We start from the raw sequence: 72,089 nt of genomic DNA, 5'->3' as shown, positions 1-72,089 counted from the left end.
CTCTGGGCAGTTATTTTACACATCACTAACAGGGAGATGAAAAAAAATATATATTGCTCAATTTACTTGATTGAAGAAGGAAATTGAGCAATATATATTTTTATCTTTAAGAGAGAGAGACATTTCATACTTTTATCTATCAAAAATTATCCATCTTACAATAAAAAGTATTTGAATATAATAGATTTAAGAGATTTTTAGAGATTGGGAAAACATTGTAGTCATTTATTCAGTCATTCAATCAGGTAGCTGAGTGTCTACTACATGCCACCATTGAAGTAAGGCGCTGGATGTATATAGTCAGATATGCTCAAAGCAGAGGTTTCTTCAGTGAAAATTATACAGAAGTAAGTGACACATCAGAGATTTAATTGTAGGGACTTTGATGGAAATGCTTCATTAAAGCTCTCTGTTCAATTTTATGCAATATTATGGAATTCTGTATTGCTAAGAAGAGACAACACATTGACCATGTCCTGTATTGTCACTGAACTTACTGTTCTTGCCATGTAATATCAATATATAATTTGTTATAATTTGTAATTTGTATGTTTTCAAATTTCATGGTCAATCTTCATATTCAAAAATTGTGCCAATTCTGCTTATTAATTCTAGTAATTTGGCTATAGATCACTTCGAATTTTAAAGAATACAACTATGTTGTCTGGTATCATGAGTTTTAAATCCTACATTTAAATTCTTGTACCTTTTATTCTTACATTTCTGCAGTGACTAGAACATTCAGTACTATGTTCAATAAAAAGGAAAAAAATAGACATTGTTGTCTCATTCCCAATCTCAGAAGTATAACTTTTAATTTTCACCATTAACTAAAATGTTTGCTTTGGGATATCTGTAGATACCACTTACAAGATCAACAAGGGAGTTCCCCTCTATTCTTAATTTGCTCAGTTTTAATTGATGAACCATTTTTTATTTGATCTTTCTTTTTTACTGTTTATTGTATTGATCACATCTTTGTTTTCTATTTTATTAATATAGATGGCTAGAAACTGATTTTACATTCTTGGAACATACTGGACTTTTTTGTGGTTTAATTTCCTGTTTATTTTGTGGGATTCCATTTGCTAACATTCAATTCATTTTTAAAAATTTCTGTAATTGAACTATATTTGACATGTAACATTGTGTAAATTTAAGGTGTTCAACCTGTTGATTTTATACATTTATAATATAATTTCCATCATAGTGACAATCACCTCTATGACCACATAATTATCATTTCTTTTTAGTGGTTAGAATAATTAAGATCTAGTCTCTTAGAAAGTTTGATGTTATAATATTGTAGTCTATATTCATTATATTGTGCTTAGAGCTGCAGGACTTATTTACTACTCATTGCAACATTTTTCCTATTTTTCCTATTCCCTCACCTCCTAAACCCTGGTAACCACCATTTTATTCTGCTTTTACAAGGTTTTTTTTTTTTATTCTACATATAAGTTTTATCACACAATATTTGTCTTTATTTGATTTATCTCACTTAGCATAATAATGTATTCAAGGTCAATGTATGTTCCTGCAAATGGAAGTATGTATCTTCTTTCTCATGGCTGAATAACATGTGTGTATATACATGCATATGAATAAGATATATATATATATATACACACACACATACATTAACATGTATATATATGCATGTGAATAAGGTAGATATATGTGTATATGTGCATGTGTATATATATTTTGTATATATATGTGTACATCTTTATTTATTCATCCACTAACAGACATTTAAGTTATTGTTTCCTTATCTTGTCTACTGTGAATAATGCTGCAATAAACATGAGAGTGCAGATATTTCTTCAATATTCTGTTTTTTGTTTTGTTTTGTTTTCAATATTCTGTTTTTATTTACTTGGGTATACACCCAGAAATGGAATTGCTGGGTCATATGGTAGTTCTATTTTTAATTTTTTGGAACCACCATGTTGTTTTCCATAGTGGTTGAATCAATTTACATTCCCACCAACAATGTACAAAGGTTCCCTTTTCTCTACATCCTTGTCTGTGCTTGCTGGCATGCAAACTTTTAAGTATAAGATGAATAGGGTCTAAGGATATAGTGCAAAACATGGTAACTATAGCTGGTAACATTGTGTTATATAATTGAAATTTGCTGAGAGTAGAATTTAAATATTCTTGCCAAAAAAAGGTATATGAGGTTATGTGTTATGTGTTAATTACATGGTGAGAATAGTTTCACAATGTATACAAATATCAAATAACTAATAAGTTTACTTTAAACATCTTTTAATTTTATTTGCCAATTATACCTTAATAATGCTGGGGGGGAACTTTAATAAGTGATTTTATCAGCAAATTAGAGCAGAAAATACAATTGGTGAACAATAGAAGACAGAACAATAGAAAATATGTATCTTAATTGAAAACAGAGAAAATATAATGGGAAATAAAGAAAAGGAGTATAAGACAAAGGAGATTTCCATTGTCTAACACAATAGTAATTAGAATTCCAGAGCTGGAGGCAATAGAGAAAGGTACAAAATAATATTTGAGAGTATATAAATTTGACAAAGCTGATAAAACCTGACCTATAATGAAATTTAGGGGCATCTGAGTGTCTCAGTCAGTTAATTATCTGATTCCTGGTTTTGGCTCAGGTCATGATCTCAGGGTCATGAGATTGAGCACCATTTCTGGTTCTGGCTCTATGCTGGGTATGGAACCTGCTTAGGAATCTTTTTCTCCCTCTACCTCTGCCCTCCCCCCACCATTAAAATAAAAAGAATTAATGAGACTTAGAAGAAAATAGAAAGGTATCTAAACTATGGGACATTATATTGTATACCTTATACTGCTATCCTTTAAAAATGAACATAAAGTTATGTTCAACAACAAAAAAAGAAAAAAATGAGAATTTGTCATTAGAAAACATGAACTTAAAAATAATAAAGGATTTAGGTAAAAAGAAAACAGTAATTGATGAAAATACTGAAATTCAGGTAACAATGAAGAGCAATGAAAAGATTAAATACATAGCTAAATAAAATTAATATTAATAATAATTGTTTTGGAATTTAAAATATATATCAAAGTAATACCAAAGTCAAACAAGATGGAATAACTTAAAGGTTCCTGAATTTCCAGCATTATTTGGGAAGTTGTAGAACAAATAATACTGCAATGGGGTACCTGGATGGCTCAGTCAGTAAAGCATCTGACTCTTGGTTTCAGCTCAAATCATGATTTCAGGATTGTGAGATCAAGCCCTGCATTGGGCTTGGCACTGGATGTGGAGCCTGCTTAAGATTCTCTCTCCCTCTGCCCCTCCCCAATCTAAAAAAAGTAGTACTGTACTGTAATAAATCAGGGATGCATAAAATGTATAGGATAACCATTAAAAGAAAAACATGTAGTTTGGAATGGTTGATAAAGTAAAGACATTGCATAATCAATATTTGACTACTCTAGGTGAAGGACTTAAGAAAGAAAAAATATGAAACAGGAAATGAAGTATACAAAGAATATTTTTGACATTTTATACATATAGACATATATAAATGTAAAATCTTATAGTATGTGTATATATGTGTGTATATAAAATCTTACAATGTGTTTACATACATGCATGCTTATATATGCATATATTTGTATTTATATATTTGTGTCCAAAGCTTTTATCTTATTCATTTTTTCATTCTTCATTTTTTATTTTATTATTAATTTATTTTTAGAGAGAGAGAGAGAGCTAGATAGAAAGTTGTAGCAGTGTGGGGTGGGGTCACAGGGAGAGAATCTTAAGCAGACTCCAGGCTGAATGGGGAGCCCAACATAGGGCTAGATCCCATGGTCTTGAGATTATGACCCTAGCTGAAATTGAGTCAGATTCCCCACCCACTGAACCACAGTGATGCCGCTGTTCTTTATTTCACTATGGCTTCTTCTTTTCCTTCTTTGGTTGTAATCAAGTATTTTCAAATTCCACTTTATCTCTTTGTTTTACATCTTGTTTTGTTTTGTTTTGTTTTGTTTTGTTTTGGAGTATAGTTGACCTGCAATGTTACATTAGTTTCAGGTCTAGTATTATTCATTCATTAAGTTCTTACAGACTTGAGAAGATTATATGTATTTATCTATGTACATAAAGATATATATATATATATATATATATATATATATATATGAATTATATATGGTAAAGAAAAAATAAAGATGAACTTAAAATAGCAATAAAAATCATTATGTGTCTAGGGAAAAATGCAGGAAAATCAGTATGGAATTCTACACTGGAAACTATAAAGCTAATTAAAGAGAATTTAAAAAGATCTAAATAATTGAATAGGTACTCAATTTTATAAAGAAAACTTATAATTTTTCCAAAATTTGTACATAGTTTTACCATAATACCATTCACAGATTTTTTATCAGCTCTACATTCAAAATGTATCTATATAATCGGCCTTCTTATTCCCACTCGCTTTACTAGTACTTTAGTTGAGTCACCATCATAATCATATTTTGCCTGGGCTGCTGCATTGATTCTTTCAGCTGGTCTTGTCCCTTCTGCTCTTGTTCTTCCGCATTCTATTCACGTTATAGGAGCTACAGTGACACAATCACCTTGTATAAAGCACTCCAAGCTAGCCAGATTCTTTAGGGTAAAAACCAATATTCATAGGAATCCACAATGTCTTTCTTGATCTGCCTCTATCCCTACTATCCCAGATCTCATGTCCCACTACCCTTTCTCTGTTTACACTGCAGCAGCACAGTTGTCTTCTGTTTGTATCTCAAACGTTCTTGGCACTTGCTATATCCTTTGTCTAGATGGTTTTTCCCCAGATAGCCACAAGCTTGCACCTTTACTTCTTTCAAGCGTTTAGGATCTTCAGGCCTGCCTGATAACAACATTTAAAAATGCAGCCTCTCAACACCAGAATCTAGAACAGGGCCTGATACACAGTAAATATTCAGTAGCATTCATTCTTTATTCAGTAAATGATCGGTAAACAAATCTGATATACGATGGCCCAAAGAGTGCCAGTATTGATAAGATTCAATATTTGCTTCAAAGAAAGTGTTAAGTGGGATTATAAGTATAACATAACAACTAACATTTAATATAGGAGCTGCAATTTACAAAGCACATTTACCTATTTCTTTCATTTGTTCCTCACAAACAACACTGTTGTGGAGAGAGCAGGTGTTTCACAGATGTAAACTTGGAGAGGTTAAATAATTTGCCCAAATGGGAAACTATGTCTCAAAGCCTGACTTTTTGACTTGGAAACTTTTTTTTTTCTTAAGTCACACAAGACTGCATTCTCTTTGGACTTTGGGGAATATAATAGAAGAGTAAAATAAAGCCTATGCCTATAATAAATTTGAGATGTTTGTGGGTCAAAGCTGTGGCATGAGAAACAAAATGAATCCCATGACAGTTTCCTCAGGTTAGTTTATAATCTGTAAAATGGAAATCATGCATACACAATTATCTTTGGAGACACAGAAAAGATTAATGAGGCTATGTTTTTAAAAAATCTTTATATAGAGAAAAACATTATCTTCAGAAAAGGAACTATTAATAATCCATATTTTTATACATAAGGTTAGCATATGACTTTGTGAAAGAAAATCCATGACTGTTTAGTTCAAACTTTGAAATTTACTATTATTTAAAAAGGAGTGTGTGATTTAATAATCTAAATATTGCTTAAGTTCTTTACTAAAAAAATAAAAGTTAAGGACAGACATTTTCCAATGGAGTTCAAATTTGTAGACCATTCCATCCTACTATTAGGAGACTGAAAAAATGAATAACCTCTAAATTCTTAAACTTTGAGGCAATTGAATTTTGAAAGAAGAATATAAAATTTATCATGAAGAAAATTTAAAACCAACATTTGACAAAAGAATTAAAAGAGACCTATTTTTTCTCTTTAAACAAAAGGGAACTATTTCATTTCCAGTCTCAGGTGGATCATTAATATATGAGAAATGACATTTAATTAACAAAACATATATTTTTCTTTTTTGTTTTTTATTTAACAAAAACTATAAAGTGACTAAGAAATTAGTTTCCTTAGGAACATTAATTTTATTAAGCTTATGCCTTTTTATAAGTAGATTTGTAAAAAAGTGATAAAGCAGTAGTTATATAAAAAAGAAAAAAATATTTTCTAAACTGTAATCCTGCCTAAAGTACTAGGGAAACATTCACTGAGATGACTATTACCAGGGTTTAAAGTAATAGTAATCAAACTATAAGCATTAGCTTTGAGCTTACTAAAATCTATGAGTCTTCTTAAAAAAAAATATTTAACTACACATTCAAAATAGAAACTTCATATATAGCTACTGAAAGTTACTGAAAATGTATGAAAAATTAAGATAATGCAAAGATTATAGAATAAATGTTCAGCATCAGAATTTTTTTTTTACAAATTTAAATTAGCCTTTGAGGGCTTTTTAAAACAAATATAAGTTACTTTACCTCTCCTCCAGGAGTTTTATCAGATTTTCTGCTTAGAAAATATTGTAAGTCATTTTTCATTTTGATGCATTTTCTTAAAATAAAGATTAATAATAACAATACTTCATATTCTTAAATAATATTTTAGAAATACTAAGAATTCACATTTGTTATTTTATAGCACTATATTTTTAATAATAGATTATAATGCAATACAATTTAAGTGGAATAGGCTTCTGGTCATTGAAATGGCAAAGGAGGAACTGTAACAAACAAAAATGTGATAGTTGTGTGTCAACTTGACTAAGCTGTGATGCCCAGTTGTTTAGTCCAAGGCCAGTCTACATGTTGCTGTGAAATTATTATTTAGACATGATTGAAACTTAAATCAATAGACTTTGAATAAAGTAGATTACTATCCGTTATGTGGATGGGCTTTATTCAGTTGGTTGAAGGCCTTAAGAGAAAAAGCTGAGGTCCACTGTAGAGGAAGGAATTCTGCCTCAGGATGGCTCAGGACTTGTGACTGAAACATCAACTCTTACCAGAATTTCCAGCCTGCCACCCTGTCCTAAAAATTTCAAACCCACCAGCTTCCAAAATCACATAGGTCAATTCCTTGAATACATACATATCTACATACACACATGCATGTATCCTACTGGTTCTATTTGGAGAACCCTAACACTAAATTCTATAGAAACCAATATTTTCTAACCATAAAAACAAACAACAAAAGCTTAGGGGGAAGTAAAGAAACAGTGGAGAAGGGCACACAGCTGTTTTCCATTCCTGAATTTTGCTTTCAACTGGAGTAAAAGCTTCGATATAATATGCCTTGAAATTTTACTTGAAAATTAATTGAATTTGGCTGGGATGGAAACAGCCACATTATTGGTGCTAAAAACTGGCTTAAGACCATAATTCAAAGCAGAAAAAACCCATTGCAGTATATTCTTAATGAGTTAGACATGAAGAATTAGAATATTTAGAACAGTCAAGAGACTGAAAGTCAATGGTATTTTTATCTGAGTGAGATCTGATATTACCTCCCAGGAAAGGAGGTAATAAATCCTCTCAACATGATTTCAGAGATAAACAATTGGAATCCTGGAAATATTTTTGCAAATGGAGGTTGTGTTCTAAGCAGAATGAATTTGGACTGGGTTTTGTAACTTGAAGCTTATGGTATGAGAACAGCTTTGCTTAACTAAATATTCTTTACTCTTACACACTAAGGAGAAACATAAGAGTCTACAAAAAATACTTAAAGGAGATTGAAACTGAAAGTCCTCTAGGGTTTTGTTTTGTTTTGTTTAAGATTTTATTTATTTATTTGACAGACAGAGATCAAAAATAGGCAGAGAGGCAAAGAGAGAGAGAGGAGGAAGAAAGCTCCTTGCTGAGCAGAGAACCCGATGCGGGACTCAATTCAGGGACCCTGGGATCATGACCCGAGCTGAAGGCAGAGGCTTTAACCCACTGAGCCACTCAGGGACCCCAAGTCCTCTAGGTTTCTGCCATGGCATCTCAATATCAGTCTTTTTGTTCATTCTTGAAGATAACTGCTCATGAATGTACTTAAGTACTTAGTTCTACAGCCAATCAAATAAAATAATAATTAAGATCACAAAATGGACTTTATAACTGGAGAGATGCTGTAAAAGGGATGATGACCAAACCAGTGAACATTAGAAAATGTGATCAGACTACAAATAAAGGATTTTGTTTCGTCATAAGCAGACATTTTTCAGAACCATTCCTTGCTATGAATACTTGGGGACAAGTAAGAGGTTGAGTGAGCTGATAATTATGGATTCTTAACATTTTCATTTCTTATAATTCCTGTGCTAAGTTATTGGTTGCTAGTGTGTTTCTCACATTCTCTTGCTTTACTCTGTATTACAGATTTTTCTGTCTATTGACTTCTGGTTATATTCAGCAAATTGCAGATATTGGTGGGTGAGAAGAAACTAAATCAGGGTTTTACTCCCTGTCCCTCTTTCCTGCCTACAGTCGCTTTCCTAGCAGTGATTATGTATCCATCTTGATTCCTGCTTCTGGTAGAAAGCCAGTGTTCCATGGTTCCTACTTCCGTCTGCCAAGCCGTAGACAACCCTACCTTCTTGCTCTTCTTACACCATTTCCTCTCATTGTCCCTTTTTGCCCTAGGAATACTTGGTGTCTTCCTGCTGTTGCTGCTATTTGTCGTGCTTCAAGGCACTCATTTCGGTTCTCAACTTTATCACTCGTTTAAATGATAATGTTAAATTTGTTCTGTATGAAAGAACGAAATGGATTTCTGTTCTTCTTACTTGGTATAGTTCTTAAAAGTGGTCACATAATTCTGTCATAAGAGAACAGAATTTCTCCTAAGTCAAGTTAGATATGGTCTCACATGAAGACAGAAAATTAAGTTTTGTGGATTTCTCAATACTTCTCCAAGAATTATCATGACATATTATACTTTTGGGTGTTAAATGCAAATCAAAGAACTCATTTCTTTTGTTGCCTATGACATTTTACATTCCATCACTTCGTTAACAAGAAGTTAACCTTAGGATTGCTCCTCCCAAAATACTTTTTTTATTATTTAAGTTTTAATAGAGGATTTAAAATGTATTGTTGGTGAATTGGAATCACAACTGGGACCTTTCTATTCGTGTTCTGATCTTAGCTATTTTAGAACTGATTGTGTTGTTTGGTGTAACTAATTTGAAAAATATCTCTAGGCTGAGTATAAATGCCAGTGTTTAGAAGAAAATTTATAAAGACATTGTATCTTCCAATTTCATTCTATCAAACAATATTTCACTAGACACTAAGTGATTACATTACAGATTCCTTATTGCACTGTTCTTGAGATTCTTGCCATGGGCCCACCTTATAAGCAAGACTGGAAAACAATTACTTCAAGTTATTTAAATGGTTTACTTAGAAGACGTATGTATACAAAGGCTTTTTTTTTTTTTTAATCGTAGAGTTCCATGATTTATTCCCTTGATCTATATGTGACTCATTACTTTATCCATATTTTAAACATTAATGTAGCCCACTGTATCCTTAAGAGTATAAGAAATCTGGCCACTGTGCTGAGCTGGACTTTGAGTGTAATCCAGTTAGACCCCAGGGAGAGAGTGAATATTAAAAGCAGCATGCACTAAAAAAGAAGTCCATTGAGAGAAGAGCAACATTCTGTTCTGCCTGGATCTGAGCTCAGTGACCCAGATGCAGCTGAATGACCTTAGAGCTCCCAAAACAATTCCTTAACTTCCAGAGTGAATGGCAGCTGGTACTTCAAACTCTGAAAAATCATAGTTTACATGTGTGAAAAATGCTGAAATGTTGGGAAATCATGTAAGGACTGGATGCATACTGAGTATAATGTACGTATGTGTTTGAAAATTTGAATTTAAGACAAATTAACATATAGTAAGAAAATCATTCATGTACATGTGTATATATGCAGATAGATGATAGATAGATGATAGATAGATATCCCAATTTTAAATCAATTACCTATGAGTTAATCTCAATATATTCTGAGTATTAGAGAATTCTCTCAATCTTTTTATGATAAATACTCAGATTCTACAACCAAATGTAGTGTATGTCTGAAAGCCGTAAGTTGCTTCAAGGTGAAATTCAGAGGAAATAAAAGATTCCTCTACATGTTTTTTTTTTTTTTTTTTTTTTTTTCCCAAATAGAGTCTCTCTTCTGGTACTTGTGATTGACTCTTTATTCATCATTAGAATTCTTCTCAACGAAGTAGCTGAGAATCTCCAGACTTTTTATAAGAAAAAGTTCTTCAGATATGATATTTCTTTTATAACACAAAAAGAATCAATAAAATTCAGCTTTTTAGGATTAGAAGATTCACCAAATACTGGAGGGGTTTAAAGGAAAGATTTTGTTCCATTCGTCTGCCAGCAGGTCAGGTTCAATTTGATGCCACACTTTTGTTTTTGTGGTTATCTTAGAGCTTTAACACAGTTGTAACACAGAAGTGGAATTCCAAACAGCAAAGGAATAGAAGAAAAAAAGTTTCGCAGAGTTCTAAAGGCTTTTATGAAGGAAGATTTCTCAAAAAAATAAAAAATATATATAAATAAATAAAAAGTGAAACTAGGGCAAGGGAGCGTTAGAAATTTGGGCTTTTGAGTTTCAAGCACCACAGGAAAAAATATTTTGTCAATCTTGATCTAAATTTAACAGGCAATATGCAGGTGGTGAAGTATTTTGTCAACTACCTGTGGGTAATGAGGCTTCTCTTGACTACATATGAGTTTGCAGATCTCTAATTATATGCCAGAAATTCTGTACCTGAATTGGAACTAATATCTGTTATTTTCCTTATTATCAGTGATAGTTCAGTAACTAAAATTTAAGGAGGACTTAACCTGCATTTTAAAAAGTGAAATACAATTATGAAGTTGTTGTTGTTTTAAATAATTGCCAAGTAATGCATAATAAGATAATTTCCTTGTTATAGGGGTTTAGTGTTCTGTTGACCCCTTAGGAATTATAGATAGTGTGATATGAAGAGATTTCTATAACAGTGCTTAGATTTGATATTATTTAAAACTATATTTTTATAACAGCCATATGGCATGACTGTCTCTAGGGAAGTAGTTCTGTCTCTAATTCCTTTATGAGTTGCTATAGTTTACTGATAATGAAATAATATTACAGTTCTCAGTGCATGCAGCAGAAGTCAAGATGTCCTATTGACTCAAACAATAACTCAGTGGTATCTAGATTTATCATTTGTCAGGGTCAACTTTGCTCTACACTGCAGCAATGTTCTAAGATCTTACTGTAATGATAGCAAAATGTACCACAGAGATATTGTTTCACTTGCCTCAAATCTCACATGTTCGAAGTAAAAGTTGCTCCTTTGGGGGGCACCTGGGTGGCCCAGTAGGTTAAACCTCTTACTTTTGATTTCAGCTCAGGTCATGATCTCAGGGTCATGAGATGGAGCCCTTCATGGGGCTCCATGCTCAGTGGGAAGTCAGCTTGATATTCTCTCTCCCTCTCCCTCTGCCTCCCTCCCCAAATAAATAAATAAACCTTAAAAAGAAAGTTGCTTTCTTTCTCAAATAACTGCTCCATCCTCTACAGCACAGTGGCTAAGAACATGACACCAGAGTTCCACAGCCTAAATTCGAATGTCGACCCTGCCAAGAGCTAAGCAGGTGACCTACAGCAAATTACTTGGCCTTTGAGACATCAGTTTCCTTACAAGTAAATGAGGAATAATGATACAAGTCATCTCCTAGAATTGTTATGAGGATTGAATTAGTTAATATTCAAACCAGTGTTGCTACTTAAGGAATCATGGGAGTAGTGTATGTACCTTATCCTTCAAGCCAGTGACTTAGGGTCTTCTGTCTCCCTCTCTTATCAAATCATGGTCAAAAAGTACTAGTTCTTTTCTTCCTTTCTTTTGTTTTTTTTTTTTTTTCTCCCTTTTTTTCCCTATCAGATTTGTCTTTCTCATATTTTCCTCCATTAGCCTTGAACTTGGGCTATTACAACTGTTGTCTCTGTTCCATCTTTTATACTTTTATACTCCTGGTAAAGTATTTGTGAGATTTCCAAGCTTGAATCTACTCAGCAGTTTCTACTTGATTACTGCAGTGGCTGTCAAATTATTAAACAAACAAACAAAAAAAGCTTCATTTAAATCTTTATACAAAGGAACTCTTTTATAGGTGTTCAATACATACAAAAGACAAATATTGAAATCCCCTAGTTGCCGTGGGAAATGGAGGTAGTAATCTTCCCATTCACTATACTTTACCTCCTCTTGGTCTTCTTGTGCCATTGGGTTGTGTAACCTATTCACATCTCCACATCACTACTCCCTTTGTCAAATAATCTTATCTGTGGACTCATTGAACTCATAGTTCTATGTATAATTTATACTACTTAAATTTTATATACTTTATATACTTAAGTATATACTGCTTAGATTTTATGACAGAATATCTCTGGTATTCTGTATTGCTATTGTCTTTACTGGCCATCTTCTACTTAAATTTTATATAAAGTATATAAAGTATATACTTATACTTTAAATTTTATGACAGAATATCTCTGGTATTCTGTATTGCTATTGTCTTTACTGGCCATCTTCTACTTAAATTTTATATACTTTATATACTTAAGTATATAAAGTATATAAAGTATATACTTATACTTATATACTTAAGTATATAAGTATATACTGCTTAAATTTTATGACAGAATATCTCTGGTATTCTGTATTGCTATTTACTGGCCATCTTCATGGTAGTAAGTGTTCCTAGCACTGCATTAGTGATGAGGAAAGGAAAAGGTCACTTGAGTTAGATCCTTGTGGCACTGTGCTGATTTCAAACTCAGGGTGTCTGTGGGAGTCAGGTCTCCCAGGTGCCTCTCATCAGGAGACTTGACCAGGATGGCAAGGCTAAGGAGTTTCCGGGACTTCTGAGTTCCCACGAGATTCTGGCCGCAAGATACCGGAAGATCTGGCCTCAGGTGACTCAGCTACGGTGTTTTGGAGCTGGATGCAGACTGGCTGCCCTTTGTTTCCTCCACACATCATTGTGGCCCCAAGTAACCCTCAAGGGTGAAATCCTGGTACTAATCAAAGGAAATCTGCCCGCGGATTCTGAGAGGCCAGCTTGTGTAAGCTTTGCTTCTCACCAGTGTCCTGCCCAGGGGATTCCAGGACCTCTAGGTTTCTGTGCATATGGACCAACCCCACCCCCATCAGTCCCTTTTCCTGTCCTTAGGGGTTACCTGCTCTGCACTTACGATGCCTAGAAGAGCAGGAGGTTTAAGTGAGACCAGGAGACCCCATGCATCCCTGTGCCTAGGGAAAGTAAGGGAACCTGTGAGATTCAGGTCTCCTAGGTATCTCTTACCAGCGAACTTCCTGACCATACTGGGAATGCAAGGCTTAGGAGTTACTACAAAATCTGGCTTTAGGGGAATTGGTAACTTGAGCTTTGGCTAAAGGCACTAGGGGTTGGCGGGTGGGAAGAGGACCTCGGTATTTCTATGAATCCCCCAGAAATGTACACTGGGGACCCTGTTCATCCCCAGAATTTTTTATATTCCTTGAAACCTCTAGAATATAATTATGTATACAACAGATGCCTAATAATTTGTGAACAATAGATCATTTATGGTTCATATCTGCTTTCTGTTCTCACTTAGGCCAAGAGTCACCCTGTGTCTTTTTCATAACCCATACCTTTCCCTTGTGTTTCTTAGCCTTGAAATGCCTTCCCAGAGTACTAACTCCTCTGGTCTGCCTTTCATTCTTGGAGGCAGAATTTCTAGGAATATCTTAAGTCTGACATTAAACAGCTTAATGCCTGGTATATTAGTTTTCTATTGTTGCTATGACAGATTACTACAAGTTTTGGGTCTTTAAATAATCCAATCTATTGTCTTGCAGTTCTGTAGGTTAGAAGCCCAAGGCTGGTCTCAGTGGGTTAAAATCAAGGTAATGGCTCTATTCCCTCATGGAGGGTATAAGGGAGTCTCTTTCTGTACCTTTTGTAGCTTCTAGAGGCCATCCACAGACTCATTGACTCATAGCTGCCTTTGTCCATGTGGAAAGCCAGCATTAGTGGGTGAGTCTCTCTCAGATTTCATCATGCTGATCTCTTCTGCTTCCTTTTTTTATTATAAAGGACCCGTACATTGGGCTCACTTACATAATCCAGGATAGTCTCCCCCACCCATCCTCTTTTATTTAAGTATACCTGCACAGCCCCTTTTATAATGTTGGTAACATATTCACAGATTCCAGGGATTAGGCTGTGCACATATTTGGGGGCCATTATTTTGCCCACTGATCCTGGGGTTATTTACTAGAATTATGTTTGACAATAATACTTTGTATTTTCATTATATGTGTATCGTTTTTAAATTCCTTTTTCTTATTTCACGTAATCTACACAAGGTTATTCCTCACATAATTTTCCTTATGTTAGTCTTAAAAACCTTAATTTATATATCTAGGATCATATAGGTAGTGTTAAATATATGATTCTCCACTATATCATAACTTGAACTTCTATTTCATTCATTTCCAAACAACATATAACTTATAGTTCATTTTCATTAGTTAAGTTACTGAGTGAAAAAACTGAGGCTCAAAGGGGTTATGTCACTTCTCCAAACCAGTGTTAAAATTCCTGAAGCTACAGCTGGTACTCAGATATTTTGAATTATGTATGAACCAAAATTCCTTCCAGTTTACCCCAGTGCTGACAATATATTGGTTGACCATATAGCTTATCTTCTTTTAGTGTGGTTATAGGGATCTGAAGAGTCATATTTATAAATACATTGGGAAGTGTATAGTAATATAAGTTGCACACCATTATTATGGTAATTTAATGTAAAATTCCCAGGGTTGAAAAAATCTCCCAGAAAGAAATGAAGGAGTTTGACAAACAAAGGTATAGCAAAATCCTCAACACAAAAAACTCTTGTAGATTGTTTCAGAATAGATTCTATTTCTATCAGCATCAAACATACCAAAGTAGTATTCATTTATGCATAAAAATATCTGAAGGAAGTAAATAAGTAATCAAGAAAATGAAGGATTCAGAAGTTTTTGTTCTATCTAATAATTTGGTGATGTTGAAGAAATAAATAATTTAACATAGGGGAAACTTGGAGTCTTAAGGAAGAACATAGACTTAGAAAAATTGAGGATGGGATGGTTTTAATACACTTAGAGCTGACAAAGAGAAGCAGGAAACCTTCATATTAAGGGTATTATTTCCATATAATCACTGAGCTGAAGAAGGCATAATTTGAGGTGTGAAACTTGTGAAGAAGGTCTGGATTAGAATTCCAAAACCTTTGGTACTAGTGACTTCATTGTCGCTTGGAACCAGCTGGTTACCATAGGCTTTATTTTGTGTGTATCTCATTTTCAATCACACAGAACAGTCACACTCTGAAGAGTTGTATGCTTTTCCTGTAGACAAATAAGATGACGCTTATTTGAGGGAGATTTCTCTCTGGAGCTTCATTGAACCTTGTGTTTTTCATCCAGATGCTGTGAAGACCTATTAGGGCCTTAGGATACAAACAAATTGAGCATAATGACTTCAGGCTCTACTTCTCACAGCAAAGAAATGCCTCTGTGTTCACCTGCTGGTGATAAAATGTCTTTGGTGTTGAAAAGAAAAGAAAGAAAAGAAAAGGAAAGGAAAGGAAAGGAAAGGAAAGGAAAGGAAAGGAAAGGAAAGGAAAAAACCTTCTAAGGTTTGCATAATATGCCACTAAAACAAAGAGATAGAGTATCTTCAACCTTCTTATACACATTCTTTGCCTGACTTTTATTGACTTTACAGACTTTCAAATTAACTTGCTATCTAATTCTGCCAGTCCGAAAGAGTTTGTTCTCAGTGAGGTTTTCTAAGTCCCTAAAACTCTTGGGGGATTTTATATCTAATAAGTAAGAATATCCGTTAAATGTACTTAATGAAAGTCTGTAGTTAGAGTTTGATACATAAAGCACAGGTTTGTATTTTTTTTTTTTACCTTCTCAGGAAATGATCCAAGATTGACACAAAGTAGCTTTCCAGGGTTAATCTTTAGGGAAGTTCTGAGAGATTAAGTGAGAACTGCATCAATGATAGTATGCCATTAGGATACGACTTTAATAGAATAACCGTAATTGAAAAGCCATTGTCTTAATATGTTTAGAACAAACCAAGGCATTGAAAGCTGCTTTCTTTTTATTTTTCTCTTATGCCTAGAGATGGCATATAAATTTGAACAGGCCTCTGCAGATCATTTTCAAGAGAAGCAACATAGAGGGACACATATCAAGCAGAATTTAAGATCAGGAATGCAACTTTTATGAACTTAGTAATGTCATCATTTGTTTGAAACCAAGTTGTTCATTTTCTGTCACATAGATTTTATTCTGACCTTAATGAGAAAATAGCATATTCCTCTGTGTGTGTGTGTGTGTTTTCTTCTCTGAAGCTGTAATATAAAAAAACCATAAATCAAAGCTGTTTTGACAGATGAACAACACAATTTTGTAACAGGATAGAAATTTAAAAAAAAAAAAAAAGACTGAATAGCTGATAAAAGATGAGTCGAACTAGGAGGATTGATGTTAGAGCTGAAGGCACCATTAGAGATTAGATGCTCATTGGCTTTTCAGCAAGCCTGGTGACTCATTCTACATAAATGAAGTTTGTGATATGTAATGAAAAGCTTTCTATCTTCACTGCAAGCAAATTAGCAGGTATTTTGTGGCAGGAATGTTAATGTTATCTTGCATTTGTTTCTGAGCAGGAACACATTAACAGAGCAGGTTTGAAAAGAATTTCACTTTTATAACATCAGGTGCCGGAGGTATTAGAACAAGGTCACCTCTGTAAAGTAATGAGGGAAAATTAGGTTATAAACATGCAGCGCCTAAAAATACACTCAGTCTTCTCTGCAGAGTGAATGCCATATAGGATTGCCCCAAATTGCTAATATTCTTTTACTTCAGATTATACTCAGACCCCAAACCGAATCCAAAGAGTTAAATTAATAAAGCAAAACAGGGTGGAGGGCAGTTACTGAGGGTTATCATGGTCAACTGATCCAAATCAATGGTGTTCAAATATCTGTGTGTGTATATATATACACACACACATATATATGTATGTATATGTGTATATATATATGTATATGTGTATATATATATGTATATATATACATACATATATATGTGTGTGTGCATATATATATATATGCACACACACATACACAACTTGCTTCATGATTTGGAAATCAGGACATTTAGAATGTGTTATATAATAAACCATGAAAGTCCACATTATCTGTTTGGGAGAAATAGTGGAAAAAGGCAAATGAAAGCTAAAGGTAAAACATTGCCTATTTTGGATGACATTAAAACTTAAGAGGAGAGTGGTTGCAGGGGGTATGATCAGGATTAAGAGAGATGAGCTAGAAGATAAAATGGCAATAAGGTTTTCAAAAAGTAGGGTAATGGGAGTGTGAATGATTCTATTCCTTTTATGAGTGCATATAAAAAGACAAGATGAGTAATTTGTATGCAGAAGGCCCACCAGATCTGGATAATCGGGTTTTGGGCAGGATATCACCTTCTAGGATGGACCATTATGGCACCAATGACCCGAGTTCAAGATTTGGGTAATCATACTTGCAGCTTTTCTGGATTAGAAAGAGACCTGCTGATGTAGTTCCTCATCTTGCTCTAAATATACACTCACTTGTCTAACCTCCTATCTCCTGAGCCATGTTTTCTGCCTTATTATTCATTTCTACAACTAAATTAAAGCTTGTTGCAATCCACTTTGTTCTGCCCAAATATGATGAGACTATAGGGTGATTATTAAAATATAGGAAACCAACAACTGACCTCTAACTACAAAAATCCTTCAGAGTAATATAACAATTTAATTACTTAATTAAGCAATTAACTAAGCAGAAAGGTGAAAGAGTGTTTGGAATAGCAGTTAATAAAATTTTGTTCAATTAAAATTTCATTTTGGTTAGAATTTAATTGTAAATGAAAATGCACTGCTGGTTATGATAGTCACTTCTTAAAAAGTCATGAAGCAGGTTCAGCGACTGGTTGATATTGGTTGTGTTCAATCTGGACTTAGTGTGTCCAGAATCTAGTAGATAAAGTTTGTTAGTCTAATAAGAGATTAAAAACAAATCATCTAAACTTTTCATTTTACAGGCAAAAAAATCTGAGATTTGGAAAGATGAAGTGACTTGCCCAAATTCACAAGGTAATTACTGGCAGACCCACTTGAACCTAGTGTCTTTTGATTCTTGTTTTATCAAAAACCAAACCAAGGAACCAAACAAACAAAAACAATTTTATTGACTAGTGCAACATACTTCTCACACCTGGCTGTTTGTTGCTATCACTAATGTCCAGGCAGTACTCCAGGACAATATCTCTGGGGTAAGGTGCTCCATGCATATTTTTATAACTCTTCTCCAAGTGATGTGATGCAAAGCCAGGACTGAGAAACACTGGGCCGTTTGGAGATTCCATTAAAAAATGTTGCAGTTCCTTTATCCCAGGACTGCAGTGCTATTTTACCCAAGGTAATTTTGAGAGGAAAAACATAGGAGGGTTTGTTTAATGATTGGCATAGAAAGTGCCCTATGTATGTCTTTAATGTTTCTGACATGTATTCAGTTAACAGCAGGGCATGTATCAAGGAAAGAGCCAGTGTTAAGGTAACATAGACCTCATTTTTGAAGCAATCTTTAAAATGAGAGGTCTGGAAAGATGAAACTCAGAAAATAAATCAATGCTTGTCTAAAGGTTATAGAGTAACTTGGGAACTATTTGAGCTCTAGTGATTACAAGATCAGAAGATTAAAAAATAACCCTGAGGGTGTGCTTTAGGAACCATTCCCTCTGAAGATATGTGAGAGATTTATGATTGAGTTGAAATCATTTTTGACTGGAAATAACTCCAACCCATGAGGAACATGAGAGTTAATACGAAATGGTGGAAGGAGCATTGTCAGAATATGTTCTTTATTCTCATTCTAAAGGCTAACCATTTACCACTGATAAAATAAGAACCACCTAATAAATTACTACAACAACTAGTGAAAAGCCTACCAATCAAATAACTGCTAACTATAATTAAGTCAGTCGTAAGGATGAGATCAGACTACAAAGATCAAGGTAGTCCTCAAGCTCAGAGGCTTAGATATGACTCAAATATGACAAACATTTGAAAAGGTAAATAGCAAAAGAAGAAATAATTGACAATCTGATGCTATAATAGATTGTCAGCTATAAAACACGTATATAGTCAAATGAATATTTAAAAAATAGGTACTTTGGGGAATTCAGAGGCAAAGAGAGCATAGGCAAATGACCTTCTTCCAGATAAAATCTAAGTACCTTAACTTGGAGAATATAGGTCCTAAATAAGGACCTATATTTATTTTCCCTTGTATGCTCTTTTAGTCTCCATGTTCAGTACTTCCCACTTAATAAAGCTTTTAATGCTGGAGTGGAGAAAGAAAGGACAGTAAGTCCTGAAACTGGTCTTTTTGACCTAGCCTTCCCTAGCTTTACACAAGAGAAAAGATGCACATGGTTGCCCTTCTATCCGTTATATCCACCAGTATAATTTCCTTGTTCCTCTTGTTTGATTAAAAACGCCCGCCATCTCTATGAGGTGATGGATGCTAAGTAAACATTGTGGTAATCATTTCACAATATATGTAATTCAAACTATTAGGCTGCACATCTTACACCAGACAGTGACATATGCCAATTATATCAGTAAAACTGGAAAATACAAACAAAACCCTCCTCTAACAGGGGTATAAGTTATTATAATCAATTAGAAGTTTGATCATATTTTGAAGGTAGTTATTTAAAAGTTTCAGATTTTGTCCTTTAAAGAGGAATCCTGCAAAACATAATGATGACTAGAAAGGAATATAATGCGATAGTATATTTTAGGTACTGCAATACATGGCTTTTTATTTGGTTATTCATTAAGTTAGTCCTCAAAAGTAGGTGGAACATAATTAATCAGTACGACTATGAGCCAGGCATGATGATGGCTCTAGGGTAAGATGAGACTCTTAAAACTTGATCTCTCACTGAATGAGGCAATAATATTGTGATTGAGAATAAGGTAGGCCCAGAAGTAAGTAAAATGCAAGATATATTATTAGTGTCATAGGAGAGGTAAAAATATTCGGGATCTCTCAAACCTGGTCCTCTTTCAGTGTTCTTTATTAGAGAGTACAAGACCATCCATTCAATTTGTTAAGTCGGATGTATAGGAAGCAACACTGATGTACCACTGCACAGCAGCCTCATCTCTTAGCCATTGGCAAATTAGTGACAATTTATATTAAGATCTTTCTATTCTTATGACTTTGCTCCATTTCCTGTGTTTCTGTGCATATTAAATTTAGGTTCATCTGTCACCTACACTATTGTAGTTTCTACCTAACTTGTTTCCATACACATGCTTCAATAAGAGTGTTCTTTTCAAAATGCAGATTGATTATATCACCACACAGATTAAACTTCATGAGGGCAAAGAATTTTTCTCTTCAATTCATTATATCTATAGAAAGTAATAGCTCGATAAATTCCAATAAAAAAATAAATTATAAAGTTGGGGGAAATAGTTATTTTTAAATTTTTTTTATAAACATATATTTTTATCCCCAGGGGTACAGGTCTGTTTGGGGGAAATAGTTTGATGGAAGAGTTCTCAATACTGTGAAAATTTAACTCAGCTGAGAGAGACTAGTTCGCTCATGCCAGAGAATGTTGCTCACACAAAGAGGCTTCCAGAACTTAGCTGGCAAAATGCCATTCACAGCTCATAATCTCCTAAGTATATCTACTTATTTTATTAATGTGAATTTGTAGATAAGTTTGTGAGGACAATATTTTCTACCTAAATGTTTTTGCAAATTTTTATCTGAAGTCCACCTAAAGTGAAATAAATAAAATTATGTAACTAAGAATGTCATTGGTACTACATAAACCCCTAGTGAACCAAAAAAGAAAATTTTTATATTTACAGCATACCAGTTCTTTACAATTTGGCCTTTATTTTTGTTCTCCCCCTTTCCCTCCCATGTAACACCCCGACTTACCTCAGTAACCACCCTTTCTCTACTTTCAGCCCTTGCTTATTTGTTGGTATTTGACTTCTTCCCAGCTTCTGAAATTAGGCACTACATTCTTTTGGCTAGAGTAATTGTTTGGTGGGGGGTAGGGAATCACCTGACATAGAGCTAATGAGTTGTAATCAGAGATCTCCTGGGGCTATAGGACTTGCATTCACAGGATATGAAGCTGAAGCCATTGCATCCATTTTGGCACCACGAGGGGAATTCCTACCAAAGAATGGAGCCAACACAAAGAACACAGAGCTGAGTGTTTGAGAAAGATCAGATCCTGGTAACATTAAAGTGAGCCCCAGGATCAAGTCAATCCCCTTCTGTAGGTGAGCTAATCAAGTCATTTTTGAATAAACTGGTTTGGTTTGGTTTTCTGTCACTGATAAACAAGAGAGCCCAAACTGGTAATATCAGCAGCTTCTATCTTCCCTGATGGCTGCAATGTGACGGTTCATCTGAGGCAATTGGCTTCAGCCTTGAAATGCGATAAATTGTCTTCTGGCCTGGGACATGGTTTCTTAGTGAGTCAGTTAGGCTAAAGAAGTGTAGGCTATAAGCACAGAAATTAAACTAGCCTCTGCCATGCAGACTGTGCCGTGACACTTATCTAATTTCACTGATAATAAGCTGCACCTGTTACTAAAATCATTTCACGGCCAAAAAGACTTCCAAAGTGAAGCCTGAGACAAAAAAGGTGACAGAAAAATCCAAACTGACAAAACATGCTGCTGCTTAACAGAAACCATTGATTTTATGACATTTACTGAGTAAACACTCAAAGTAGGGCCTCCTCCATGTATGTTCAACAACCATGTGGGAAACAGAGATAGGTTTTTCGAGCAAAAGGAATTTAACATTTTATGATGCATTTTAGGTAGAAACACAACTCCCCTTTTTATTCTCTAATTATTCTTCCTTTTATTATTTTATCTATTGAATATTTTCATTGCTTCTGCAGGGACAGAGGGGCCACCTGAGGGCAGTCCATACTTCGACATGGGGACCAGAGGAAGGTAAGAACTTGGCAGCAGCTCAGCTAATCCTAGCCGGCTGTCTCTGCCACTCAAAATGGTGGAAAGATGAAGACAGCAGTTATGTCACCATATCTGTCTGTAAGTGTTTGTTTATGTGTGAAATGGTGTCTAGAGAGTGCCCCTGGATCAAAGGAGTTTAGGACGTGGGTGGATGAGGAAGAAACCAGGCTAGTAAAAGAGTTGAAGCCAGAAGCTTAGCTGTTTAATTTTTGCTTCATGGTGCAATGCTTTCTTAGAGAAGCTCCTGACAATACATCCTCCAGACTGCTATCTGCTTGAACTTTGGAAACCATGTGTCTGATCATGTATTGGGGATAAATGAGGTAGCAGGCATTATTGCTGTCCTTATCGGGTCTTATTCTCAAACTGTAAATGCTAATCGAACATAACTTGAGCCAAGATCCAGTGAGAGATATAAAAAAAAAAAGCGATAAAAAACAAGGAAGGTGGATGTTTCCATTGAGAGATTTTAGATGTAAAGAAGTTACATCTAAACTGTGACTTAAAAAATTAAAAAAAATAAACTGTGACTTAAAGGAAGGGTAAGGATTAATTATGTTGAGAAGAGAGAAAAGGATTTCTGGTTGAATCCTTGCATAAACAAAGCTCAGGGGAAAACAAGTGAAGTGTTTGTCAATGGGGAAGGTAAAGAAAAGAATTTGTGAAATAATATGTCCTTAGCAAATCTATTAAGGATGTTTTGGAGAGAATTACATAGTGTTTTTCTGTTATAATTTAACCTCATAGCAATAATTTCTTATAAATAAATTACCTGAGGGAAAATATATGTTTTAATTCACACTTGTATTTTTAGAAATTAAAAAAAATATATGGAGTTAGCTTATCATTTTTGATGATCTGTAAAACTTTACTAGACCCAGAGGAATTCCAATTATTCTATTAAATTACTCTATAATTGAACTAACATCTCCACTCTCAATAAAACAGGTTCTAACGTCCAAAGCAGTGTGTGAGCTATTGCTGAGTGTCTTAATGGCTCCTGTGTTTGCCTACATACTCTCATACTAGTCTCCAACTAATTACTTTGTAAAGCACTTTGGGATAATTTGGTTGTGAATAGTATTGTATAAAGCAAACACATTTCTTTTCTCAAACATTGGCTCATGTTGGGAGATGAAGAACTACAAGTGCTTTCTTCTTTCTTTCTTTTTTTTTTTTTTTTTTTTGCCTTAGCAGTAGACGCTTTATGTTACACATGCATGCATTTTTAGGTCCTCTTTTAGAAGGACAGGGCACAAAAACCTTATATAATTAGTGGATCTATTCCTGCTGACATGGCCATGACACAAAGTATTTATTTTGTTCTGAAGTGTTTTATTAATGAATATGGAGTATTTTATAAATATTTCTCATGGAATACTTGTCCTTTAATATTTATTAGATTTGCATGCAGCAGACATTCAAATATAGGAATTTTTCCTCTCAGAATAAATACCAACAAAGTAAATTTTCTGAAAATTTGTTTGGAAAATTATAATTAGTGAACTCTGTCTCATCCTATGCTTTCTTTAAAAATTAGTGGCATTATGCCAGATTTATACACAGTTCTTTACTGATATTACTGATAATCTTTTTTTTTCCAAGTGTTGGAAATGGGATTTAGAACTTGTGCCTAGAATTTTTGGCTATTGTGCACATACACAAGAATATAATTGTTTCCCTACAACTCTATGGCATCTATGGAAGCTACTCTGGCTCTGGATTAGTTGTGACCTGTTCCAGTCATTTCTTTGTGGCTATTCCTAGAAAAACTCTTTCATTACTACTCTTTAGTATTATGACTTTGACTTCAACATCCTGTGGAAAATTATGATTTATGATTTGTAAGAAATATGTGCAGTGTTTCCTTGTCCATATCTAAAAGCAATTACAGAGTTTGGGGAAGTATTTCACTCTCAATAATTTTTAGATAATCTTAAATCCATCAGGATTTATGGATAAAGGCTTGGTAATATTATCTATCTACAAACAAATCCAGGCTTTGAGTGCTAAAGAAACAAAAGCAGAATCTAAATTGTGCCCTTTAGATGGAATGGCCCATTACTTATGTTCAGTGATCGAAATGCGTATGCATACACGTCTTCCACCTCTGAATGACAGATTTGAGAATCTCCATGTCCTGTGCATCCATTTGGAGTTGGAATTAACATTTTGTCCCTTTGATAAACTACTAAGTGCCTTAAATGAAGTTTAATGATCCTTTGTGAGTTATTAGTGGATTGTTCCATGGTGCAATGGTTCGATTAGTGAAATCTCACAGTGGCATAGTAACTGTATCCAAAGCAATCTGGAAATTGATGGATCTCTATGAAAGGAAGTGATATCTTTATTCTTCCCAATGTGTCTCATTATGTTCTTTTCCTTTTCATATGTACCTACCACTATTAAGAAAATATGACTGTATTACCTGAATTTCAAGTGGACTATTTCATGTGAATTGTTTCAGGATACACTTATGTTATTTTGGAGAATAATTATACAAAATTCTCAACTGTCTTGTGTACTTGATGTTAAAACCCCTTAAGATTAAAATTTTCAAATGCAGTTTCTTTTTATGAGGTTTTACATTTGTGGTGGCAAGAGAATTCTTAGTCACATTTCTCCAGCAGCAATCTGTATTTGGGTACATTACAAATATATGATAACTGGTATTGAGGGCCAGTTGTTGACTTCAGATTGCACACAAACCAAATGCTGACATCATCCACTGAGTGGTGTACATAGTTTGGACATGGTTTGGGAATAAGGTGTCATCATGAGCCAGTGAAATTACATGCCACTATGAACTGTGTTCAAGGGGATTTGCTTATAATTACTGTGGTTATCTTTGAACATCTTGATTTGGAAATGTGATATTTCAAGGAATGTTTTTATTGCTATGTATTGCTAAAAATTTGGCTATTGATAGATAACAAAACATGCTATAAGTTAGACAGGACAATCAAAGTCAATGAATTAAAAGAGAAAGTCCAAGGATTCTCTTCATTCATTATCCAATAGCCTAGAGACTGAACTGCAGTGCTGAGAGGCGAGTTGGGATTTTAACTCAGTATGACAATATGGCAAATGTCCAGACCATGATCACAAAACAGCTGTTTTCCTCCATAACAGGGTGAATTATAGTACATAGTGGAGCCAAGAAACCTCTTAGTATTTGTGCAAAAGCTTCTTTTGCCAGCCAGAGAGGAAGCATCAACAAGCACTGGCTTTGGAAGAGTTGGCATCTACTTAACTATTTGCCCGTGATGGAAGTCTTTACTATGAGAAGTTTTGCTAACTGTTTCCTCAAGGATTTAAGATGTGATGAGGAAGAGAGTATCATAAGTGAAAATGTGGGTGACATTTTCATAAAAAACCTTTTTTTGAGGGTGTTCTTGTGTGATCTAAATATGGTTCCCAAAGGTAACATCATTAGTGCCTAAAATATATTAAAATAATATAATTAAATCTGAAAACTAGGAAACCATTAAGACACATCATCATCAAAGTTGGAAAATTGGAGCCCATATGAAGTTACACTTCATTTCTAAGAAGGAGACTTAATTACCTTCCATAAAATAGTAATAATATGTGGAAGTCATGCTTATCATACCCAGAAACTTAAAAAAAAGTAGACAAATCAAATAAGAGTTTTGGTTACTAATTGCAGGGAGTTTCAAAGAAAGGGGAAAGTGAAGGCATTTAACTATGGAGAAAATATTATTCTTCCTGTAGATAAATCTGGAAGAAAGCTAAGAATATGACCTCAAGTGGACAGTACCCAAAGGTGGGTATTATACCTTTCCTTTTGGCAAAGTCTGGACTAAGGGCTCCTGGAGCAGAAGTGGTGGATTGTGTTTTATATCCCCAGTCACAGTGACCAGTGTTACTTGAATTGACTTCCCAAAGAACGTATGTTTCTTTCTTTTCTTTTTAAGATTTTATTTATTTATTTGACAGACAAAGATCACAAGTAGGCAGAGAGGCAGGCAGAGAAAGAGGAGGAAGCAGGCTCTCCGCCAAGCAGAGAGACCGACACGGGTCTTGATCCCAGGATCCTGAGATCATGACCTGAGCCGAAGGCAGAGGCTTCAACCCACTGAGCCACCCAGGCGCCCCCATATATTTCTTTCTTATAACTACTTTTAATTTGTAGAATTAACACAGACTCTCAAAGCAAATACTCTAATAAGCATAGAATCGACATGAACAACATTTTTCTTAACAATATTTCTTCTAATATGTAGTTCTCTAGGTCATCTCTGAAACTTTTCAAAAACTGTATTTGGCTAGTTCTCTCCCTCGCAATATTCTAATTCAGAACTTTGGATATGGAGTGAGATTTCTTTATGTTAAAAAGGTTCATGGAATTTTGAAGTATTAAATGATCCCTGAATTGCAGAGATTATATATTTTTCTTAGAGAAGTCGAGCTTCTTATGAGTGACGATGGGTTTTACGTGTCAGTGCTTTGACTTCTGTAAGAACATGTTGCAATTCCACTGAAGTCAAGCCACACCTAGCGAAAAACAACTGCAAACAGCTGGTGTTCATTTTATTCCACATCTACCTTTTACCCAAATGCACTTCAAAACCAGTCTTGACTGCTTCATTGCATTTGTGCTCTGTTCATGTGACAGCCCTTTTGAGTGTAGCCTCTCAGTTCTGTGAACTAATAATTTGCATATTCTGGCTGGTCGCTGTATATTCCTCTTTTAGTTATAGTACATTTTATCTTTCCTGGTTAGATAATCCTGGGAATGGTGTCTAACAGACTCCCGTGTTCGGTTTTCTTGAATGCTTACAGAATTAAGAGCAAGGGGTGTTATTATTCCTAACGGTCTTTTATGATCCTTTGTATTTCTGTTGTATCAATTATAACTTGGCTTATATTTTTTATTTTCCCTGTTTGAGTCCTTTCTCTCCTTCTCTTGGTGAATCTAGCTACAGGCTTGCCAAATTTATTTATCTTTTCAGAACACCAGCTCTTAGTTTTATTGATCATCTTTAATTATCTTTTCAGTTTCCACTTCATTTATTTTTGCTCCAATATTTATTATTTCCTTCCTTCTAGAAGCTGTGGACTTTGTTCTTTTTCTAGTTCCTTGAGATACAAAGTTAGATTATTTGAAACTCTTTCTTGAGGTAGACATTTATTGTTATGAACTTCCATCTTAGAACTGCTTTTGCTACATCACACAAATTTTAGTGTATGTGCATACCCTAAATTTGCATTTGTCTCAAGTTTTTTTAAAATTTCTCTTTTTATTTCTTTGTTTAGTAGGATGTTGTTTAATATGCACATATTTGTGAACTTTCTAGTTTTTTTTCCATATAATTAAGTTCGAGTTTCATACTATTGTGGTTGTAAACAATGCTTGACATAATTTCTGTCCTCTTAAATTTATTAAGACTTCTTTGGTGGCTCAACATATGATCTGTCCTGGAAAATGTTCCATGTGCACTTGAAAAGAATGTGTGTTTTGTTGCCTTTGGATGGAATCTTCTGTATATATGTGAAGTCTGTCTGGTCTAATGTGTCATTTAAGTCATGTTTCTTTATTGGTTTTCTAACTGGATGAGCTGTCATTTGATGTAAGTGGTATTTTACATGTCCCTACTATTATTATATTGTTGTCTCTTTCTCCCTTTAGGTCTATTAGTATTTGGCTTACATATTTAGGTGCTCCTATGTCAGGTACATAAATATTTATAAATGCCTTATCCTCTTTTTGGATTGACCTCTTTATCATTATATGACATCCATCTTTATTCTTACAGCATTTGTTTTCAAATCAAGTTTTGTCTGATGTATCACTACTCCAGCTTTTTTGTTTGTTTGTTTGTTTCCATTTGTATAGAATATCTTTTTCCATCTCATTTTTAGTCTGTGTAATTACATCTAAAGTAAGTCTCTTGTAGAAATCATATAGTCGGTGGTCTTTTGTTTTGCTTTTTCTTTTTATCCATTCAGCCACTCTGTTGTCTTCTTATTGGAAAATTCAGTTTATTTACATTTAAAGTAATTATTATGTATAGGTATGTGCCTGTTACCATTTTGTTAATTGTTTTGTCTCTTCCTTTCTTAACTTCTTCCTTTATGGTTCCTTTTGTCTGTTTCTTTGTGGTGACTTTTTAAGTGGTATGCTTTTATTCCTTTCTCTTTCTCTTTATGTATTTACTATAGGTTTTTGCTTGTGTTTATAATGAGGATTATATATAATCTGTAACAGTCTATTTTAAGTTGATAACAACTTAAGTTTGATCCCATTTTAAAGTCAACTTTTTTTACTCTCCCTACTAAACATTTTATTTTTGATGCCACATTTAAATGTTTTTTTATCCTGTGTGTTCCTTAAGTACTTATTGTCATCATGATTGTATTTACTAGTTTTGTCTTTTAACCTCCCTTCTACCTTCACTGTATATTTAGCTTTCAGTGAGATTTATTCTTTCATAAGTCTTCTTGTTGCTCTTTTTTTTTTTTTAAAGATTTTATTTATTTATTTGACAGACAGAGATCACAAGTAGGCAGAGAAGCAGGCAGAGAGAAAGGGAGGAAGCAGGCTCCCCACTGAGCAGAGAGCCAGATGTGGGGCTCGATCCCAGGATCTTGGGATCATGACCTGAGCTGAAGGCAGAGGCTTTAACCCACTGAGCCACCCACGTGCCCCTTCTTGTTGCTCTTTTATACCCTTACTTTCCAGCTTAAAGAAGTCCCTTTAACATTTCTTATAAGACCAGATTAGTGGTGATCACATTCTTTAGCTCTTGCTGGTCCAGAAAACTCTTTATCTCTCCTTCAATTCTGAATAATTTCGCTGGATAAGTATTCTTGGTTGGAAGGTTTGTTTTGTTTTGCTTTGTTTTTCCCCCTTCTCTTTCTTCTCCTTTAAGCACTCTGAATATATTATACCACTCTCTTTCTGCTGAAAAATCTGTATAGTCTTATGGGGATTCTTATGTATGTAATGAGATGTTTTTTCTTGGTGCTTTTAATATTCTGTCCTTATTTTTAACTTTTGACATTTTATTTATATTATGTCTTAGTGTGACCCTCTTTGGGTCCATCTTATTGGGAATTCTTTGAGCTTCCTGGATCTAGATGTCTGTTTCCTTCCCCAGGTTAGGGAAATTTTCAGCCATTATTTCTTTAAATAAGCTTTCTGCCCCATCTTTCATTATTCTCCTCTGGAAGCCCTATACTGTGATGTTAGTCCATTTGATGTTATCCTATAAAGCTCTTAAGCTATCTTTACTTTTTTTATTATATTCTCTTTTCTTTCTGCTGCTCTTATTGGGTGAGTTCCACTGCCTTGTCTTCAAGTTGAACAATTCTTTCTTCTGCTTCATCTAATATGATGTAACCCCATAGAGTATATTTTTCAGTTTTGTTATTGCATTCTTCAGCTTTGTGACTTCTATTTGGTACTTTCTTGTATTTTCCATCTGCATGTTGAACTCCTCACTGTTAATCCATTCTTTTCCCTAGTTTAGTAAGCATCATTATGACTATTACTTTAAACTCTTTTCAGGTAAATTACTTATCACCATTTCATTAATTTTTTTTCTGAGGTTTTATCTTGTTCTTTCTTTCATTTGAAACATTCCGTTGTTTCTTCATATTGCTTGACTCCTGTGTGGGTTTCTGTACAGTGGGTAATGCAACTGCTCTCCCAGTCTTGAAGAAGTGGCCTCATGTGGGAGATAAAACTTGCTGTTTAATCATTTAGGTCTTTGTCATCTCTAAAATTTTTGTATTTTCCCAAACAGCCTAATATATTTTAATAGTTCCCAGTACTTGAGGATGTGCCAAGGCCGGTCAGTGTCCCTAAGGGGAGGATCTCAGCATCTAGATTGAGTCTGTTTGGGAAGCCAGACCCTTAAGCAGCAGCTTTTAAAAGTATGCCAGTATATCCCACAGTATGCTATGGGACCACAGGCATAAGCCCTGCTGGCCCCCAGAGTCAGGCAATCTGGCAGCAGTTATATAAATCAGGGCTCCAGATAAGTATATAAACTCTTTTCTAGGAGATACTGGTGAAGTGGAGCAAGGCAGGGGAACAGCACTAAGATGGTATCCATGGCCTATATTCATTTAAGCTGCTCCACAAGCCATTAGATGTACAACAAACCTGAAGCCCGTCCCTCAGGCTGAAGCTCCAGAACTATTACCAAAAAGATAAGTAATAAGTTTTGATAAGGATGTGGAGAAAAGGGAAGCCTTGTAGACTGTTGGTGGGAATGTAAATCTACATTATACAAAATAGTATGGAGGTTCCTCAAAAATTAAAAATAGAAGATTGCCTGAGTGGATCTGCCAATTAAGCATCTGCCTTCAGCTCAGTCTTGATCCTGGGGTCCTGGATCAAGTCCTGCCTCGGGCTTCCTGCTCAGTGGAGAGTCTGCTTCTCTCTCTCCCTCTGCTCCTCTGCCTTACTTGTGCTCTCTCTCTCTCTCACTCACTCTCTCTCAAATAAATAAATAAAATCTTTTTAAAAAATTAATAGAGATACCATATGATCTAGCAATTCCATTTCTGGGTATTCATTCAAAGAAAATAAAAACACAAACTTGAAAAGATAATGCACCCCATGTTCATTGCATCGTTATTTATATTAACCAAGATAAGGAAGCAATATAAGTGTCCACTGATGAATGAATGGGTAAAGGAATTGTGTGTATGTGTGTGTGTGTGTGTGTGTGATGGAATATTATTAAGGCATAAAGAAGAATGAAATCTTGCCATTTGTGACAGTATGGAGGTATCTTAAGGATATTATTGTAAATGAAATCAGACAGAAAAAGACAAATATGGTATGATCTCTTATGCATGAAATATTAAAAAAAAAGATAAACAAGATAGATATAGAGAACAGATTGGTGGTTGCTGGAGATGGGGGGAGAAATGAGTAGAGGGAGTAAAAAGAAAAAGTAAAACAAAACAAATCAAAAATCCCAGAAACTGTCTACAAACATAAGTGAATTTCAGACCTGTACTTTGTAAAAGAGCTTGGTCCAATTTAAAGATGGTTAGGAAGCTCTATTCTTGTGCAATTACTTTAAAGCTATTTAAGGAACAGCTCATTCTAAGAAATATGTTTACTTCCAGACCACACACATACACATATGAATCCAGAAATAAAATTTTGCTGAACAATATTTATCCTTATTATAGGTCTTGTAATTTATTTGCTGTTCATTTCATTAATTTTTGTTTCTTTTTGACATACTAATGGGTTGAGACTTTCAGCCCAATAAACACTTTTAAAGGATAATAAAAATAAATGAAGGTAAAGCTTTTCATCTCTTATTTATTATAAGACCTAGAAGAAATTTAAGTATAGTGATTTAAATAGTGTTCCCCCAAATTTTATGTCCATCTGAAATCTCAGAACGTGACCTTATTTGGAAGTAGGGTCTTTGAAGATATCATTAACAAAGGCTCTAAATAGAAAATCATCATGGATTTCAGGCAGGCTCTAATCTGATGACCAGTGTCCTCAAAAGAAGAGGCAAGGACACAAACATGCAGGTGAAGAGGTGATAGCAGTAAGGATTGAGGTGATGTGTCAATAAGCTAAGCAATGCAGGACCCACCAAAAGGTGATAGTACAAGGAATGGTAATATCTGGAGCATGGGAGCATGACTCTATTGACCCCTTGATTTTAGACTTACAACCTCCACAACAGAATTGAGAGAGGATACATTCTGTTAACTTCTTCAGGAATGCTGTATATATAGTTGACCATTTGTATTTCCTGTGGATTTGAAAATCAGCTTTTTTATTTTGCAAAAAATAACTCATGAAAATTTTATTCCATGTTCATTTAATCTATTATTTGCATATATTTTAATTTTAATATTATTAAGTATTCTAATTCATGAACATAGCAGATCTTTCCATTTATCCAGGTATTTGTTTAATTTCTCTCAGTAATTTTTTAAATTTTCTAGTGTTGAGGTCTGTTACATCATGTATTAAATTTATTTCTGACAATATCTTTCAGGATTATAATTAAAATTTCACTTTCTATTTGTTTATTGCTGGCATATTGTAATTAAAATGTTTTTGCATATTGAATTTGTCTTTTGCAATATTACAACATGTATTTTTAAAAATTTATCCATAGATTTCTTGGGTACTTTTAGTACTTCATAATTTTTACAATTTTTTTATTTGCTTTATTGAGCTAGCTGTTATTTCCCATTACAACTTTGAATGGAAAACTTCTTTTTCTCATTCCCAATCTCAAAGGTAAAAGTGCTAAAATTCCCCCACTATGCATGATATTTGATTATTGCTCAAATAACCTTGACTATTTACATTTGTAATTTTTATTTGGCAATAAAGTGTGTCTAAAATAATATTGGAAACTGTAGATGTTATTATTGTCCTAGAGAAAGGATTATTTCTTTCTTATTTTGGGCAAGCAGAGTAATGTTCTGGTCACCTCAGTCCCTTCAAGAATTAGGCTGAGAAATACCTGGGAAAAGAGTTTGAATGAGACTGATTATGTATCCAAGTTGGCTTTGTATTCTTGTGTATTTTGACTTGGGAACTTGACAGATCTTTCTCTGCTCAGCTGGGTATGTTAAGTACTGACCTTCAGAGCCTTTTAATTAGCTTTTTAGCTTCCCATTCCATGGGGCTTCATAATTTGGACAGTGATAATTTCGACAGTGTTTTGAAGTGAAAACTGACCGTGTGTTTGAGGTTCCTGAAGTTGTCAATTGTATCACTACAGCTTCTGAATGCTAAAATGATTGCTGCTTTCCCTACCCCCATCAGCCACCTGACAGGACCGACTTTGGATTCTTACCCTCAAACTGCACCCAGCACTGGAACACACTGTGTGTACAAAGAAGCTCGGTTCAGACTCAGCGTCAGTCCAGCATCTCTTTAGGGCTTTTGTCTTTTGCCTGTTTTGTTTCAGGCTCTCTTCCTCTGGTAGCTGTTTGCTCAGGACCCCATGACTGGGGGAACATTTCATTCTGTCTTGCAAAAGCTTTCAGCCAAACTTCTGAATTCAGCTTGAGGGGAAATTTGGTTGTGTTCTAGAGTCTCTCCAAGTCTCCAATTCTATTATTTGCATATATTTAAGGCTCTGGAAACTGTTAAAAGCTTTGCTGGATGTCTCTTTCCCAGAAACTGCCCTCGGCTTGGTCAGACTTTGACCTTCAGTCTTCATTCAGAATCACAGATAAGTCCCCTGGGCTCCAGCCCATCTTCCATTCAAGATTGGAAGAAATTAAAATAAAAACAGAAACATCAAAAAAACAGTTACTGATTATCAGCCCACTTCTGACAAGCTTTCCACTTTCTGGAATTTTAATTTATCTGGTTGTCATTATAGTTGGCCCTTGAACAATATATGTTTGAACTACATGTGTTCATGTATATGTGGATTTTTTTCAATAAATACAGTATAATACTATAAATGTATTTTCCTTATGGTTTTTTTTTAACATTTCTTTTCTCTAGCTTACTTTATTATAAATGTATAGCATATAATACATATAACATGAAATATGTGTTAGTTGACTGTGTTATCAGTAAGACCAAGATAAAAGATCTGTACACTGAAACTATAAGACATTGATGAAAGAAGCTGAAGAAGACAGAAATAAGTTGAAAGTTATCCCATGCACATGGATTGGAGTAAATATTGAAATATACAACCCAAGAAAACCTACAGATTCAGGGCTATCTCTATCAAAATTCTGAAGGCATTTTTTAAGGAAATGGGGGAAAAAAGAACCCTAAAATTTGTAGAGAACCACAAAAGACCCCAAATAGCCTAAGCAATCTTTAAAAAGAAGAACAAAGCTGGCAGGCTCACACTTTCTGATTTCAAAATATATTATAAAATTATAGTAATCAAAACAGTATGGTATTGACATAAAAACAGATACATAGATCAGCGGAACTCAGTAGAGTCCAGAAATAAGCCAATGTGTGGTTAGTTAGTTTAGGACAAAAGAGTCAAGAATATACAATGAGAAAGGACAGTGTCTTCCATAAAACCAGACCCACAGGCAAATCAAATGAAATTGGATAGCTATCTTATACTATACATAAAAATTAATGCAAAATTAAATAAAGACTTTCACGTATGACCTGAAACATTAAAAATCCTAGAAGAAGAAAAAAGTCCTAGAAGAAAACATAGATGGTAAGCTCCTTGGTATCATTCCTACTGATTTTTTGGATCTGACATGAAAAACAATGGCAACAAAAGCAAAAATAATAAATAAGACTATATCAGGTTAAAAAGTTTTTCTGCACAGCAAAGGAAATCATTAACAAAATGAAAAGGCATCCTAAGGAATGTAAGAAAATATTTTCAAATCATTTATCTGATAAGGGATTAATATTCAAAATATATAAAACTCCTACAGTCAAGAGCAAAAAACTAAACATTCCAAGGGCAGAGGAACTGAATAGACATATTTTCAAAGAAGCCATACAAATGGACAACAAGTACATGAAAAGGTGCTCAAATCACTAAACCAGATGAAGGATCAGATACATTGCTCAGACCATTTTTGAGAACTACAATGTGCTTCCTCAGTCCTTCCTCTGTCTATAACAGTACACATCTCTGCCACATGAAAAATGCACTCCCCCCCCCCCTCTCAAGGCTCTCCAGATTTTCAAACCATTACAGCCTCAGGTTTGCAGTCTAGGGTCTCATTATCTAAATCAGTTGTATGTGGAAATAAGGAACCTCAGGCGTGGTTCCTTGATCACAGCTTTTCAGTTAATTCCTTTTTACTTGAAGATGTGGGAACTAAAGAAATAAGTTGTCTATTCTATACCACTCAAATACAATTGTGGAACAAACTTAACAAGTAATGGTGCAGCAAGAATAACCATTACACATCTTCTCATTCAAAAAATGGGATTACTCTTGGCTCTGACTTCAAGGCTCTTGTTTTGCCCTCTGAGTCTCCCTCCCTTTTCAGTAGAAAGCCTATGTGTTGCAGCTGAGTAGTTCCTTCAGCCTGCTCTCTCTTCACAAAAGGGAAGGCGGGGTGGCTCAGCCAGTTAAGTGCCTGCCTTGCATTCAGATTATGATCCCAGGGCAATGGGCTCAAGTCCAGCACTGGGATCCTTGCTCAGCAGGGAGCCTGCTTCTCCTTCTACCTGCTGCTCCTCCTGCTTATGTTCTCTCTCTCTGACAAATAAATAACTAAATAAAAATTTTTTTAAAAATATTTTATTTATTTATTTGACAGAGAGAGACACAGCAAGAGAGGAAACACAAGGAGGGGGAGTGGGAGAGGGAGAAACAGGCCTCCTGCCGAGCAGGAAGCATGATGCGGGGCTCCATCCCAGGACCTTCGGGATCACGACCTGAGCCAAAGACAGACGCCCAACAACTGAGCCACCCAGGTGCCCCACTAAATAAAATCTTTAAAAGAAAAAGTTGAGGGAACAAAGATGGTAGATATGAATGGTATCTCGTAGAAGTTGTATTCTCTGTTTAATGATTATTTTGAGTGTCTTTCTCTGTATTTTTTTCTTGTAATTTGCATATGTGTGTCTTTTATGTGTTTCTTATGTATTATTGATCTTTTTGGAATTGACAGGAATTTTTAAATACATATTTTGTATGTTAACTCTTTGACAGAGTAAGTGTGACAAATATCTTATTGAGTTGTCTTTTTATTTTCTTGATATGTTCATGATATATACAATTAAATAATTCCAATTCCACTCTCATCACGTTTTTTATAGTTTGTACTTATGATAAATTTTTTAACAAAAAATATTTATTCCTGTCTGTCGCGAGCAAAACTCCTGCGTCCCGCCAGGAGGTCGCAAGGTGTAAAGAAGAGATAGAGAGATGGATATGATGTAACTCACTTGATCTTTATTGGGACGAGGTCTGCACCACTATCGTGGCCCGGTCACAGTCTGCTGACATTGTCATGAAGAAGGAGACGTCGCCTCACAATCTAGACAGAGAGGTCACCGCAGAAGTTGAGACTGAGAACCAGCGAGTGGTCGTCAACGAAACTGTCCGGACGTCAGTAGCACTGGCAATGAGGTCCTCCCGACAGGGAACTCGCTTCACCTCAGTCCAACCCGATGCCTCTTTATATACTGTGCTAAGTCTCCTTCATAAACATATTACATCACTTATTTTTCTTATGCTTACACACCAAAAACATACACACGTTGTAAACGTGTTTTGGTTTACGATATTTCGCACAAGTTAAAATATTTACAACTTGTTACTCCACGCTAATCTTATCACCACACGCATATGGTCTAGGCTTATTTGCTATGTGGTATTTGCTATGTGGTTAGTTTGTTATCACTACATGCATATGGTCTAGGCTTATTTGCTATGTGGTTTGTTTGTATTTTGTTCTGTTTTTCATTTAGTAGGGGTTTGCACTTACTACATATTATTTATTTATTTATTTATTTATTACACTTTATTTATTAAAGGTTCATACTCACTATACTGTCCTAAACACTTAAAGATATCCTTACATTGTGTCTTCTCAAGGTTTTAAAATCTTATTCCTTACATTGTCTTATTTACCTATTGTGAATTAATTTTTTAAATATATATAATGCTAGGAAAGTATAATAGTTAGTTTCATGTATTAACTTGATGGGCTAAGGGATCCCCAGACAGCTGGTAAAACATTATTTCTGGATATGTTTTGCCGCTTCCAGTCAGCGACGAGAGAAGAATTAGGCACAAACAAGTCAGCTGCAAAAGACTGGGAGCAGGGGACAACAGTCGAAAAGGACTGCTGCCATGAGCACCTCCACAGTCTCACTTTTATTGGATAGAAAACAATAGCCAACAGAAGGATTGATGAAGGTCAAACGTTAATCCTGTCTTGCAGACAAGCAAGAAGGAGGATAAAGTTTATAGTTAAACAAGCACATTCAAAGGACTCATCTAACTAACAACAAGCACTTCTGGGAAGAGAATCACGAAAAAGGGAAGCAGGTGGTTTTCGTTCCACCCTGAGCTGACCAGGCGTTCCTGGGCGCTCCGCTTCTGTGAAGGGGTGGCGTTCCGCCCTGAGCGAGCGGGGCATCCCCAGCTGCCCAGCTTCACGGTCGTACATCGTCCTTCTCCCCAAAGACCTGTTGTCAGTATATGTATTTCTTAAGGCCATATCTAAATGTGCTTGGCAACTAGTAAAATCCTCCAGGGGTTACAGTGTAAGTAACAAATTGTTCCGAGGGGCAGCAGCATGGTTGTGAAGGATTTTCTGGAAGATACTAGCATTTGATTCAGCCCTTACCAATGTGCATGGGCATCATCCAATCCACTGAGGGCCCTGATAGAACAAAAAGGAAAAGACAACTTTACTATCTCTTCTAGAGGCAGAACAGTTGTCTTTTCTTACCATTGGTCATTGAAGCCCCTGGTTCTAGACCCTTTGACTCTCGGACTTAAAACAGTAGCCCCATGGTTCTCAGGCCTTTGGACTTGGACTGAATTATATACTGGTTTTCTTGGTTATCCAGCTTTCAGACAGCACCCATGCAAGCAAACTTCTATAATAAACTTCTTCTTATATGTATCTGTATTTGTCCTGTTGGTTCTGTTTCTCTGAAGTCAGTTTCTTTGACTAATACAGAAATTATTCAGTTTTGTTTTTTTTCTCCCAACTGTTCTTGAAGAGAATCATAGAAGAGTTTTGACTATAGTATTTTTCTATAATTAATTAGATTAACTTGTTAAACTGATTCATTCTAATCATCTGTAAATGTACAGATTACTTGATTGATTAATCTATTGATTACTAAAATATGTTAAAATATCTCTCTCTAAAGGTAAATTTCTAAGTTTATACCTTAAGTTTGGTTAACTTTTTGCATTATTATTTTGAACTTATTAGATACAGTGTTAAATTTTTTATGTCTTTCAAGTGAATTTAACTTTTTGCCTAAATTTTACATACTGTAGAAAATACTTCTCCCTCTGTTTTGTTTTTATCCTAACTCAAAACTATAAATATTACTTCTTTGCAGATGACTTGCCTTATCTGTATTCTAAATTCTAACCTCTTCTCAGAGATATATTACTGCATTTCCAAAAACTTGCTAGATGTTTTCACTAGCACATTCCATTAGAATGTATAGTGTGTATATTCAAGTATAGTCTGTCTGAAACTAAATAACCATGTTCCTTCTTAAACCTACTCTTTCTATTTTATCTGTTTCTTTTAATAGTGTCCTTTTGTGTAAGATGCTCATGCTTATAACAGGACCTTTTTGCTCTCCCTTGTCTTGTATTTGTGATTTAGTTGTCAAGTGCTGTTGATTCTACCTCTACAGATAAGTCCCTACACTCTGCAACCACAGCTGAAGGTCCTCGGTACTTTCTCTTAGATCATTGCAAATCAACATGATTTCCCTACTTCCAACATCAACTTCATCTTATGTTTTTTATCCATTAGCTTGCAGATTGAACTTTCTGAACAAATATTTATACCGTATAATGTCTCTTTAAAAATGACTTAATAGCATAGCAATTAAATATATGGCTTTGGAATCTGATGGTCTTCTTGTACTAGATGTCTTCTTTTTGTTTCCTCGTCTATTCACATCCAGTCTCTATTCATTTCCACCTTGTTTTAGACTGCAACAAGGGGCTGAAGTATCATGAACTGTCATATTCCTCCTGCTCTTCAGCTTCTTATAGATTGTTTATTCACCCTGACTTGTCCTTGCAGTCTTGGGTCTGTCTGTGTTCTACTGCTAAAAGCCACAGCTCCCATCAGTGACTGGTCTTCATCCAGTGCCCTCCTTCCAGTTTCCAGTAATAGCTTCTTTCCTGTATGCCTACAGATATAGGAATATAACTATCTCTCCCTCCATCCTATCACTAGGGCTTTGCACTATCCCTAGTAGTTTCCTACATGATATCTTTATAGATAATCCATCCATTAAGCTCTTGTGTATTATACTAATTTTATTATACCATCTATATCTTGATTGGAAATTATCTTTAAATCCTGGCCTTGACACTTACTACTGGATAAATTTGGAGAATTTATTTAATGTTTTTGAATCTTATTTGGTCACCTGAAATGTGGACTAAGTAATTATCTAGAAAAGTTGTGTCATATATAATAATGAATAAATATTATTTATAAAATAAAATATAATTCTTTAGCTTTTAATTAAAGATATGTCAGAGGGAAAGGAAAGGCAAAACGTATTCTTAATAGGCAGACAAACTGGGACACACACTAAGTGATACACAGAACCTCTCCAGTGGAATTGAGCCACAGTTGTCCACAATGAAAACCAGCTCAAAAAAGTAACCTTGAACTGGCTTTTCCTCTTTGTGTGTTCTTGCTATTCTGTCTTCCTACTCCTCTATATTTGATTGTCTTCCCAAAGAAACACTTTGTATGTAAACCCTTACTTAAGGCTCTTTTTTCAAGGGAATCACAAGCTAGCACACAATTACTGGGATTAATTTTGGTGTGATATGGTCAAAAGATTTTTTGATTAAAAGGTAAATATCAAGCTCTAGTCACTAACACATAGTGTTTGAGAATCATGGAAGCTAATATTTTACTGTTCTTCAAAAAGCATTTCTTATTCCTTAAACTTTTACCACCAACATTTTATCAACATTTATTACCAACTTTTGGGACTGGGAGAAAATAAAAACTATATGTCTATACGTAGTGGTATTGACTGTGTGGTATAGGTAGTAAAGATAAAAAACTCAGTGTGCAACTTTAACAGGTAAATGATGGAATATTTTGGTATTGGCTGTTAATGTTTAATTCTGTTGACATAAATATAGTTGTTTCATTTGGAAGTATCTAATTTGTGGTAGTATCAAGCCAGTTTTATATGATTTCGTTTATTATGTGGCCCACTTTTTCCATTACTATATGAATTTTTATATACACTAAAAAGCAGAGTGCTCTAAATCACAGCAAAAAGTCCATAATAAAATGTTGCTCTTTTTGGAATTTATATTTCATTTTTGCTGGTTTTGACTGGATTATACTCTAATATGCATTTAGTGTAATTTAACAAATATTTACAGAGTAACAGTGCAATGGAACTGGATGCCTATACTTCAACAATTCTTTATCCCTGAGTTCAATATCTGGTTTATGAGGACTGAGCATCTGATTTAAAAATACCCTTGAAAATAGGAAAAGCATAAAGCTTGAACAGACCAGGGCCCAATTTTCTTAAGGTCTGTTAATTCAATAACAGAGAGTATCAGTGTTACGCTGAATAAATAAATAAATAAATAAATAAATATAAATAGATAGATATTTCTTTCAATATGTCAGACCCCAAGGGCTTACATTTTTCTTCTAAAGCCTAAAAGTATAAAACACTCTGGAATCTTCCAGTGTGGCAAATATGCTATTCTGCATGCACTATATTTCTCACCAAACTATTGACGTACTAGACATAAGTGACTAGACAGTCAATGAAAAGCTATGTTTATTTACTCACTTACAGCCTTTTCTAGTGCACCTTTGTCACAGCTTGTTTGCTAGTTCAGTAGCAAATAGAGTGAAAACAATAACCCTTCCTACTAGTTTTGAGAATGGTGATTATCTCTGGAAGACAGCAGAAAATATGATGATTAGGAAAAGAATAATTGAGTAGTATCTATAATATTTTGTTAAGATAATCTGAAGCGAATATGGTAAAAGCTAATGTTTAACAATTTAGCATTGGGTTTTGGGGGGTAAAAATTAGGATACAAGCTAATTTTGTGGTAAGTGAATCCTAAATACAGAAGCTAAAAAAGAGAATGGAGTCTGTTTTCACTATACTACATGGTAGTGTAGAAGTAGACAGTTCTGCTTCACAAACAAGATCAAGAGATAAGCTGGCTTTCTTATGTTTTAAGCTCTAGGATTCAAATGGGTGTTTGCCTAAATTGGATTGTTGAAGCTGGCACATCAGTGGTGCTTCCATCTCTAACCTAGGAGAAGGCAAGTAGAGAGGCAGTAAAAAGCAGACAATTTTTTTTTTTAGGGAAATTAAGAGTAGATTGTATGTATCATTTTTTTAATTTTTATTTTATTTTTTAAAAAATTTTATAAACATATAATCTTATCCCCAGGGGTACAGGTCTGTGAATCACCAGGTTTATACACTTCATAGCACTCACCATAGCACATACCCTCCCCAATGTCCATAACCCCACCCCCCTTCTCTCAACCCTCCTCCTCCCAGCAACCCTCAGTTTGTTTTGTGAGATTAAGAGTCACTTATTGTTTGTCTCCCTCCGAATCCCATCCTGTTTCATTTATTCTTCTCCTACCCCCTTAACCCCCATGTTGCATCACCACTTCCTCATATCAGGGAGATCATATGATAGTTGTCTTTCTCCGATTGACTTATTTCACTAAGCATGATACCCTCTAGTTCCATCCACATCATCACAAATAGCAAGATTTCATTTCTTTTGATGGCTGCATAGTATTCCATTGTGTGTATATACCACTTCTTCTTTATCCATTCATCTGTTGATGGACATCTAGGTTCTTTCCATAGTTTGGCTATTGTAGACATTGCTGCTATAAACATTTGGGTACATGTGCCCCTTCGGATCACTACGTCTTCGTCTTCAGCTGCAGCTGAAGCAGCTGCAGCAACATCTTCCTAGGAACATTGCCAAAGGCAAGGGAAGCAAGGGCAAAAAGGAATTATTAGGATTTTATCAAGATCAAAATCTTTTGCACAGCAAAGGAAACAGTCATCAAAACAAAAAGACAACTGACAGAATAGGAGAAGATATTTGCAAATGACATATCAGATAAAGGGCTAGTGTCCAAAATCTATAAAGAACTTATCAAACTCAACACCCAAAGAACAAAGAATCCAATAAAGAAATGGGTAGAGAACATGAACAGACATTTCTGCAAAGAAGACATCCAGATGGCCAACAGACACATGAAAATGTGCTCCATATCACTCGGCATCAGGGAAATACAAATCAAAACCACAATGAGATACCACCTCACACCAGTCAGAATGGCTAAAATTAACAAGTCAGGAAATGACAGATGTTGGCGATAATGCAGAGAAAGGGGAACCCTCCTACACTGTTGGTGGGAATGCAAGCTGGTCCAACCACTCTGGAAGACAGCATGGAGGTTCCTCAAAGTGTTGAAAAAAAATAGAACTGCCCTATGACCCAGCAATTGCACTACTGGGTATTTACCCTAAAGATACAAATGTATGTATCACTTTTTAAAAAGATTTATTTATTTATTTTAGAAAGAGAAAAAGTGCACGTAAGTATGAGGGGCAGAGGGAGAAGGAGACAGAATATCAAGCAGACTCCATGCTGCATGTGGAGCCCAATGTGGGGCTCAGTCTCTTGACCCTGAGATCACGACCTGAACTGAAACTAAGAGTCAAATGCTTAACCAGCTGGGTCCCCCAGGAACCCCCATATGTATTACTTTTATTCATATTCTTTTGCAAAGACTGAGTCTTTGTTCAGATGCAGTACAAAGAGATTATCAAATATGATCTTTAGCTGGGCAGCTAGATGTGTACTGCTAAAGCCCTGAAAATAGGACTTAGTTTCCATTAAAAAAGAACAGTCAGGGATGCCTGGGCAGCTTAGTCAGTTAAGTTGCTGCCTTTGGCTCAGGGCATTATCCCGGGGTCCTCGGATTGGGTCCTATTGGGTCCTGCATCAGGCTCTTGTTCTGTGGGGGGCCTGCTTCTCTCTCTGGCTCTACCTGCCATTCTTCCTGCTTATACACACACACACACTCTCTCTCTCTCTGAAAAATAAATAGATAGAATCTTTAAAACAATATGGGATGCTGTAGTCCAAATGAATTATAGGTTGGCATATTAAGAGTGAATTACTCACCATTCCCAAGTATAATATTAATAGATCATAGTGAATTTAGAGGGCAATTATTGATGGTATCTTATAGAGTTTCTTCTTGAATTATTCAATAAATGTTGCAGAGGTGAAACCGAAGTGGGGAGAGAAAAGCAAACTGATAGCTGTTAAGGATTTGTTGTGTAGGCCCTGCTAAAATTTTAATGTGGAATGTAGCCTTTTACACATATAATTTATTATACTTTATTATTAAAGGCAGATGGATGTTATTATCACAATTTTATAGGTAAACATGATTATATAACTGGCATAAAAGTGAAGTTTACTGAATCTATGGAAGACAAAGTTTAAGATAGCCAAAATATTGAATATGTAGTTAGAATTAGAAGCTGAAAGTAGCATATGAATTTAGGTAGATTTTGAGATATTTATTGTGTTAAACAAGTATATATTTTAAACAAGTATACATTTAAACATTTACATTTAAACATTATATGTTTAAAAGTATATTAACATTTAAACATTTACATTTAAACATTATATGTTTAAAAGTATATTAAATACATTTAAACAAGTATACAGTTGACAGTCAGTTGTAGTTGCCAAAAACAATGGAAGTTATATCAAATATTATCTGTAGAAACTGTGATGCTATCCCAAAGATAGGGGTTAACATCCCCATAATATTGTTTTAGTCAAGTAGTTTGGCCTATTATATTTACTTTGAGAGTCTTCATATTAATGGACATTAACTGCCTGCAATATGTCTGGATTAAAGGGATCAGAATCAAGGGTTATTTGGAAATTATGCTCTATGTAGGATGACAGGACCAAGAATAAGTATGTACGATATTATCTTAAAATTTTGAAGGATTTTCCTGGAAAATATGGAGTGTATTATTTATATCTTATGTCACTTACATGTCAAAATTAAAGCCATTGGTTTATAGGTAAGCAGATAATGACTCATGTAAGGAAAACATTTTTAACAACTTTGTAGTTATGGTTGTTCATAAGTGTAAAGTTACTTCCTATCAAGAAAAGAGTTCCAACAGAGAGAAGATCCCTCTCTAAAGTGTATCTGAATTTACTGGCAGGTGGAAATGGTAGTGGTTGTGTATCCTTTTAACTTTAAGTCATAGGAAATATTTCTGTCCCGTTCCATTTGTCTGATATTTGTCAGATACTGTTCATTGTTATCATGAAAAAATAATGTATATTAATATATATGATACATAATAAATATACATTAGTCCTTTAGACAATTGTATCTTAGATGATTTTGCAGAAGGTGAAACGGACAAAGAAGATTACAGGAAATACTATAGCATTTTTCCAATAAAACTTGAAAACATGAAAGCAGAAACTTTTTTCCTGTTTTTTTTTTTTTTTTTTCCTCCAAAACATTGAATGTGGGAAGAATTCTCAGGCTCCTCATTCTATGGGTCTAACCTAGGACATTTCTAAATGTGGCAAGTCATTTTTGGTTGCACAGTGACCAAAAGATAGCACTAGAATATATTGGGTTGGAGCCAGGGATGCTAAATATCCTGTTTGGAACCCATTAAGAAACACTGTAGGGGATGTTCCACCTTAGGAACTGACTTTTGTTTCACTTACTCATTCAGGAAAAATGATAGTGATTAGTTTTGTTCAAGTCACATCTAGGGATAAACAAACACACAGCCAATGCCCAGGACAGATGTAGTAAAGTGGAGAGGACTTGGGAGCAGAACATGAAACCCTTTGGCAGTGGCAGAGCGGGGCTTCTTCACATCCAGCAAAAAGTGTCTTTTTTTCAAAGGCTCTGTGCTTTCTTGGGGAACTTTGGGAGGACTAAGAAATTTGTACCTTTAAGTGGTAATATGCTGTATCACCTCATTCTTTATTTAATCATCTAAGTTTCTTTATACTTTTATTTTAAAAAAATGTAAATCCCTTAATTATGTCTGCTTGTTTCTTTCTATTATCACACCAGTATTTCTCAGGATGACCCGAATCATTCAAGAAAAAGATGAACTGAATCAATTTAGAAACATTTTAAAAAATCAAAATTTTCTTTGAAAAGACAATCTGTGAAATTATCATTGGAATTATTAATTGAGTAAATACCAGTTATTTACACTGCCTTGTTGTTCAGTTGAATGGAGACTGTGTCCTATCGATATCAATTTGATATCTAAAAAATTATGTTAATATGGTTTTTACTCAATCATATAATTGGAAAGTAAAGATAATCAATAATTGTTAAATATTGTTTTTATGGAAATAGAAATTTTATGATGGAATTTTTAAATGCTTTATAAAAGTAAGACTTTATTATTAAGGACAGTTGTAGATTATTAAAGTCAGTTGTAAATTATTCAGAATAACTTAACAGATGTTTGGTAGTTTTGCATTCTCATTTCAAGATACCAAATGTGTAACTAAATCTCCTTGAAATTATGGTATCATTTTATAATGATTTCAGATATTGTTGTAAAGAAAGACATATCTGTGATAATACACATAAACTAGTGCAGCAAAAGAAACTAAAAAATGTATATCAAGCTCACTAACCTTGGGCTTTCGCCCCTCACAGGCAACACACATACAACAGAGCTTGTGACACTTCAAAATTCTCATTGAAATTCAGATTACAATAGTAAATAGTACAGAACAAACCACTGAAATCCATTCACAGCACAGAAAAACAAATAAGCAAAACACCAGGCTCCAGCATTGTCAAAACTGTACTGCTGAGTTAAGAAGTCAGGCAAGAAAATCAATTTTCTCTAACACATGAATTAAATGAATAAAAACTCAATATGAAGACAGAAGAAAAATAACCCAGCATTCCTAAGCCAACCTCAAAATGCCAATTTAATGGGAGGAAGAAACAGTATTCCTCTGCATGTTTTTACTTATTTATTCAACTATTAATGACTAGAAATAGTATTAGGCATTTGAAATACAGAGCTACATCCAATATGTAGCTTCTATTTTACTGTAAGTGCAAACATATGAGCAGGTACAATGTTACAAAGGTTTTGGTAAAGGATAAGGTGCATAGGAAGGAATTTTAAGAGGTACCTAATCCAGACTGGAAGGCCAAGGGAAGGATTCTTGGGTTGACGTGACATTATGTGGTGCGCTGTGCCAGTTAAGAATGCATTAATCATGGCGATTCACAGACCTGTACCCCTGGGGCTAATAATACACTATATGTTTATTTAAAAATTTAAAAATTATTTTTAAAAAAGAATTCATTAATAATCAGATGAAGTGATGTAAAAGCATAAGCATACAAAGGAACAAATGCATAAATGGGAGGTGAGAATATTGACTGGTTTGTAATGGAAAAATGAAATAATTCAGTATCGTTAAAGCATAGGATGGAAGCCAAGCAAGAAGTGAAATTGGAGGTGACCATAGATCATGATGTGTGCCCTTCTGAGTACTATGAATGTGATGGAGAGTCAGGCATTTAAAGATCTCTGCAGGGAGTTAATATTGTTAGATAAAGCACTGGTCACAATCCTGGTACAACTGATAAGAGGATTTTCTAGGTATTATTGCATGAAAATCTTATTTTAATAAAAATAATAGTAGATAGTGGAGTTGAAAGCTGTACTTTATTATTCCCTATGTTTTGGTTAGAAATAACATAAAGTTGGAAATCATGGTCTTCATATATACTGTATTTCTAATAAGCCATGAGGTAATGGAAAATATGATATTTTGAATCACTAATTCTTTTTCCTAGACCATCTCACTGCCAGAAAAATTTGCAATTCCACTTGTAAAATGTGGAATGTAAAACGAAGTCATAGCTGCTTTCTATCAGTTCACAGAAGCAGTAAGATTAATATGACAGTTATAAATATACATCTCAGAACTGATGGGCAGCTTGTTTACTTAGATGTAGAATACTGATAACCTTACAACTGGATGGATGTTATTAAGTATACAAATACAACCTTTCCCTATCTATTTAGAACACATGGTAAAGTTTATGCATGCCTCTTTTGGGGCCAGTGATTTACAATAAGGATTTGCAAAGGTTGCTTTGGAAAGCTGAATAAAAATTTCGGACTACTGTGTTTGCAACAAGATTTTTGTAGTTAGAGCTAATTATTGAAACTGCATGGATACCTCAAATAATAGAAATTATATTTAAAGACTTTTTTTAAGGGCTAAAAATAAAAAACAAAATGGTCTGTAAATTCACCTCAGCCTATGGTATTCCTGCAAGTCTGTATTTTCTTTCACATCAAGTTTTCCATGTGCCCATTATGCTTGGCCCACCTGTTTTCAACCTGGTCTTTCCCCTACCTGCTTAATCACTCCGGGAAGCTTTGTTTATCCTCCAAAACATTGTAAGATGACCCTTTCTTTGTCCCAGCCTTCTTATGGGACCTCATTCTCCTCCCTCTTTTAGACAGTGAGCTCTTAAGAAGTGTACACCATAAAAGAAAGGATAATCGGAACATGTTTAAAAATATTTGTAGAATTGGATCAAGACACGTATCTCTTTATAACCAAGAATTGCCAGCAATATCCCTCCTTGCTGTGTTATTTGTGAAAGACAAACCACAGCTTGTCGATGTCAAAATCACATGATAAAAGACTTACTTCATACACTTTAACTACTGTTTTAGTAGTGTTAAGGGATATTTTATGCTTTGAGAGAAAGATGCCACATGCAATAAGTCATGGTTAAGCAGAATATTTAAAAGGAAATTATTTTAATTATAGGAATTCTTTGTTCTTCGTCCATCCCCCAATGACACACACAGTATTTTTTATTTAAAACCTTATTACAAATGATGTGGAATTTTATCTGCCAACTCTTCTGGGCTAGTCTATATAGAATCACGATGGAGTGAAGTATTCCTTGTGTGTTCACCATCTGGTAAATTTCATGGTCTGTACCTCAAAGATTGGGCTAAATCATAGTGAACCTAAGATATGTACCACATCCTTCCTTGTAAGGGGGCATTATTGATTTTGCTTTCACTCTTGTGTTGTTGTTCACATTAACTTTACCTTACCTTATTCCCTACATCATTTTGAGTATTAATCTATGGTTTTTAAGTATAGTCGTTTCTATCTTATATAGAATTGATGCTCAAAATAATAGAAACACAGCTTTCCTGCCTTATAGAAGGGGTTTAAAGATAGTGCGGTAGTCACGTTTCAGAATCACTGACACCAACAGCTTAAAGTAAACAGATGCTTTGCTTTCATAGCCCTTTGGATGTTAAAAGGTAAATTCCTCCCAAATTTGAGAACTATCTTTTCTTGGTCAGAAGAAGAGTATGTCTAGGAAGGTTTTTTGAGGAATAAAAGAAATTATGTCTCCTCCTTAGAAAGGACCATTTTTGAATCAACTATAAACTGTTCTCCAGAACTTCCTGCCTAGAGTGTGCTGACATAGAATATAGAACATCTGCATAATTGTTATGTGAGATTTTCTAGTCTCCCCATGTGATACTGACTTCTGTGTTTGCAAGCATTTTGGAGCAAGTTGAGTACTTTTTCATGGAAATGTAGTTTTTTTTAACAATCATCAGCACTAGTACTGGGACATCTCATACCATCTTATAACCTTTGCATGCATATTTTGCCTTATTTTTTTAAAATTTATTTATTTGAAAGACAGAGATCACAAGGAGTTAGAGAGGCAGGAAGAGAGAGAGAGGAGGAAGCAGGTTCCCCACTGAGAAGAGAACCCAATGTGGGGCTTGATCCCAGGACCCTGGGATCAATGACCTGAGCCGAAAGCAGAGGCTTTAACCCACTGAGCCACCCAGGCACCCCTTGCCTTATTTTTAAAAAATTATGAGTGTTAGGATCCAGATTTTCCCATTGCACTACATTTTACCATGACTAGTTATTTAACTTAAATATGGAGTAAATGAAGAAAGGAAAGAAAGTATGCAGGCCAAATCAAACCAGAGTAGCTTGCAATGATGAAGTCATATAAAAATCCCAGTAAGGATTTTTAGAACAAATTAATTATGGTTTTGGTTTTTTTTTTTTTTTTACAGATGGTAGCTTAGAGATGTTACTAGATAGAGACATTCCCCCATGCATCCCCACCTTATTAGGAAGATTGCCCTAGTTACTTTGACATATGGAAATTTGATGAGTTTATCCATGGACAGATCAAATATTCTCTCCTATAGTATATCTCATATATGCATGTGCTTTCTGATGCATTGCCTTATGTCAACAGATAATAATACAAATTTAGAGCTCAGCAGATATATAATTTATGTAAGCAATCAAATTTAGTATTTTTTAAGGAAAAGAGAATCATGTTTGTACCCAAAAACTAGTTCATCATGAAAAATGTGAGCTTTTTTACTTTACTCACATAAACACATTTTATCATTCATAATAAAATATGCAGAAAATACATGATGAGAGCTGGCCCATTTTGAAAGAGCAATAAGTAACCTAACATTGTACTGTAAAAACGAAACAAAACAAAATAAAAACGAGGACAGTTCATCAGGAAGAGGTACTTTCATGGGCATATTGTAGAAAAAAACCTTGTTTTCTAAGGCTACTCCACATGCTGCACACTAACTTATCATTACATTATTATTTCCCTCTAAAATTTGAAATAGTGTGATTGGAAAAGATTTTTTACTTATCAGGAGTTCTAAATTCTTAAATTTTCAGTGCTTTGCATTTTCAATTCTTTATATACTAAAAGGAACAAAATGTTCCAAGCTCTCTCTTTATTTTTATTTCTGTTCAGAGATGCTGTAGAAGCTGTCACAAAGAGGATTATCTAAACATGTGCTGAATTTAAAGCATGTATATGGATAAAGAGATATATGATTCAAGAGGAAAGAATAATACCTCCTGTATGAAAGTGCTTTTATCACTATAACTGATTCCATGCAATCATTATTATGCAGATAAGTTGGAAGCAGCTAAATATTGTGAGCTTCTAGCACAACATAATTAAATCAACACATTGTCCTTTGTGTTTTCAGGAAAGTGGCTATAGAACTTGCAGCCTTTGGCAGTTCTCCAAGGCTGGTGGGCATCTGTGGCAGCGTATTTTTGTTCTCTGACGAATGAAAACTATAATTAACAAATGGTCTTATATTCTGAAGTGTGAGGAGGGGGGAAAAAAAGATATGTTTCAGTGTGTATTAGTTCTTTGTTAAGTATTGATATGTTATCCCAACAACATTTTGTGAAATATCCTAGCTGCATAATGAGGTACATGTTTGCAATTGTCACACCATATCTTGTGATACAGCAAGAACACAGCACAAGGGTGTCCAGATCAAAGTCATTTACTTCAGAGTGTGAAGTTAGATAAGAAGAGATGAAGGCGGAGCTCGGTTGAAAGCAGGAGGCAGGCTATAAAGTAGGGAAAATTTGTAGGGAGAGAGGAGGGCGAATTCTAGAGAGACCAACGATATGACCAAAAAGTGTTATCAGTCTTCAGATAAGAGGAATGAGAGAACATTTTAAGTAATGACTAAAAACCCACATGAATACAAGGTTGTTTCTCCATAATTTATCTGAGGACTGCAACATAAATAAAAATAGCCCTGAATACATAGGAATGGTAAATCCCCCATCCACTCTTCAATCTTCTTACAAGTATAGCCACTTGGCCATTATTTAAAACAGAATTCCTCGACCTCAGTGATAATTGACTTTTTGGGCCAGATAATTTTTTGTTGTGAGGGGCTGGCCTGTGCACTGTAAGATATTTAGTACCATTTATGGGGTCTACCCACTAGGTGCCAGTAGCACACACCCTAGTAAGGACAATGACAACATCTGCAAAGATTGCTAAATGTTTCTGGAGGACAACTGCATTTCTAGTTGAGAACTGCTGATCTGGAGTTTCTATCTCAAATGCTACATGTTTCTTAGAACAGAAAGGCTTAAGGGATTATATGTCAGCATTATTGGTTTTAGCATCAAATCATCCTTCCTCATAGACTAGTCTTGAGCCTGTGTTCAGTTTTATGAGAAGCAGACTCCAAACTGTGCTTCATTTTTTTTTTTAAAGTGGACTTCTCCAGTATGACTTCTGCCTATTGTCTCTGTATTGTTAATTTGAAAATGATTCCACCGTTCTAGTAAACGGATCACTCCCTTACTCTTACCAAGGGTCGTTCTTTCTTTCCAGACATATAGTAGCTTTTTTCCCCCCTTACACTCTACTATAATGATTGCCATAATATAATAATAATATTCATGATAAGTTTTGCTAATATGGCTGGCTTGTTCACCTAGGATCCAAAGTAGGACATATCTTTCACAGATATGACTGTGAGTGAGTTTTATGCTTTCTCCAATGAGAAAAGCAGATTTATTGTCAAAGACCAAGTGAAGAATGAGAACTTTCACATCTAGTCTGGCCAAGACAAAGTCATAAGGCACTCAAAGCAGAGATTGTTTTAGAATGCCAATGCTTCCGTTTGGAGCCAGAAACAAAATTATTGAGCAAATTTATTGAGAAAGATATATTGGAAGTTGTCATACAATTTCTTTGTGGTAACTTTTTGTTAGGAACCATATATATGTTATCACCATGATTCCTTAACAATATCATCTACAATTATACCTTCCACCCTTCTATATTTTCTGAAAGAACACTTGTTGGCCAAAGTAGATTTTCAGAGCATTTGTTATATAACCTGAATGAGAATAAGGACAAGAAAAGTTTTGTTTACAACCATAGCATTCATAGCTGTATACTTTGAGCAAAACATCCAGTAGGCTTCAAAACAACCTTTTTTTTTTTTTTTAAGATTTTATTTATTTATTTGTCAGAGAGAGATAGCACAGGCAGAGTGGCAGGCAGAGTCAGAGGGAGAGGCAGGCTCCCTGCGGGGCAAGGAGCCCGATGTGGGACTCGATCCCAGGATGCTGGGATCATGACCTGAGCCGAAGGCAGCTGCTTAACCAACTGAGCCACCCAGGCGTCCCTCAAAACAACCTTTGATATCATATTATTTCCCCTGTATGTTTTGTTCCTACTTCCCTCTCTGTTTTGCTCTCCACTGATGACCAAACTTTGTACTTAATTCAGAAATCAGAAACAATCAGACATGTGCTTTTTTTTAACCTTCCCATCACTAAACTTGAAACCCATCCGCATCTGTGACCCCTACACTGTCTGACTTACCCATTGTTACTTTGGATTAAGTATCCTTCTTCCAATTAAACATGATAGGTGTATCATGCATTCCACCTTTCCCCAAAATGTGACCTCCGTAATTACCCACCTCTTTCCTGTTCCTCTGGGAGATAAAGGCAGCCTGGACTAAGGTTATTTGTGGGACCAGAAAGAGTACATAGATGAGAAATATGGTAGAGTGAAGATTGTAGCACATTTTCTAAACAAGTAGAAAGTGCCATGAATTGGACCTGGGGAAATAAGAGAGGAACATTAATCTTATGATCTTTGATTGATTCACATACATAAATGCAAAATTACTTCCTATCTTTCCCAGGTGGAGAGGATTTTGTGTCTTTCTATGCACTTACAAAATTTCTAATGCATCCACGAATTCTTCAATGATGTTATTTCTAGAAGAATCCTTTAACTTTTTACCTCCCACCTTTAGGAGAACCTTTTTCACATTCTAGTTAAAATCATGCTCTATGCAGGGCACCTGGGTGGCTCAGTAGGTTAAGCATCTGCCTATGGCTCAGATCATGATCCCAGGCTCCCAGCTCAGTGGGGACACTGCTTCTTCCTCTCCTTCTCTCCTCCATCCCAACTCATGCTCTGTCTCTCGATCTGCTGCCTCTCTCTCTCTCTCAAATAAATAAATAAAACATATTTTTTTAAACTGCACTATGCATAAGAGTAATTCATATATTTATCTCGCTAATGGAATCCCAGTGTTTTCTCTTTGTGATGGTGGAGGTTTTATTTTCTTGCACTATATTGCCAAAAAAACTGTAAGAGCCTTAAAGGGAGAAATATAAAAAAGAAATCTAAAATGATGGTTGTAACTAAATTTCACATGTTCCAATGAATATTAATTCTTCTGATACATAGTTTGATATATAGTTTGATAATACTTATTCCTTTCTACTTTGAGTTATTATATCAAAATAGTAGACTTGTTTTTCATTTTTCTAATTAAAAAAAATTTTAAGTTTTTATTTATTTATTTGAGAGAGAGAGAGCGTGCATGCACAAGTGGGTTGAGGAGCGAGGGAGAAGCAAACTTCTTGCTGAGCAGGGAGCCCGATGAGGGGTTTAATCCTGGGACTTCAGGATCATGACCTGAGGCAAAGGCAGCCACTTCAGGGACTGAGCCACCCAGGAGCCCTCTTTTTCATTTTCCTAAAGCTTTTTTGTTTTGATAAAATTTACTTACCAGTACATAGCTTTTTATTTAAGAAATTAAAAGTGTTATAACTGATATTAATCTACTAGGTTCTTCTCTAAAATTGATAGCCATGATCTCTATTTCAATTTGAAACATATAAGCAGAACTTTAATCTGTTGGTTTCCACCAGTTGTCAATATCTATCGATTTAACAATCTTGAACATACAGCATTGGTTCTACACAAACACTGATACACACATACAATTTTATAAATGTTTATAAACTGTCACAAAATGACAGGATTTGTAAGGTAAATCCCATGAAATCACTTCTTTATAAATAAAATGAGTTGTGTCTATATACTTCTTCTTGTATCGGCTGTTCATCATAAACTTGGAAGAGGTCAGTGAAAAAGGACCAATGAAAGGTACAAGGGAGGAAAGCCAGTAATATAGCAATAAGTTACCAGATTTTTAAAAAACTTAAAAATTTAGTATCCACTTCTATTTGACTGATCTCTATGGTTGAACAAGCATATATCAATTTCTTGGGACAGTATTGGTTTCAAATTGTGTGTTATTTTCCCCATGAGCACACTTAAATCAAATTATTAGTTGAAGGTTTGATTTAGAATATATTGCTACTCTACTTCAAATGAACTCAGACTCAATTTTTAAAAGTTTCTACAATCAAACGTGTTCTGAATCTATGTTCTAAAACAAGTAGAGGTAAATACTAGAATAGAGATGCCAAGGTGTGGTGAGTGCATTATGTTTCTTATATTTCCTTATAAAATCCATGGACACTATTCTTAATGAAACCCATATGTAAAAATGGGAATAATTCTCTTTGTAAAAATCATAGAGAAAAGTGAGATAATTTGAGATTCCTAAAATTATTAAAGAAACAGCATTAGCCTTTAGGTTTGTCTGGAGATAATCACATCATGGCTAGCAAAGTTTTAGGTCTTGTACTGTATCTTAACTCTTCATCTAAGCTTTTCATTTATTTCTCACCTCTATGTTAAAGAAAATTTACATATATATGAACTATTGAGGTCCTGAATTGTCCCAGTTTTTAAAAATAAATTTTAATCTCTCTTTGAAAGATTAACAGTAGCAATATAATCATTGTAAAATTATGTTTTATCTTAAATTTTTGCTCTTGGTTTGACATAGAACTTCCTGGAACAAGTGCTCTCTAAAGCACAAATTCCTGGGTGCTGGTTGGTCAGTTGCTTAAGTCTCTACCTTTGGTTCAGGTCATGATCCCATGGTCCTGGGATGGAGTCCCACATCTCACATTGGGCTCCCTGCTCAGCGGGGAGTCTGCTTCTCCCTCTACCCCCCTCTACTCATGATCTCTCTCTCTCTCTTTCACTCTCTTAAATAAATAAATAAAATCTTAAAAAAATAATGAAACACAAATTCCTTGAAAGTTTCTTTATACAATGAATTATATCAATTATTTCAAATCATGCCATAACCAAAATTTTTCAATAATAAAATATCCAGATTAGTTATAACCACATAAGCTTCTGCTGTAATAATATTCTACATTACATAGTTTAAAAATGTACTTATTAAAATTGGTCAAAATTGAATTTTTTTTATTTCTTTTGCAGCTACAAAGAAGCCATAACTGCAACTCTTAGTATTGATTGTTAGCAGAGTAATTTCTTAGACCACCCCCCCCATTTCATAAAAAGCATCAATAACAGAAATCCTATTCATTTTCATTCTCTCAGTCATCCTGTTAAAATAGCATGAATTTTCCTTACAGTTTTCCAAGAAGGATTATCAGGTACACTTGTTGGTCCAGCGAAGCAACAAAACAGACATTAGCATGAAGCAGTGACCTGGCAATTAGAAGATACAGATTTTGTTTCTGCCTTCATCACTTGTTCATTTTGTCACTTGACCATTACTCCTTCTCTTTGAGCCCAAGCTTTTATGTCTACAAAGTGTCTTGTGTAGTACAATAGATCCAGGGGATCCTTAGGAAATATTAAAAATGATAAATGGTAATGGTAAACCTAGCTCTTACCTCTTGACTGCAGAGTGTGCTTTGTGACTGAATAAACAAAAGGCTTTGAAATTGTGGATGAATTTTTTTTTTCCTAGCAGTAGTCAGTGCATTATTCTCTGCTTAATTATGAGCTGAACATAGAGGAACATACTCACGGAGACAGTGGATATCTAGATCTTTCTTTGATCTGCTTACTGCTTAAAGCAGTTCTTCACCCTCTTCTGCTGTTTCCAACTTTTTTTTTTTTTTAAGATTTTATTTATTTATTTGACAGACAGAGATCGCAAGTAGGCAAAGAGGCAGGCAGAGAGAGAGGAGAAAGCAGGCTCCCTGCAGAGCAGAGAGCCCGATGCAGGGCTCAATGCGGGGCTCCATCCAAGGACCCCAGGATCATGACCTGGGCGGAAGGCGGAGGCTTTAACCCACTGAGCCACCCAGGCGCCCCATGTTTCCTACCTTTCTTAAAGGTTTATGGAAGACAGCAGATATGAAGTTGAATATACTGTAACTTTTCTGGTACTATAAGGTTATTTGAAAGTTGCCTTTCTCTAATAATAATCTTCTTTGAACTTTTGAATAAATTTCATTTCATTTCCCTCCAGATGTGTGCCTTATATGTTACATGTATTTTATGAGTGGTTTTATCTATTTGTTTGTTTGTTTGTTTGTTTGTTTATTTACTTTGGGCATTACTCTTACAACACACAAAATAATATTGCAAGTGGGCTGAAAGAATAATGCATCATTTGGTGAGTGCTGTGAAGTGTGTAAACCTGGCGATTCACAGACCTGTACCCCTGGGGATAAAAATATGTGTTTATAAAAAATAAAAAATTAAAAAAAAAATAATTCATCATCCCAAAACAAGAACTAAATTCATAGTTGATATCTGAATATGATTGTTTTTTTCAGATGTAAAATCATTTCAGAGCTGGTTTAGGCAAGCCCTTAAACTTACTCACCCCTCCCTAAAATTCAAGCTACACTTTAAAAAATAAATGCACTTACTTTAAAATTTGAAAAGATTTAAATCTCTATTAAATAAGCCATTTGTAGAATTTTCTTTTAAATGGCTTTGTTATTTTTATGTTTTATGTGAAGCAGTTCTTTCAGCCTTACTTTATAGTCTCAGGTTATCAAGAGAATGGATATCATCCTTTTAATTTATCTCAATTCTTATTTATAAGAATTTATTATTTTCAGCCACAATAGGGGAGAGCCATTTTTTTTATCAAAATGGGGCTGATATTTATTGAAATAAACATGTATTTCTGATAGCATTTCTCAGAATCTAAGCAAAAGAGTTCTCTGGCTCTTTTTTTGTTTTGGTTTGTGTTTAGTTATGCTGACTTTGTTTTTGGCATATGATATGTTTTCTCATCTTTTAATCACTTTTATGTTTCTTTATTGATTGATAATGCTTGTACACAAAAACAGGACGTTGCAAAAATACTCAGCAGATAGTGAAAAGGTCCGAAAAGTATTCCTGGAAAGTCAATAGTTGGAATTCAAAAATAGTTAGATCCTGCATATGACAGGCATTTTTTTCCTATTTGTACTATACCTGAGAGGAGATTTCATTTTATATGCATAGAATAAAGTCTATTGTATGTATTAAAGCAACTTTATGACAACAGGGAATCTTTGTGGGTCTGAAAAATCAATGAAATATTTATAAGAAAAAATAGTTACTGAGAACATCCAGTCCCTGGTCATCATCCCGTGTTATAGGTGATGGCTTCAGCCATTTTCGAGTTACAAAATACAATTTATTACTGTAAAATCTTTCTCAACACAAAGCTGAGCTCTTTCCAAATTGATACAAGTTATTGCCCTGCAAGGAGGCAATGCCCATCTCCACTCAGAGCTCAAATAGTTAATGTTCAGCACTTGGGACCAATTTGGCTGACATGAAAGAGCCCCTGAAGCAGTAATGGCTCTTTGCTGGTGGTGATCTGTATATCACTGCACTTAAGTTCTAGAATGCCCGGAGTGCTTCAGATGTGATTTTATTTTGCTACTGGGCTTAATGCACCTACTTGAATATTTAGCCGAGTCAATTTTCTGTCAAACAAATTTATTTTTTGTGAGTATCAGGCACTTAAAGATAATGCTGATAAATAGGCAATGGGTAGAATTTTTTTTTTTCTGCTTTATCAGGTTTTTGTTGTTGTTGTTTTGTTTTGTTTTTTTCTTATTCTGGAAACACTAAGATCTGTATAAGCCTTCACATCCATTTTGAACTGGAGCAGCTATAGATCAACATGAAATATATAGACAAAGATGGACAGACCAACTTGGGTTTTACTTGGCCAGGTTTGCACTGTTATCATGTGTGGCCATGCATCTTGGGCATTGCATAACTTTGTAGTCAACTCTAGTCTCTGCCTGGATAGTGCACAATTCGCATGACAGTATGTGGAGACACTACACAGATTCAAAGCAAGTGAAAAATTTAATTAAACCATTATTATAAAATTGCATAACATTTTCATGGCTGGTTACCTGAGTAAATCAGACCCTTACCTGATCTCATTGCTTTCTTTTCTTAATGGCCTTTAATCTTAGGCTATAAAACTCAGAATTAAGAGTTCCTCTACTTCAAACTTTTTACTATCTAGGAATAAACTAACACTCTTATCATCCAGGGACTGAACTAAGCCACATACCTAGTTAGTGGCTATCAAAGCTAGATCTAAAATCCCAGTTTATAGACTTCCCTTCCAGTGATCTGTTTTCAAAATTCTATGCCCTCTTTAGCTTATTAATGTGTTGACAGTCACCTCTCACCTGAAGATTATACAACACAACACAGGGAAGTGACCTTACAATAATAGAATCCTGGTTTTAGTCTCTCTTCAAGTCCATTCTGCTATAGGGATTCTTCAGTTTTGATCTTGGCTTGTTAACCTCATTAGCATTGATTCTCAACACCTGTGCCTGTGGTTAGATGGGGACCTAGGGTGTATGACTTCTATGTACCAGAGCCCACAACCAATCATCATTTCTCTTGTGTCCTAATAGAATATGAATAGCCAGAAACAGTGAATCTGAAATCAGTTATGGATGTTAAATAGGTTATAAAAATTTTGTGTATAATATATATATTATACATTATATATATAGATATATCTAGATATATCTAGATATCTATATCTATATCTATAAACAGAGGTTTTGGACCATAGGCAAAGCATGGCAAAATAATTTAATTTCTTTTTCTTTCTAGTGAGGCTGATGGGGTTTTGTTTACATTCCTAATGAGATGCTGATTTACATGTTTTGGAGAACCACTTATTCTGTGTTCTCTGTGCATGGTTTCAGCCTTGCAAATCTGGATTGGAGTCATGCATGAGTTCAGAGCAGATGTGTGCAACTGGACAAACCATTTGCCATTGCTTTTCCTTGGAATGGTAATCCACATGCCAGGATTTCAAATGAGTTTAATACACATTTTCTTGATTAATGGAAAATGGCAGAGTGTAGGAGACTGAAACAGTTCGTGCTTTGCTTGATTAATTAATAAGGGACTCTCTTTTCCCAGCTTCAACTCATTATGCTAATGAAGTGTCATCAATTAAGGCTTTCCCTTGATTATTGAATCTGTCAGGTACTGCTCAGTGAAAATGCTGCATTCCTTTGCTGTCTGGGTGGAATTGCCATTACAGCCCTTTATGAGCCGCTCCTTCCATTAGCTGCTGTTTGTTCTCTTTTCTCATTATTGTGTCTTTTTCTTGACCTTAAGAAAGATGATTATGGAAAGCTTGGAATAAACTGGAAAATGTTATCTCTGGGAATATGGATCAAGAAAATGTGGTAACAAAAATATATATCATTCTTCATTCAGAACTCATTTGTAATTAATGACACAGGAAAAAATGAATCAAAAGAATACAGTGAACTTTCTGAAGTAAGTCTCTGACATTAGATTAGATAAGCAGTTCTGAAATAAATGGTCATTAACAATTCCTCACTCTACTATTCAAACTAAATTTGGAGAGGAAGGGTTTTTGCTAAGGGAACTACTCTGAGAATAAAAGAGTGTGTTTTTAAATGCTTTATTCTATTCATGTGAAGTTCTAATTTGTTTATAAATATTACTTGTATTTGGATCCAAGGTGAATAAGGTGACAAAATGTAAAAAAAAAAAAAAAAAAAAAAGAATATAACCAAATACAGCCTCTAAGACAAGTTTATATTTTTATGAAATTTTTTTAAATGTCTTAGTGGCCTTTGCTTTTCACTGAAGATGAGACTTTTGTTATGGATGAATTATATCCACTCATGTTGCCAAATCCACTCATTAGGGAATACCTTACTTAAAGATTAGATAGTATCCAATAATGAGAGACTGTTTTCATTTTTTTAAATTTAATTTTATTTTTTCAGTGTTCCAAGATTCATGTGTATGCACCATACCCTGTGCTCCATGCAATACATGCCCTCCTTAATACCCACCACCAGGCTCACTCATCCCCCCTCTCCCCTCCAAAACCCTCAGTTTGTTTCTTAGAGTCCACAGTCTCTCATGGTTCATCTCCCCCTCTGATTTTCCCCCACTCACTTTTCCTTCCCTGCTCCTAATGTCCTCTATGTTATTCCTTATGCTCCACAAGTAAGTGAAACCATATGATAATTGACTCTCTCTGCTTGACTTATTTCACTCAGCAAAATCTACTCCAGTCCCATCCATGTTGATACAAAAGTTGGGTATTCATCCTTTCTGATGGAGGCATAATATTCCATTGTATATATGGACCATATCTTCTTTATCCATTTCTCTGTTGAAGGGCATCTTGGCTCTTTCCACAGTTTGATAACCCACGGAATGAGAGAAGATATTTGCAAATGACACTACAGACAAAGGCCTGATATCCAGGATCTATAAAGAACTCCTCAAACTCAACACTCAAAAAAAAGAATATTATGTCAAAAAATGGGCAGAAGACATGAACAGACACTTCTCCAAAGAAGACATACAAATGGCTAACAGACACATGAAAAAATGTTCATCATCATTAGTTGTCAGAGAGATTCAAATCAAAACCACATTGAGATACCACCTTACACCAGTGAGAATGGCCAAAATTAACAGGACAGTAAACAAGTGTTGGATAGGATGTGGAGAAAGGGGAACTCTCTTACACTATTAGTGGGAATGCAAGTTGGTGCAGCCACTTTGGAAAACAGTGTGGAGATTCCTTAAGAAATTAAAAAGGAGAGACTGTTAAGCCATCCACTAAAGGCTATAAGTGATGGAAGACCTGAGTAATCCACTCACGATCACCTATCCCATCTTGGCTTTAGTAATGCACATCTTAGGGAAGCAACATTAACACATTTGTTTCATTTTCTCATTTCATTTAACATAAATAAAAAAAAAGTAGTTTTATATTTTTATGTAACATCTCTGACTTTAGGGACAAAAGTTTTAAACCAGTGGTATCATCTGTTTAATTAACCCATCCATGTCTCTGTCTCCTTAGTGTAGAATGAGGAGATAATGTTCATTCATGGGTACTTTTCTAGAGATTTTGGGTATAAATAAATGGGAAAGAAAATGGGATACTTTACTACTTGCTTTTAGGGAAAACATTTATATTTTGGTGCTCTGAGTTTTAAAATTAGAGGAAGACAGTTGATAGAGCTTATTGCTGAGTATATTGATACTTAGTTACCTCTATCAGTTATACTAAAGTTTAACTCTTTTTTAAGAGAGCACTCTTTTTCTCTGCTTTCAGGAATAATGTTTCCAGTTCAGTGGAACTCTAGATGTGCTTGTCTTTAGGTCATATCTTTAATTCTCTCCTAGGTCCCAAACTTATGACAGTGCTGAGGAAAGACTGATTCATAACGTGAACAAAGTATGCTGCTGAGCAGAGGCATTATCTACTGCCTCAAGAAAGAATCCCTGAATTATCTTCTCAGAAGGATTCTGGTAAGAAATATATCTAAATATAAGGGTGGACAAGTGGGAGGCTGGTATTCAAAAGAACTCAGGACTCACATTGTAGCAGTGCTACTCCTTTAGTGGACTAGCCCCAAGGACCAGATTCTCCACATGAGGTCCCCCACAAGGGCCATCTACTCAGCCTTCAAGGCCGGATTTGATTTGGTTGTCATACTTGCATTTGCACATACGGTTTGGAGAAATGGTAAAATAACCTTTTAAAACAGAAACTAGTGGAAAATCAAATTTCCCAAGTAAAGAAAATTTGGTTTTAAATTTTAAATCCAAGCCACAGTGCATGCATTCATTGTCATCATTTTAACCTTCTCTTCATTTTGTTTTGTTTTGATATCAAAGTCATGATGATTGACCAGGCAAGATGCAAAAGGCTAAAAGATATCTTTTAGAATACATTACTCTCCATAAGTTTCTTCTTTTTAACAATAAAACTTTACTTTCATTGAAAAAAAACAACTTAATTTCAACTTTGCAACAAAGGTACATGTTCATGCTGTCATTAAATTTGAAGTTATTTATAACACTGCAATGTTGGTTGAGTGAGAGAAATAGAAAAGTATCATAGGTTTAAGGATATGAGATATGACTGTCATTCATAACTAAAGTCATGCTGGGTGTATAACATAATCTCATTGTGTCTTGCCTGGTTTGAAATACTAAAATGTGTGTAGAGAGGAATGCCATATTTATGAATTTTAATTATTTCTAACAAAATAGACTTCAGGGCCTGAATATATGTGAAGTTTGCAGAGCAACAGATAAACAAAAGGTATTTTTTTCATATGGACAATGTAATGTGTTTAGTCAATTACCAAGAGTTAACCAAAAGGCAATAGGATATAATTAATTTAATAAGCATGTATTATAATAAAGCACTTTACTCAGAGTGCCAGTGGGTCACTTGTTCCTCTAATAAAATTTATTCTTTGTGGGAGCTGAGCATTATGTGAGACACAGCATAGAGAAGTGGTTAAATATGTAAAGCCTGGAGCCAAACAGCTGGAGGATGAATCCTAGCTCTCTCCTCTTTACCAACTGTATACACATGAGCAATCTCTTTAACTTTCCCATGCTTCACTTTCATCTTCCATAATAGTAATACATACCCTGCTTGATTGTGTGGATTAAATGAGTTACTAGATGCAAAGCTGCCAGAATTATGTTGGCACTGGGTAAATGCTATAAAAGTATTTGCTATTTTAATATAGGGCAATATATTATATTGGCAGTTTTGATTGAATTTTAGGATCAGATAGATGGATATTTATATTCTGTCACTATAGGTAACTTTATTATTTTATTTTTTGTTTTTAGATCTTGGGTACATACCAAGACTATTGAGCCTCGATTTTTCTCATCTGTAAAACAGGCACAATGACAGGATCTACCATATGTTTCATGAAGATTGAACAAGCTCTGTTAATCACTGCTTAATAAACATAATCATTATCTTTAATTTTTATGTACACATGGAATACCATTGCCACACTAATATAGTTTATTGTCCTTGACCACATGCAGGATATATTAAAATCCTTTTGTTTCATATGTATAACCTAGAAAGAGGTATAATTTAATATACTCCAGATTCAATATTAAATATGTACTACTTAGCGTTTATTTTGCAGTCCAGTGTTCTTCCTTGCTGCAACAAACCTCCTGAATTATATCAGGAAAACAGACATGACAACCCTAACATAAATGAATTATGCAAACACAGAAAATCCTTCCTACTGTTAAAAGATATTGTTTTTCTTAAAAAGGAAAGTAATGTTTGCCCTGTGACTGGCATAATTATTATCTAAGCCACAGAGTGATCAGAAATTAGAGCTTTATTGAAACTTGGAAGTTTACTTTCTGCCCTTTCATTTATTTATTTTTTGGCTAGATGCATATTACTCTTGAAAAAATATAAAACCTCACAGCCTAATAATAATTTCATCATCACTGATATCAAAACATGTATAAGCAAAGAGACAGTGACCATGAAAATATATATTTTTCATCCAAGGAACTGAAAGAGGAAGTCTTTCCTTTCAGATTATAAAATGTAAATTATGAATGACTATAAATTCACTGGTTACTGTTGCTCTCTCTGTTCAGCATATTTTACTTTTACTTTTCTTCACCCTTAATACTTTTTTGTTTTTTATACATATTTGATTCCTCACGAGTTATATAACCACTTTTGAGAAATTCAGAAGTGAGGTAAAGACTACTACCTGCTCACCCACTCTTTTTTTTTTTTCCCCCTGGGTGCAAAACTAAGGCTCTTTTGATTTCTCTTGAAGATTGCTGTGAATGTAACCCAGTATCTTCTGGTAAATGTAAGGAAAGTGATATGCACATTTCTGGGTCTGTCTTATAAAAATCATCCATGAGCACTGCTTTATACTTCTTCCCCTTTCTTCTGCCCTAAATAGAAAATCCTAGAGTGCCTCTACCCAACTACCAGAATTGGTCATTGCCTAGGCAAGTCCTGAGACTGTTTGCATGACAATAATGCTGTTATAAATTACATGTTTAGCTCCATTTTCTATAGCCCAGCTCACCCTAACTAGTAGAAAAATGATCATATCAAAATGGAGTGCTGCTATAAAAAATTTAAATTATGTTATAACATAAAATTTTGCTCAAACAACAAAAAACAAATGGAAGTCGTTTGGTAGGTGGTGAGAAAAAATGAATGCAGCAAGTGACAAAGTGGAATCAGGAGTTATGTGGTGGCAAAACATCTTGAAAACTCTCACGTGTAATTATTTGGAAGGTAGAACAAATGCCTGCTGGTCCCATAGTTCTAGGGTAAGTGATGAGAAAAAGCTAGGAAGTTTATAAATGTGTGACTGTTATTTGTTACAATGAGCCACATATTATGAGAAAGAACTGAGCTCAGGGAAGAATTAGCTGGTTTTAAACACAGACTGAAGGGAATAGGAAAGCTAGATTAAAAGCATCATAGGGTTTGAAAATGCAACTTCTCTGAACCCTGAACAATGAGAGATAAGACTGAAAAAAGCTCTGAGAACCAAAGGCACATTAAGACCGTAAAATCAAAGGGCATCAGCTCATGCAAAAATCACCTTGAGAGGGGCCATCTTCATGTGCACTCCTACTGTTTCAGATGACCTTAAAGCAATTTTGGTGAGAGAGAGAGAGAGGAAGGCAAAGAGAGGAGAGAGATGGAGAAAGAGGAAGAACCAAGAAATAAAGCCAACTTAATAGAGATGACTTAAAAATTATGGCTAGGAAAAAAACTTTGGCAGCATTTACTGGAACATGGAAATGACTGGAACATGGAATTTATAAGGAGCATATACATTTTTAATGGAATTATATTGTCTCAGAAACCACAAGTCCATAAAATTATTAACAATTTGGGAATTTCAGTGATACAGATATGGGGATTTTAGTGTTATTCTTTCAACTTTTCTATAAGTCTGGTTTTATATTAAAAACTTAAAAAGAAGCCCTCATCTCCCTGTAAGGGGGCAAGGTAGAATGTGATCATCACAACCAGTCAATGCCAGGAATTTCACCAGCAGGGGTATAGTTATCCAAACTGTGAAATTTCCAAGTAAGATATACCTTACCCCACCCACTTAAGATGTAGCCACTGAAGACAAAAAGAAGGGACTTCTCAAAGAGCCAAGAGCCACAGGATACACTAAAGAAGAATGAAATATCCACCTGGAGAGCATACTGGATATAATCAAAACTTTCTGTAGGTACCTGGGAAGGGGCCTTCCACAGTGCCTACCTTGCAGGATTTTATCCGACCATAAAGTAGCAACTGATGTGTTTCTCATTTTGTCCTTTCTTAAACAGGAGTTTTCATACAACAATCCCCACTTTTGCCCTAATGTTGAGTGTGGAGGGGCTCATAACTTCTCTCTCAATTCATAGGTATTTAGAGTACAAGGAACCAAACTCAAACCTAATAGACTTCCCTAAGTAGTGGGTGATTAGGTTGTCTCACTTGGGCAGGAGTAAAAATACATGAGTGGTGGGACCAACTTGGGTGGCAGCTATTTGCAAGCCTCCAAGAAAACATATTCTTCTTTCTCCTAAACTACATTTCCAGCTACTCCGTCAGACAGATATGTGCATGTGCCTATATTTACCTCTATGAATACCCCTCATACACCACGATCTCTTAAAAGTACTCCTCCATGCTTATTTTCCATTCTGACTGGGAGTATGATCTCCAAGGCAACCTTTAACACTCCATATTGAAGTTAGAGAAGTTGCCCTCAGTTTGGATTCTCAAGTGATTTGGGGGAAGAGACATTCTCCATACCCTGTAAACTTGGAAATTCCAAGGAGCAAGAGTAACTTCCCATCATGCTGATCTTTTATATATCTAAGTCCAGTCTTTTGTTTTGTTTTGTTTTATTTTGTTTTATTTTATTTTGTTTGATGCTAGATTTTCCCAAAATATTTATTAAACTTTACAGTTAAAGCTGTTACTCTTTTAAGCAATTAAGGTATGATAAATTATGTAATAAAATGTATGTCTTAGAGGTTCACAACATGTTCTTTTTAAAAAAAATAATAAAACCAGTATATATTCATCATAGGAGGGTTAAAAAAAAAAAAAAAGAAAGGAAATTTACCTGTAATTCTACCAAGGTATGATCACTTTCTGTCTAGCTTCTTTCTTCCTATTTTTCTGTCTATCTACCTTCCTATCTACCTATCTATCATATATCTATCTATCATTTATCTCACCTAATCTGGTATACTTTCTAAGCCTGTGTGTGTGTGTGTGTGTGTGTGTGTGTGTGTATGATGTATTTTCTTTATTCTTACCAAATTGGATTATACTATTTACACAATTTTATCTTCTTCTTTATTTACTTCACTATGTTGTGAGTATTTTTATATCACTTATAATTATTCTTATAAAATAGAATTTTAGATATCTTCATGGAATTCTTTAAATAGATATACTATATATTCAGTCTATTTACCTGTACTCAAACATTTACAATTTCTAATTTTGTCTCTTACTATTTCTGTAAACACTTTTGTCACAATTCTGTAGCCCAGTTTTTATAATTGTAGATTCTTAGAGATGAAATTCCTTGGTCACAAAGGAACAGCCTCTTTTAAAGCCTATTGACTTTAATTGCCAAAGTGGCTTCAGACTAGATGTACTAATTTATTTCTAGCCTACAATGCTTAAGAGGGCGTATTCATTGTACCCTAGCCAACATAAAGTATTATTCTCATTATTAAAATATTTGATAATTGATCATTGAAACTGCATCTTTTTACTTTTTAATTGGCTTTTTTACTCAGAGATTGTATTTAACATCCATTTCTATGTTTATCTGTCATCTGTATTTTGTTTTACAATTTACATCTACATTAATGGTATAAACTGGAATGATGTTGAGAAATTGAAGTCATACCAAATATACTTTTCCTTAGTTTCTGAATTTAATGGAACTGCCCTAACAGTTTAGCTGTAAAATGTGATGTTGACTAAAATCATAGAACTTTAAACATAACCTTTAACTGAAGAGCAAAGGGAAAATCATGTGCTTATTTTACCTGTTCTTCTTTTAGTTGTTTTTCTCTATTTCACTGCCTCATTTATTTCAAAGGAAAATGTTTCAAAGAATAATTATGCTGAATAATTTATATAGAAATTGAAATTGTCTTTTTCTATAATCTACAGCTGTATGGAACAAAGTAACAACAGGAATATTTTTCCTCACTAAAATATATGTATTTGGTTTAATATAACAAAAATTATCTAAGTTAGATCTCAGTGAACTAAAATGTAGCATTAATTACTCATTTACAGGATGGACCAAATTTAGTGTTTCAGTTTTAAAGGTTTGGATATGTAAATTGATTTTATAAATTTTAAAGAGGGTATTCTTAACCTATCTAAAATAAACTATTTTGAAGAATTTTAGAAATATACTTTATATACAAATATATTATGTGCTAGGTTCAGCTATTTCTTGTCCATTTAGTAAGCAAGTCTGGCAAAAGAGGCCTATTCAGCAATAATATTAGCTGCTAGTTTTGTGTATGCTATCAATTTTATTTCTAAATCGATTATACTTTTAAAAAACTACAGTAAACATGATGGAACACATCCAAGGAAGTATTATATTCTTTAATATTGTAATTCTGAAAGTTTCTATGCTGACTTTAATAACACTATCACTGTTTAAAACATTTTAAAATCTCCTCTGGTCCTGGCTTCAGTTGTTCTAAAATACTATCTTGAATATTTTTACTAGTTGCAATTATATTTTGAGTTTTCAAATCATAGAGCCATGTGGAGCTACATAGCTATATTAGGATATATGAGTGTTGTTCCAACACTATTTCACAAAAAGTACCACATGAACAAATGACTTTTTGATGAAGAACACTGTCATCGGACATTGATACACTTCATTTTTTTGCATTAAATGTGAACTTCCAGAGTCCTCAAAATTTAAACATTATAAATTTGACTGATCATATGACATTTCCACCCCTTTTTATGGTATAATTGACCAAATAGGAGTTGTATATATTTAAGGGTATACACTTGATAATATATGCACATATAGTGAAATGATCATCAAAATCAAGTACTTAATATATTCATCGCCTCTCATAGTTTACATTTTCTTTTCCTTTCCTTGGTGTGGTGAGAATACTTGAGATAAACCTTCTTTTTTTTTTTTTCTTTAAGATTTTATTTATTTGACAGAGATCACAAGTAGGCAGAGAGGCAGGTAGAGAGACAAAGAAGAAGGGAAGCAGGCTCCCTGCTGAGCAGAGAGCCCAATGCAGGGCTTGATCCCAGGACCCTAAGATCATGACCTGAATCGAAGGCAGAGGCTTTAACCCACTGAGCCACCCAGGCACCCCCTTGAGATCAACCTTCTTAGCAAATTTCAAAAACACAATAAATTATTATTAAGTGTAGTCACCATAAGGTATATAAACTCTCAAGAACTTGTTCAAATTCTGTAACTGAAATTCTCCACCTGACCAACATCTTCCCATTCCCTGCAACCCCCACCACTGACAACCATCATTCTACTCTCTGCTTCTATGACATTTAGATTCCACATGTAAGTGAGATTATGTAGCATTTGTCTTTCTGTGTCGATTTATTTCTCTTAACATAATGTTGTCTGGAGTCATCTACAATGTCACAAATGGAAAAATTTTCTTCTTTTTTAAGATTGGATAATTTTCCATTATATATATATATATATATATATATATATATATATATATATTTGTTTTGTTTTATTAACATATAATGCATTAGTAGCCCCAGGTGTGCAGCTCTGTGAATCGCCAGGTTTACACACTTCACAGCACTCAAAATAGCACTTACCTTCCCCAATGTCCATAACCAAACCACCCTTTCCCTACGCCCCTCCCTCCACCAACTCTCTGTTTGTTTTGTAAGATTAAGAGTCTCTTATGGTTTGTCTCCCTCCCGATCCCATTTTGTTTCATTTGTTCTCCCCCCCCCCAACACCCCATGATGCCTCTCAACTTCCTCATATCAGGGAGCTCATATGATAATTGTCTTTCTCTGATTGACTTATTTTCCTAAGCATAATAACCTCTAGTCCATCCACGTTGTTGCAAATGGCAAGACTTCATTTCTGTTGATGGCTGCATAGTAATCAATTCTATATACATACCACATGTTCTTTTTCCATTCATCTGTCGATGGACATCCAGGTTCTTTCCTTAGTTTGGCTATTGTAGACATTGCTGCTATAGACATTCGGGTGCACATGCCCCTTCTGATCACTACATTTGTATCTTTACAGTAAATACCCAGTAGTGCAATTGCTGGGTCATAGGGTAGCTCTATTTTCAACTTTCTGAGGAAACTCCATGCTGTTTTCCAGAGTGGCTGCACCAGCTTGCATTCCCACCAACAGTGTAGGAGGGTTCTCCATTCTCCACATCCTCGCCAGCATCCATCATTTCCTGACTTGTTACTTTTAGCCATTCTGACTGGTGTGAGGCGGTATCTCATTGTGGTTGTGATTTGTATTTCCCTAATGCCGGGTCATGTGGAGCACTTTTTCATGTGTCTGTTGGCCATCTGGATGTCTTCTTTGCAGAAATGTCTGTTCATGTCCTCTGCCCATTTCTTGGTTGGATTCTTTGTTCTTTGGGTGTTGAGTTTGATAAGTTCTTTATAGATTTTGGACACTTGCCCTTTATCTGATGTGTCATCTGCAGATATCTTCTCCCATTCTGTCAGTTGTCTTTTGGTTTTGTTAACTCTTTCCTTTGCTGTGCAAAAGCTTTTGATCTTGATGAAGTCCCAAAGTTCATTTTTGCCCTTGCTTCCCTTGTCTTTAGTGATGTTCCTAGGAAGAAGTGGCTACAACTGAGGTAGTAGAGGTTGCTGCCTGTGTTCTCCTAAAGGATTTTGATGGATTCCTATCTCACATTGAGGTCCTTCATTCATTTTGAGTCTATTTTTGTATGTGGTGTAAGGAAACGGTCCAGTTTGATTTTTCTGCATGTGACTGTCCAATCCCAACACCATTTGTTGAAGAGACTTTTTCCATTGGACATTCTTTCCTGCTTTATCAAAGATTAGTTGACCATAGAGTTGAGGGTCTATTTCTGGGCTCTCTATTCTGTTCCATTGATCTATGTGTCTGTTTTTGTGCCAGTACCATACTGTATTGATGATGACAGTTTTGTAATTCCAGCTTGAAGTCTGGAATTGTGATGCCACCAATTTTGCCTTTCTTTTTCAATATTCTTCTGGCTATTCGAGGTCTTTTCTGGTTCCATGTAAATTTTAGGATTATTTGTTCAATTTCTTTGAAAAAAAAAAGGATGGTATTTTGATAAGGATTAAATGTATAGATTGCTTTAGGTAGCATAGACCTTTTCATAATATTTGTTCTTCCAATCTATGGGCATGGGACATTTTTCCATTTCTTTGTGTCTTCCTCAATTTCTTTCATGAATACTTTATAATTTTTGAGTACAGATTCTTTGCCTCTTTGGTTAGGTTTATTCCTAGGTATCTTGGGTACAATTATAAATGGGATTGACTCCTTAACTTCTCTTTCTTCTGTCTTGTTTCTTGTTGGTGTATAGAAATGCAACTGATTTTGTGCATTGACTTTATATCCTGAACTTTACTGAATTCCTGGACAAGTTCTAGCAGATTTGGAGTGGAGTCTTTTGGGTTTTCCACATATAGTATCATATCATCTGCAAAGATGACTTTTTCTTTGCCAATTTGGATGCCTTTAATTTCTTTTTGTTGTCTAATTGCTGAGGCTAGTACTTCAAGTACTATGTTGAATAGCAGTGGTGATAGTGGACATCCCTGCTGTGTTCCTGACCTTTGTGGGAAAGCTTTCAGTTTTTCTTCATTGAGAATGATATTCATTGTGGGTTTTTCATAGATGGTTTTAATGATATTGAGGTATGCATCCTCTATCCCTACACTTTGAAGAGTTTTGATCAGGAAAGGATGCTGTACTTTGTCAAATGCTTCTTCAGCATCTAATGGGAGTATCATGTTTCTTCTTCTTCCTTTTATTAATGTATTGTACCACATTGATTGATTTGTGGATGTTGAACCAACCTTGCAATCCTGAGGTAAATCCCAGTTAGTCATGGTGAATAATCCTTTTAATGTACTGTTGGGGCCTGTTGGCTAGTATTTTGGTAAGAATTTCTGCATCTGTGTTCATCAAGGATATTTTGTCTGTAATTCTCTTTTTTGATCTTTGTCTGGTTTTGGGATCAAGGTAATGCTGGCCTTATAAAATGACTGGAAGTTTTCCTTCCATTTGTATTTTTTGGAACAGTTTAAGCAGAATAGGAATTAGTTCTTCTTTAAATGTGTGGTAGAATTTCCCTATGAAGCCTTCTGGCCCTGGGTTCTGGTTTCTTTGGATATTTTTGATGATTGCTTCAATCTCCTTACTGGTTATGGGTCTGTTCAGGTTTTCTATTTCTTCTTGGTTCAGTTGTGGTAGTTTATATGTCTCTAGGAATGCATCCATTTCTTCCAGATTGTCAAATTTGCTGATGTGTAGTTGCTCATCATATGTTCTTATAATGGTTTGTATCTCTTTGGTGTTGGTTGTGATCTCTCCTCTTTCATTCATGATTTTATTTATTTGGGTGCTTTCTCTTTTCTTTTTGATAAGTCTGGCCAGGGGGTTATCAATCTTATTAATTCTTTCAAAGAACCACCTCCTAGTTTTGTTGATTTGTTCTATTGTGTGTTTTTTGTTTTGTTTTGTTTGTTTGTTTCTACTTCATTGATTTCTGCTCTGATCTTTATGATTTCTCTTCTCCTGTTGGGTTTAGGCTTTCTTTGTTGTTCTTTCTCCAGTTCTTTCAGTTGTAGGGTTAGGTTGTGTACTTGAGACCTCTTGTTTCTTGAGAAAGGCTGTTTTTGCTATATATTTTCATCTTATGACTGCTTTTTCTGTGTCCTAAAATTTTGAACTGTTTTGTTTTCATTTTCATTGGTTTCCATGAATTTTTTCAATTCTTCTTTAATTTCCTGTTTGACCCATTCATTCTTTAGAGGGATGCTGTTTAGTCTCCATGTATTTGGGTTTTTTCCAAATTTCCTTTTGTGATTGAGTTCTAGCTTCAGAGCATTATGGTCTGAAAATATGCAGAGAATGATCCCAGTCTTTTGGTACCATTTGAGACCTGATTTGTGACCCAGAATGTGATCTATTCTGGAGAATGT

General features: G+C 34.8%; 1 long non-coding RNA gene across 1 annotated transcript; it reads left to right on the top strand.

Annotated features, from left to right (window-relative positions):
* The first annotated feature begins 21,394 nt into the window (after positions 1-21,394).
* Positions 21,395-62,936, top strand: LOC309866449. The gene is made up of 4 exons (XR_014312690.1): positions 21,395-21,493; positions 22,126-22,180; positions 61,202-61,327; positions 62,672-62,936. It is a non-coding gene; the product is annotated as an uncharacterized lncRNA (long non-coding RNA).
* Positions 62,937-72,089: the final 9,153 nt, after the last annotated feature.

The sequence above is a fragment of the Mustela nivalis genome (genome assembly GCF_964662115.1).
Source record: "Mustela nivalis genome assembly, chromosome: 6".
Taxonomy (NCBI): Eukaryota; Metazoa; Chordata; class Mammalia; order Carnivora; family Mustelidae; genus Mustela; species Mustela nivalis.
The sequence above is the reverse complement of the archived record's forward strand: the minus strand, read 5'-3'. Positions and strand labels throughout refer to the sequence as shown.